Source organism: Bidens hawaiensis, unplaced genomic scaffold (assembly GCF_021521415.1).
Source record: "Bidens hawaiensis isolate Kalapana, Puna unplaced genomic scaffold, B.hawaiensis_p1.1 tig00045483_1, whole genome shotgun sequence".
In the NCBI taxonomy this organism is placed as follows: Eukaryota; Viridiplantae; Streptophyta; class Magnoliopsida; order Asterales; family Asteraceae; genus Bidens; species Bidens hawaiensis.
Window position 1 is genome coordinate 1 of NW_027498100.1, and position 72,089 is coordinate 72,089.

The following is a 72,089-nucleotide window of genomic DNA, read 5'->3' on the forward strand; positions in this document are numbered from 1 at the left end:
TGGCAGAGCACCACTTGGCCTAATTAGATGCCAGCGGCACCAAAATTGTGTTTTACTATATATAGATATAATATTAATATATAACATAAATTAGTACCTCATCCCAAGCCTTTCCATGAGCAAGACGAGGGTACAAAGGTACCTTAGGATTCGCAAATGATATCGCATTTGATACAGCCACCAACTTTGGCTGCATTATTTTCATAAACAAAATCAGTTTCATAAACAATTTATAATCATTATTTGATTAGATATTTAAATAAATCACAAATTTACATTTTCCAATCCGCCCGGTAAACAAGGCAAAGGAGAAATCAGCACGTTGATTAATGATCCGAAAGCTTAATTTCGCCTTTCCAGTGCTAGCATAATCAGCAGTAGAGTGGTTTGCAAATTTGTACTGTTACAAAACGTAGTTCAAGTTATTATTATTCAATATTAATTATAAACCATAAGTTAAAATTGCCCTTATAGTGTCATACCTTTATTGGGGCTGTGCATATGTATGGAGCTTCCGTACCGCCCTCAGAGTAACAATCTGATGCACTGTAAAATTCATTCAATATTTTTTTATAAAAAGAAAACTATAGGTAATAGGAATAAGGTACAAATATTGTAACAAGGATAAAAGATTTGTTACTTGAACTTTGCCGGTGAGAAAAAACTCCAACCCAATCGTCGGTAGTTGGTTCTTCGTACTCAAGATTCACGTTGACCCATTCAGTATCCTCACCCTATATATATATATATCATCGTATCAACGGTAAATAATGCTGATTAACATATGAATTTATACCATGAATTTACACATTTAAATGAAGTTACTTAGAGTATACCATCTTATATATGAATAAAGGACAAGAACATTGTTATAGCATTAAAAGGCAAATTTTTACATCTTTGATCTATGAATTTATGATGGAAAAAATGCTATAGTTATAAATCATGGTTAAGATCTTGATTAATGCTTATTTATCATCCTTAGAGTGAGTGTTATGAAAGACATTCACTAACCGCCACGTAGGAATATCGTATGGGGTATTCACTAACCAGCACGAAATGGCTTAACTATAAACAAAATTATTATTTTAATATAAAAATAAAAATGAGAGTGAAGTATTGTGTTTGGTTGGATTTATAGCTGACCCCACCATTAGGAGCCCATTGCTCGTTACTAGCGCCCAAGAGGGCATTTACTTGTTTGGCGCCTATATGTTTGGGGGTGGTAATGGTTTCGACGGCGTTAAACATCCAAGATGGAGGGTCTTTAATGCCCATAATACACAGTCTTAAAACATATAAATTAAGACGATAAATGAGCATTAATCAAGATCTTTGACCTAGTGTTACATATAAGGTTACATGATCTTATCCATAACGCATCATTAATGTTATCAATCGTATCTTGAAAAGGTACAGAAAAATATTATTATTTTTACCTTAGACCCAAGAATGGAAGGGCTAGCATGAATGGAAGCTGATTTATGAAGAGCGAGAACAACTTTATGAATGGCTAGTTTGGAGAGTGGTTGTTCACCGATGGGAACATGACGTTGATGCTCAAAACCTCCGTCTACAAGACGAGAGTAAGTCGAACCACGACTACTAGCTGTATGAACAAAAGTACTAGAGACCAAATACAAGAAAAATGAAAGAGACTTCATGTTACTTATGTCTTCAAAAGAGAAGACTTTCAAGTCTTTTATAGATAATAATCACTAACTCATAACATCCTAAACCAATATATTACTGAATATATATACATGTGTTTATATCATTAAAAAAACAAATAAAATCTTATCGGGTTGTCAAATTTCAATGGTGTGTGTGTGTGAATAACGTGATGCTATTAAAAAAATCCTACGTTACCTACAAATGTTAAACTAGTAATATATAACTAATTAAATGCGTATAAATTAATAATATTTCTGTTCAAACAAATTTTAAAATCGGTTTGAAGTAATTTTTGATGAAGGATAATCGAAGTAGACGTTTATAGATGGTGATCACTAAGACATAATATCCATAATTTATGGATTAAATATATATTCTTTTAGTTAGAAATTTAATAGATGATTCGATATACGTATAAGATGAAATTAAAATGGGTTTTATATTCGTACACCATCATTTTGGTGTTTGTCTATGCGTATAATGCATGCACGATTGTACGGAAGTGTCATACGTACCTATACGTACCTGCAATTTGACATGTCTATTTGACTTGTATAGGCACATACGAGTCATATAAGTCCCTAGCATCCCGTATAGACCTATAGTTTAAGAGGCATATATGAGCTGTAATACTTGTATACTGTTTTCTAACAACGTTTGAAACTACCCCCAATACCCGAGTGAGTCTTCATGCGACGGGATATCAATTGTCCGTACTGATTTTGACACTCAGGAGGCCATGAACACCACCAAGGTCGAAACTCAGAACTGCGGAAAAAACTCAATTGAGTCAGGTTTCGAAGCTGAGACCATAAGATCTCAAGCCTTAACCATTACCTCATGTTATTGGACGTCTAGAAGGTCAGTGACGAGTCATATAGTTTAAAAGGCATATATGCCCTATATGATAGGCCCTAATATCTCATTCTTTTTCAAATTTTTTGTTAAATCTTCACATTCACTAATATACAAGGTATACGAGTCGTTTAGATTCTCAACACGTCAGTTGACATATAAACGACCAGTATATCTATACGAGTCATTTAGATGTCATGCTGTGTTTGAATATAACGTCCAGATGTCTCAATATATCATGTCACTTAAAAAGAGAGAAATAAAGCTTTGATTCGGATGTGAATCACGAGATGTATAAAATATGGTGAGTAAAATCTATTTTTGTCTCATCATATAATCTAGTTTCATTAAAGAAAAAGCTGCATCAAGAAACGTTGTCTTGAAAACATTTTCAGAAAAAACAGTTAACTCATATTTTAATTATTTTTTGTTATTCAAAGAGCATCTTCTTCCCTCTCTAATTTTTTGCTGGCAAAATGTGGTAGGTGGTTAATTAGTGGTTAATTTTCATTAGACTATATGAAGCATATGGACCTGTCACATACATGGGTTTGATTGTTAATTTATAAACAAATGTTTAATTAAATATCTAAAAATTGTAGTCTCAGAGCATGTCTAATGTGATGTTTAGCTAGTTATGACGTGACATCGTTTATAATTCTAAATTGGATAAATGCATATTTGAGGTGATATTCAGTTTAAGGTATATCCATAAAACTGGATGAAAGTAAACATGATAAGTGAGCCAAATGTAATTAATTTTTTTTTTAATTTTGAAAATAATTTCAAACCTCCCCCACATTAATTATCTTTCTTTTTGAATTAATAATAATTTCTTTTTTGTTTGTTTGTTACTTTCAACGGTAAAACTTTTTTATTAAAAATATTATTGTTTATGTAATTTTAAAAAAATTTATTACATTTTTTTGTGTATTTGCGTTGCGGTTGGTTTATTTATTGTTTATGTAATTTTAAAAATTTATTTATATGACTTTTATTATTTTTATTTTAAATTTATTTACTAAAACTTATTTTATTTTTAAATAATATGAAATAAAAAATAAGATACATATAAAAGTATTTTAGTTTATAAAAGTATTCGAGTTTACAAAAATAAGATATAGAAATAGATGATTATGTGGAATATAGGGGTGTTTAAAAGTGGGTGTAGTGACGAGTGAAAATCTGATGTGACTGCTGATATAACACGTTTAGTTGTTTTTTTACTCATCTTCCGTTGTGGGGTGCTCTCATAAGGTTTTAACTTTTAATTATGTTTTGCCACATTTTGCTAAAGTTGATGATAAATTAGATTACAAAATCATTGTCACTAACGACCAACCAACTAGTTATCGTAAATCCTTTGTAGTCTACAAATTAGTTATTTAAGAGCCAACACTCACATCGCTAATCATATTCCAAAATTCACACCTTTTATCCATTACATCATGTATTATGATGTATGCATACACAATCTCTTATTATGCCCATGCTTTAAGCTTTTTTTGGATCTCGTATAATTGTCCATCGAGGTTTGGGGGACACCGAATGCACTTTTAACATCTTTTCTTGCAGACTTGTGTCTTGATTTCACGTATTCTGTCTTATTTGTTGTTAAAATGGTAAACGAACACACCACCACCTACAATGTGGTTGAATGTTTCGACTGATTGAGCACGTTGATCTTATTGTTAGACACCGATTCATCAAAATATGCATGCCAAAAGCATTATTGTTGAACGTTCATGACCAAGTTGAGTATCATTTCCATACACGTGGACAATTTTCCAAAGCTTAACGCATACAAGCAACGCTTCTTAGCATCATGATAAACCAATATTTGCTTTGAATATCTTCTATACACGAATTAAGGGAAGAAATGAAATACATTAATCCAACACGGTTTGGTTTGAAACAAAATCTATATTGCAACGTAGGTAAACAAAAACACGTAAAATAAGAAAAACAAACAAAAGATTAATGGCATATTTTAAACATATGTATGTCTGGTATATTGGGCAACGATTTGTAATACGAACCGCTTGTTTGTAATTTCTACCGGTTTTAGCCCAAGGTAAATTTATCGTTCAAACTTTAGACCGACTTTTAGGAGCCCATGTTTGCCTCCGATTAAAATTTTTAACCTAGCGACCTTTCTTATACCATCTAATCAATCATTTTTATCCTAACAGTCCTTCTTTTACCATCGAATCATGTACTTCTGGTCCTCTGGATTATTTACTAAGTTAAACTTATATCTTTATTAAATTATATAACTAACTAGTCAGCCCTATTGAACCGCCTGGTATAATCGGTTTTACCATTTTTGAGCCTAACCCAGTAAGGGTCAAATATCGATTTCCGGACTCATGCCATGTAGACATGTTTCATTATCTTGGGCTGTAGTGTGGGGGCTAAAACGAGCCCCAAGTATTCTATTCAATTATTTACGGTTGTTTACATGGGCCGATCTCATTATTCCAAAACATTTTAATTAATTATTTTTCTTTGCATAGTTATTCTCATCACAATTCACAAATAAACCATTTAAAAAAAGCAATATATTTTTCTTACAATATAAATGTATTTTATAAATAACTAGTTTTTTCTACTAGGCGCGTTGCGCCGGGCAGGTGGGTAAAACCCTAATGTTGAAACACGGGTGTTGGTAAAAACCCGAGCATTACAACGATGAGTTGACACGAATTCGATCAGTTCGGCTGCGTTCGTTTCAAAATAGACATCATTGGTAAGAAATTGAGCGTTTTAAAACCCAAAAATTTTATTCGTCAAAACTAATATATAAGAAAACAAAATACTTAAGACGAAATTTATTTGGTTGGCAAACCTGGACGGTGGTAAAACCAAAGCGTTGTGGTTTCAAGCATTGAGGCGGGTAACTTGACACAATTTCGGTCGGTTGTGATTACGTACATTACGGTACCAGAACTAAAAAACAAAAATAATATAAAAATTGAGGTGAACCTACGACCAATTTTATTTATATTGATTGGGGGGGGGGGTGGGGGGGAGTAAACATGAGCATTGGTAAAACCCGAACATTGTCAGTCATGGGCTTTAAATAAGGCCGCGAGTCTGCATGAACTCGGTCGGTTTCTTTCAGGTTTGTTTTGGTATAAGAACTAAAACAAAAAAAAGTTTGATGTTTGGTCGGTTCCCATTACATTTATTATGGTAACTGAACTTAAAAAACAACATTAGTCGAACCATACGGTGCCGCCAAGTGCCCAATAAGTTACTTGCGAGACCAAAGTTCTTGCTGCTAACATAATGTAATGATCACTGAGAGAGAGAGAGAGAGAGAGAGAGAGAGAGAGAGAGAGTGGTGTATACTTGTATGTATTGACTATTGTGTATATATGATCCTATAAACATGTACAACGTAAGACATATTATAAAGAACAAAAGCATATAACTCAAATTAATATATCATAAGTTAATGATAAAAAAGAAAAAAATGCACTACATTTCAATCCTTTCCAGGAGCAAGATGAGGTTACATAAGAGCTAAAGCTTGCAAATGATATCGGGTCTAAAATGACAATTTGGCTCTAATTCTACTAAGAAAAAAAGAAGACAAGTTCCATAAGCAATGAGATTGTGAAGTTATCATAAAACTCTCCGTCAACACTGCTCTTAGTACTCGAAAAAATAGCGAGTTATGTTAAACTCCATTAGTTTCACGAATCCCAAATATGGTCTTTATACAAGCTCCAAAATCTTTTAATCTGAGGGGTCCAAGTTTTCATACACGTTAGTTTACAGAAAAAGAGGATGCAATTTTACCCGATATGATGCATGAATGGTTCCGTCCACCACCAACCACAACATTAATTGTTCCGTTCACGGTACCAAAAAACAAAGATATTTTACCCATATTGTTTATTTATTTAATAAAACATGTTCACAACCAGTACATAATATTAATTCTCAACAATTAAGGTGATGTCTATTTCTGGCCCATCAACATATAAAAAATTAATGAATTATATTTTTTGATGTGTGCAAAATTATACACATTATTTATATCATTTATCCCCGATTTTATACACTTTTCATTATAAATCCATTAAGTTTGATACTAAATTATTTGTAACATGGATTTGTAGGTTCGAATGACGAATTGGTCCAAATAAACAAGAAATAACAAACCAAAAGGCACAATTCAGAAACCGAACAAAACCGGGAATGAAGCAACAAGGTCTGAAACGGGAATGAAGCAACAAGGTCCGAAATGGAAATGAAGCAACTTGGTCCGAAGAACAACCGATAGAAAGAACGAAGCCGGAAGAAATGAAAATCAAAAGCAAAGACAAGACTTGAAGATAAAAAGAATAACAAGACAATGGCAAAAACTTATGGGCTGTAAAGATTTGAAGACTAAAGAGCAGCTGAAACTTATGACCCATAAAGATTTCCAGCATTAGTTGACACTTACGGGTTGTAAACACCCTTACGACCCATAAAGAACCGTCGGTCATTATTGTATCACAAAAGTCGTCGTCGGTGCAACCAAGATCCAGAAAATCCGGAATAGATAATATCAAGACATTAAAAAATAAAACTTATGGGTCATAAAGCAACCTTACGACCCATAAAGACTGTCGGTAGGAAACACAATCCTAAAAATCTGGAGTTGGAGATAAGATAAGATAAAAAGTTAAACTTATGTATGGGTCATAAGGATACTGTTGAAAACATTACGACCCATAAGTATTCAGGATTTTCAGCTATAAATAGCAGCCCGAGTTTAAGCCAAAATCACACCATTTCTCACATCTCTTCTCTCTAATTAGCTAAATAAGCTCCATAGGAGTGCCAAGGAGGTTCCAAGAGTCTCGAGGAGGTCCAAACCACTTCCCTGGAGTTCCGAAGTTCTTCCCGAACACCCCACGAGTAGTATGTCTTTACTTTGTAAGTTTACTTTGGTTATGTTAATTGCTATGTTAGGCTAATAATCTATTAGTTTCGACATTAAGGGCTCTATTTTGTATTATGATTCGAATGTGAAATATTTATGTGATTTTATTGTTGAAAGGTTTCGTTTGTATAATTTCTTGAACTTTAAATCTGAAACTCTGTTAGGATTCAAATTAGTTTGTTAATGAACCTGATCAATTTATTAATATGCTAATGACGTTCTTCAAAATTAAAATATGAAATATGATTTTAATCTTGATAACTAAGGAACAAATGACGGCTTGCGTTTGTCTATGAATTCAATCTCGTTATAGAAATTATACAATGTGATTTAGTATTCCGAACGGCGTGAACACTAAATGATAATTAATACTTTCATCACATGCAACTCGCACGTTAAGATCCGAACGGCGTGAGCTTAGGGTAGCGAGTTGGCTCTAACTAACGAACTGTGCTTAGTTAGACACAGATGGAGGGAACGTCCAAACGGCGTGACGTTTAGTATTGATACAAATCTTTTAATAATAAAAATCATTGTACCATAATTATTGATAATCGTAGTTCGAATCAGAAGTATGAAATACCCCTTGTGTCGGAACTATCTTTAATAATTGTTTGTTCTAAGTTAGTTATTTTAGTAGTTTATTCTACAGATTTTCGGTAGCAATACTTCAACACACATGGATTTAAACACACGCTTAATATGCCGAAATTATATTACAGAGGATATATATATATGTGTGTGTGACTGCTGCTGAAAATCTAACCATAATTTACTAAGCTGCCAAAGTGGTGGCTTCACAACCATCGTGCACACATGCCAATACATCTCTATAGTCCCTTGAGATTGTGAAGCTATCGTAAACCTTTCCATCAGAACTCTTCTTGTACTCGAACAAGAGTGAAGAGTGATTAAACGCAGTTAGTTTCACAAATCCGCAATCGTGATCTTTATACATGCTCCAAAATGTATTAATCGTAGTGTAGTCTGACAAATGGCTCCCTCTGCCCCCAACCACAACATCAATCGTTTCATTCACAATACCGGAATAATGAGATATTTCTGAGTTCACACATTGATTCTATCATAAGAAAGATAAATAATAAAGTTAATTAACATTCTTGGTTTAAAGTTAAGAGAAGGAAAAACTAATATATCTATAAATATACCTGATATATTGGACATGTTCGTTCGTAGTTATGGACATGTCCGAAAAATGCAATGTCCACTTTATATTTTTGCCATAGTTTTTGTAAGTGGGCTCGTCCCATCGGCTCTTCAAAGGCACCCTCGTTGGCTAGATATTCGTTTGAAGAATATCCAAGAACACGGTGAGCAGAAAATATCAGCCACGGTCGTTTGTTTCTATCCACCGATGCCAAACATTTCTCTATCCATGCATATTGTTCTGAACCCTCTCGCCAGTCGTGCTCTGAATCCGCTATACAGAAGTGAAACATTCCGTAATCCGTTGAGTACCAAAATTTAGCTCGGTTATCTGCAGGAACATAGTACATTGTCTCCGCTGGCACACCACACTCCCCACCCGAATCAGCAGTGTTATAGAAGGACCCCGAGTTTGGAAAATCGCGTTCATGATTGCCACTGCAAGATCAAGAATAAGTTGTTCACAAACACACACACACACATACATACATACATACATACATACATACATACATATAGAGCAAGGTTATAATAAGAAGTAGATTTTTCCTAAAAAGTGTAGAAAGTGTGTTTTCATCATTAATTCTAATAAAACACACCGCACAATAAACACACTTTCCATATCCACCATCAGATCAGCATATTTAACGCACCAGATTACTTCTTACAGTTCTTAGACATACTCCACTTCTTATTTTAACCCCACCCCATATATATACATATATATATATGTGTGTGTGTGTGTGTGTGTGTGTGTTGGGTTTGGATCAAATACAAATTAAATTAACGTGTTAAGTGTGAGAATCAAGTAGTGTAATTATATATACAATAATTACACTATGATGTAATTACATAATTCCAGTACTTGTTTAACCCGTTACACTACTTGATTCTCACAGTTAGCAAGTTGATTTAATTTGTATGTTAATTTTCTCCCATATATATTAATTATACATTTTAATATTAAGAGATGCAACCATATATACAAACCTTGCAATCATATATGGCTTTACGGATGTAATTGGTTCAACTTGTGCTGTGAATTGGTCCCATTGTGATACAAATCCATTTGCATATGGCAAATCTCCTATATGGAAAACTATATCATAGTTATCGAGGTCGTTGATTAACTGGTCTGTAGTAATCAGGGATCCAGGCTGATAATTCGCATACTCATTTGATCCATCGCGTTCGGCCTAAATACATGATTTCATACAAGAATTATGTGAGTCATATAAAAGATAACATGTTTTTTTAACACAATATTAGCGAGTGCTACCTTTCCCATATCTCCAAATACTATAACACGTTGTAGCGAGTCTTGTCCGGGATATGGGGATGATTTGAATGAATATGTTTTACTCCAAACAGTTGATCCATTTTTAAGCATATGACCTATTCTATATTCATATCTGGAAAAAAAAATTCATTAAATAATATGAATATGAATAAAAACAAAATAAAAAATAAAAGAAATTGTAATCACAAAGGTCACACACTTACATGGTGTTGGGCCACAAATCCTTTAAGAAACTAGCGTGGATAAAACCAGGATCACGCCATCCAACGGTACGGGCAGGGGCGCCTATCGGGCAATTATAACACATTACATAGGTTCATTTTAATATTTTATCACTTATGTTGTATTGTTAAACAATTGGGAAAATTATCAAAATAGACACGCATGCTCATTGGAGTTAAAGATAAGACGCCATACCACACATGCTGCCACGTTTAAAGGTTAATGTTCCTGCGGGAGAAAGCTTTTTGATTTGGTCCTTCCAACCCCATTCAACAAGCGGAGTGGCCTCATCGATGTTGTAGCCACTAGTCCATGTTACCGTCATCTACATAATCGCACAACATAACACATATTAATGTAAAACATAAGTTAAAAAGTTACGGACAATTAAAAAAAGGGTACCTTATCCCAAGCCTTTCCATGAGCAAGCCGCGGGTATAGAGGGGCCTTGGGATTCGCACATGATATCGGGTCTGATATAGCCACGAGTTTTGGCTGTAATTCCATGAACAAAATCAGTCCCATAGATAATTATAAATATTTATCTTAAATTTACAAAATAACAAATTTACATTTTCTAATCCGCCCGTAAACAACGCGAACGAGAAATCAGCACGTTGGTTAATAACCTGAAAGCTCAACGCTGACTTTCCAGTGTTAGCATAATCAGCAGTAGAGTGGTTTGCAAATTTGTACTGTTACAAAACATATTCAATGTTAAATATAAAACAATATATAATTATTTTGCCTTCAATATTTATGGTAGTAATATTATTATTATACCTTTATAGGGGCTGTGCATATGTATGGAGCTTCAGGCTTCTTACCGCCCTCAGAGTAACAATCTGATGCACTGTAAAATTGTTTAGTTTTTTTTATTAAGAAAAAAACCAATGAATAATATGCAAGTATTTTAACAAGGATAAAAGATTTGTTACTTGAAGTTTGCTGGTGAAAAAACTCCAACCCAATCATCATTAGTTGGTTCAGGGTACTCAAAGTTCACATTGACCCATTCAGTATCCTCACCCTATCATCATCATTCATATTAATTACCATATCAAATAATCTCATACCGTTTAAACGACCATCCGGATAGAGGTTGAACAACCATTTTAATTTTTAACCCAAAAAATAATAATAAAGTTTCACCATTTTTGGTCAAAACGGCCGTCCAGATGTTATCTAGATGACCGTTCTCAAGAACGAATTGATATAGCTCATCAAAATGTAAACGCACACGCACACGATGAGTTTGGACTGAATAACTCTCAGTCTTATTAACCAAAAAAAATGACTACAAAAATTTATAACAAACTTATATACCATATTCACAATTCTAATATGATTAGGTTATACAGACCATAACTCGGTATAACTAGAGATATGTTCAAACTCCTAAATAAATAATAAATAAAACCCGCATGTTTGTCTACTAATATAATGATCTATTATTAATTAAATACAACTAATTTAATTTATCTCAAATTGATTTAAGCTAATTAACCTAATTCCATAACTTGAGATTACGTCCAACACGTTCTAACGCATATTTTCCAAAGTCTAATTTCTTTTGTCAAAATGGTTGTGTGAATATTCTGTGGACGGTCATTTGATGATGTGAGATCAGATAGTCGACGGTGGTTTAGCTATAACATGACTCACAAACAAATTTAGCTCATAAACGCAGTTTGTTTACCTTGGTTCCTAGAAGGGAAGGGGTAGCATGAATGGAAGCTGATTCATGGAGAGCAATAAATAACAGCTTTATGAATAGCGATTTTCGCAAGTGGTTGTTCACCGATGGGAGCGTGGGGTTGGTGCTCCAAACCATCGCTTACAAGACGAGAGTAAAACGAACCGTGACCGCTAACGGTATAAACAAAAGGAGCCGTGACCAAAAACAAGAAAAATGAAAGAGACTTCATAGTACTTATTTTATTAAATACCTTGCATGTTTCAAAAGAGAAGACTGTCTAGGCTTTTTATAGGACTAAAAGAGGTGGGGTTATAAAATTATAACGTTGTTGATTTCCATCACGTGGTTTATACGAAATACAAACATGGGATTGCCTAACATGGGGTTGTCTTGAGTTTGGACAACAAAGTGGACGGAGTAGGGATGACAGTGAAATCCGAACCCGATAGAAAAACCCAAAACCTGACATAATTGAAACGGGTAATACCTGACCTATTAAGGTTTGGGATTAGTTTTGAAAATTTTTGTGGGTTTGGGATTTGCCATATACCCGGTTACCCGCCCGATAACATCGAACCATTTACGCGGTATACCCGACATAACTTTTTTATATATTTATATATAGTATATTCTAATTTATAATTATATTATCAGTCAACTATAGTTAGCTCAATTTTTGTACTTGTTTGCTTAGTTGCAGCTCAATCTTTTTTTACCTGTTTGTAGGTAGTAACCAATAGCAATTCATTTAGTTTACTAATAAGCATCCTCCACATGTGTTTAATAAATGGTAATTCATTTAGTTTACTAATTTTAGTCTACATTTTAATCCATTTATTTACTATTCTAATATTATATGGATAAAAGAATAAATGGATTTTTGTAGCCTTGGATGGAATTTATGGGTATGGAGATGAAATATTTTCAAAACCCGATAGGAAACCCGAAATCCAATGGTATCCTAAAACCCGCAGAATAATTACCCGATTAAAACCCGACGGGTTTGGGACGAGCTTTAATAATCGGGTATGCGTTTGGGAATGCCTCAACCCGTCCCATTGTCATCCCTAAGACGAAGTGGTCACCCCGAAATCCGGGGTGTCTTGGCCTCGCCAGCCCGGGTAATTCATGGCTGGCCCTAAAGGAGGGTTGGGTGGTCGACAGGCCCAGACCCGACACTCCGCTAGCCCGAATTTTTTTTTATAAAAAAATTATATATTTTTTATGATAAATAATTTGTATATTTAATGTTTAAAATCAATTACACAAGCAATCCTTGGTCTAGTAGCAAGGTGGTATGACTCAAACCAAAAGGTTGTGAGTTTGAGTCTCACTTGAGTCAAACATGTTTCAAGTTTATATTATACAAAAAGTTTTTTAGATAACTCAAATCATAACCAAGTAAGTCCATTTTATAATCAAATTGTTTAAACCAATACAAATATACACTTTTACTTAAGGCCTAATTTTTTTCGCCTTCGGCCCAAATTTTTTTACCAATTCTCGGAGACGGCCATGCCGGGTATATATGCCGCTTCTCCCGGTCCCCCCTCTCTCTCTAAATTAATGGTTGAAAGATGGATTATGATGATACATTACCATTCCCAGGATTAAAAGATGATTAAAGGCAAAATTACGTAGCACTGATGTGGAAAAAGAACTTTGGGATAGTTAAGGGAGAAAGAACTTTGGGATAGTTAGGGGTGGGATAAACCACTCCCACCACCATGATTACCAATTTTTTTGGGACAAAAGACAAATTTAAACATAACTAGTGGGCTCACTCATCGTGATGCGGCGGAGTGAGGTTGCCTACTATGTGTTTATTAATTGGTGACTGATGCAAACATGTCAGGTGCAGTCCATTTTTTTTGCTAATATGTTACATAGATATACGTTTTGAGCTGTACATTCTAGTAATATTATCCAGGACATTTTGAAACCCAAATTGCCCTATACAAACACAAACCTAATATTCACCTAATTACGGTTTCACAAATTTATAGTGAATGCGAAGTACAAAAGAGTAGCATAAAACTGTCACAACCACAAAAGAAGACACATCATTAACGAAAGCACAACTCAAGAATGACAAAGCAGCCTAAGCTAACTACATGAAGAAAAATTATCAAGTATCCAAAGCAAAAAAATACATGGCAACATGCAAAACATCTAATTTCAGTGACACACTGAATGTCAACAAACAAAACATCCAAAGCATTTCGTTTTATTTCTTTGTTGTCGTTTTGATGTTGGTTTCACTTATACGGTTTTAGTTTGGTTGTGTATGCTGTGTATTATGTTCGATTTTATCATATTACAACATGCATTTGCATTTGTCTCTGTGCTAGCATTGCCTAATGTTAGGGTTCATATAAACGTTCACCATTTGTTTGTTAGTTGTCCTCAATCTTTGGTGTAATTTGTGTATTAATGGTTTGATGTTGACATGCACATGGTTGTAGTAACTGATGCGTTACCAAAGTTATGAATTAACATCTGTAACACCCCGATTTTAAACGAAATATGTCCGGGTGTAACATACATATCATTCATAAGCTCGTAACATTATTAATAGTGATAATACATTTATTTTATTCCTTAATTTCGCAAGTACACAAATAGTTTGATAATGAGACAAACAACATTACATCTAAATAAAACAAATATTATACATTGAAATAATCATAAGGTATAACTAGTTTTCTTATCCTGACACTTTATCGTATTAACATGCAGCACGTCTAAAATAATATATTTTGTCAACAACACATGTTGATGAGTTGTCATAAGTTTTTGCGTATATAAATAAAATGCACGATTCAATGATCGTCATGCAATAAATATTCAAGCATACTGTAAATGAAATCAAATAGTGTCATCATCTCGTTCATTTTGCCGAAGTCGTAGAAGTTGGGGAAACGAGAACCACCTTATGTAAACAACATAAGTCGTAACATTAGACGGCGCGGGTACGTCCCGTAAAATCCTCCCACTATGTGTATGCGTTTGCGTAACTTCCACTATAAAAACAGTAAACACGTTGCACATAATTCACGTATAATCATAAACAAGACGCGAGAATAATATTAACACGAATGATATGTGTGAATCGGTTTGTAAACAATTTCCTAACTAACGAGATAAAAATTTTGTGACTTGCTACACCCCAAAAATATTAAAAACGCTAAAAAGGGGTTATGAAAAACCCACTTGTTTAGTAAGCAAGGCGAGAGCGAAAAATGCCTTTAAGCGACACCGACAAAGTTAAGTTCAACGAACAGCCCTAGATAAATAAATAGCTAGGCTTAAAAAGAAGTTGCGTAAAGAAAATAATTTGGCGAGGAAGTTCGGTTTATTACAAAACAATTTATAAAGAAAACGTATTTTGGGTATATTAAAAAAGGTTTTTGGTTATTTGATTTGTTAATTTATTTTAGTCTAAGAAAAATAAATGAGCTATAATAATAATAATTAGATAATTTAGGTGAGTCCGGTTTGTTTCAACCGAACAATTAATTAAGAAAACCAGTCTAATGAGTGGTTCGTTTTTTGTCGGACACGATCCCGGTTTTTGAGTCGGGTTTGTGCCTAATATTATTTGAAAAAGAAGAAGTAGTACTATATTTTTTTTTGTTCTTGATTACTATTTTGTAAAAATAAAAGTTGACTTTTAAACAAAAAAATCATAAACCGGGCATAAGCGAGCCGATTACGAAGAATGATACGTCTCCATGAATGTCGCTTGTGTTGTCATCATGAAAACAATCATTATGCGTAAGGAAAAAATCTAAACATTACCCGGGTATTGAATCACAAAAAAAAACAATAATTCTTGAACAGTTGACTTTTGTAAGTCAAACTTGAGACTTGAGAAATTGACAAGCTTGGATGATTTTGAGTGTAAATTAGGGATGATATCGGTACCATACTTGTACACGTACCGTCGAAAGTACCAGTACCTGAAATCAGTAAATCTAAATCTGGGTATGGGTACGGTACTCGCTATCGTACCACTTTGTTCTTTTTATATAAAATCTCCACTAAACTTGGTATCGGCACCGTACATTATCGACAAACAATTATCTATAATACCACAACCAAAACCGTAATAACACAACCAAAAACATAATACTAAAACTAGAAATGAAATAAACCATAATATAAAATTCATTCATAGACTAATAAGAGAGAAAGGTAATACATGTTATTTAATGATATACACAATTACACATACATGAAGTAAAAATATATGAACACACATACAAATATAGATCGAGAATAAACTAATTAAAATGATATATATTACGATTGAAAAATCTCGTTTGAAAGTTAAGCCATGAGTATTGGAAACCTAATAAAAACCCCCAACATATTCTAAACAATTACTAGTACCCGTAATACCCGTACATGTACCCGAAAGTACTCATACCTTAAATCAGTAAATTTGGTATCCGTACACGTACCCAATAGACATGTATGGGTACAGGTACATGCACACGTACATGTACAAAACAAGTACGAGTATTCGGAAAAAAAATCTCATCCCTAGTGTAAATTGGTTGTGTATAGAAATTGTAGAGAATGAGTGAGCTTTATATAGGTTCAAAATCGTTAATTTCAAGGTCAAAGTGAGTTAATTTGTTGACTAGTCAACAGTCTAGCATAAGACTTGAAATCATGGATTTTAACCGATCAATTAAATATCTTTGACTCAATTGATAAAAGAAATATGATATAATACTTAGGACTAAATTTGTAACATCATAGATAATAAAACAACATTATAAACATAAACAACATCATGAACATAAATACAAAACAATTCACCATTTTATTAATAAATGAAAATCCAAAATATGTCGAAATATAAAATAAGTCAGGTTTTCAGTTTATAAAAACAACGAATGTCACAATATCAAAGTGGCAACACAAAGTCATATAAAGAGAAAACATGTAAAATCAATCAATCAAGCCCTGTAAATCCCACCGCATAGCACGTTATCGGTAGGGTCAGGGGAGGGTGAGATGTAGGCAAGTCTTTCCTCTATCCGTGAGTATAGAGAGGCTGCTTCCAGAGAGACCCCCGGCTCATAAAGCTACATACAGGTAAACAGAGTAAACATACATCCTACAAGCAAAGACACTTAGCAATACATATAATAGTAAACTACCAAAATAGCAAAGGATATGTAACCAATAAGATTAGGGCATAAGAATCAAAAGACAACATCAAACAAAAAACATACATAAACAATAAGGAGTCAAGCTAGCCAAATTAGACCCTAAATACAAAGCTAAGTTAACTAGTTACCTTCCCCTCGAAAGTCGCTAACCTTAATCCTACGTCTCCACGAATCTCTATACTGGACCATGTCCTCAGAGAGGTGCAACTCTGTCAAGTTAAATCATGTTTAATTCTCTCATCCGAAGTCAATTTAGGCCTGTCTCTACCCTCTTTCCTTCCACAATCAAGGTTTACACTACTCTAACTGGCGCTGTTGTTGGTCTCCTCTTCACATGCCCAAACCATCCCAATCTCCCTTCCTTTATTTTCTCTGAAATGCTAACTATTCCTAACCTTTCCCTAAAGACCTCATTTCTAATCCTATCTAATCTAGTGTGTCCGCACATCCACCTCAGCATCCTCATCTCTGCTACCTCCATCTTGCGCGCCTGTGTCTTCTTGATGGCCCAACAGTCTGTTCCATACAACATTGCAGGTCTAACCGCGACTCTATAAAATTTCCCCTTTAATTTAGATGGGAACCGCTTGTCGCATAAAACCCTAGTGGCTGCTTTCCACCTACACCAGCCAGCTTGTATGCGGTGGGTTATGTCACTGTCTATCTCTCCATTGCTTTGGACAAACGATCCTAAATATTTAAACTTCGTTATCTGCGGAACCACCTGGTCCTCAATAGTGATATGGGTGTCCTCGCTATCGCCAATACCACTGAAGTCACAACAAAGGTACTCTGTCTTAGAGCGACTAATTCTTAAACCTTTATCCTCTAAAGCTACACGCCACTCCTCTAGCCTTTCGTTCAAGCTTTGTTTAGTCTCGGCCACTAACATAATATCATCTGCAAAGAGCATGCACCATGGGGCAGGCTCCTGAATCGACTTGGACAGCTCATCCATGACTACCGTGAAAAGAAACGGGCTTAACGCCGATTCTTGGTGGAGTCCCATCTCCACCGAGAAAAAATTTGTATCTCCTACCGGCGCACGAACACTAGCTGTATTTCTGTCATACATATCTTTAATTAAGTCTATATACTTTCCAGGCACCCCTCTACCTTCTAAACTATCCCAGATTAGTCTACGTGGCACACTGTCATATGATTTTTCAGGGTCGATGAATATCATATGTAGGTCCCTCTTTTTCTCCCTATACTTCTCCATTAATCTTCTCAGTATGTGTATCGCTTCCGTTGTTGACCATCCTGGCATGAAACCAAATTGGTTAACCATAACCTGCGTTTCTCTCCTAATTCGTGTCTCAATTACTCTCTCCCATAATTTCATAGTATGAGCTAACAACTTAATTCCTCTGTAATTTCCACAATACTGTGCGTCTCCTTTGTTCTTGTATAGGGGCACTACTATACTACTCCCTCCACTAGTCTGGCATTTTTCCATTCTTGAAAATAAGGTTGAATAGAGTAGTGAGCCATTGAACTCCATCTTCCCCTAAACACTTCCAAGCCTCAATCGGTATGTTGTCTAGACCAACCGCCTTAGCCCTTCCCATCTTCCTAAGTGCTATCCTCACCTCTCCCTGTGTAATACCTCTACAGTAGAATTAAGAAAACATGTAAAAATGAAAATTAATTTTGGATTAAGAATAGAATAAAATTAAAATCAGCCTACCATTCTGACTTTTAAACATCACACATTCACACCATTTTTGACTATATACATAATCCAATTATAAATTTTTTTACTTTCTATGATTTTAAGTTCTTAACTGCAAATGCTATCTTTTTCGAGCTCGTAAAAAGCCAAACAACCAACAAACATAACCTCTATATCACTAATCAAAGGAAAAAAAACAAAGTGATGTTTGGGTATAAATCATGTGTATATATGTGTTATTTCATGTATTTTAATAGTTTATATATAGCGAACACGATTACTTTAAGTTCTTTTATGATCACTGGTGTTCGGATTAAACGATCTAATTCAGAGCCATCTAGATGAAGGTAAGTGAGTATCTAGAACATGGAAGTATAGGGAAGCATATATGGATAGTTAAGAAGGATTCGGGAAAGGTTTGAATGAGAAACTCGAAGCCAAAGCGAAAGCTGAACAAGATAGGTTAACAGAAAAGTGAGTTTCAAGTAAACGGGCATATCTCGGGCTAGAAAAGTGTTACGGACCCATAATATATGAATTTTGGGTTTCTCGATGACACGACTCGGAATCTGTGGTTATCGAATTTTTCTCTATGCGAAAACGTGGAAGTAAATCCTTCGCACTAAGCAAAGGATCTAAAAAAGGGGGAAAATCCCTAGGTGATATTATAATCATTTTTCAGCCCCTATTCGGGAGATCTTCTCTCCTAGAAGCCATAGAGGATCTAGAGGGAGATTTTGCATCATCTCGGAGCTCCCAGTTCGTCAAATCAGTGTAAGGCACCGGTTCCGGTGTCCTAATTTAGCGTTGGATTTACTTATAAATACAGTTATAAATATCAGAGTGAATTAAAACTGTTTACGGATTCCGGGATGATCAATGAACACGAAAGTTTTTTAAAATGGTTTTATAAATCTGGTCAAGTATTAAGATGGTTTAATACTTTAATGTATTTAAATCTCATAGTTATACTTGAATGGTAAATTATCTTTTGTAAATGGATTAAATCTGATATGCGGTGAATATAAACTCTGACACTTGATTTTAAATTGAAAAAACTAAAACCCAAATTACGCTCTAAAACATAATATTGATTCTGGGTGTCACATTCTATATTTAATAAAAATAAATTATTTTATCTACGACATTTTATTTTACTGAGTAACAAATAAGCCGCATTGTTGTTACTGCAAGTCACAACTTTAAACTTTATTCTGAAAGTGCAAATCTATACATTAACAACTCTACAAACAACTTGTAGCGAAAAAAAATTTAAAAACGTGTGTGCTTATTCGACAAACTTTCAGCAACAATTCTTTGATGCACACGAGTTAAAACACGTTGAAACTTTTTTTTAAGTAGAAGTTGTGTGCGTGTTGCAGAGATTTTTTAACCCTTTACTAAGTTGCCAAAGTGATAGCTTCACAACCATCATGTACACATGCCAATACATCTCTATAGTCCCTTGAGATTATGAAGTTATCATAAACCTCTCCATCACAAAAGTGAAGAGTGATTAAACGTCATTAATTTTATAAATCCCCAATCCTGATCTTTACACAAGCTCCAAAATGTATTAATTGTTGGGTTTCTATGAATATTTTATACTAAGTTAACCATTTAACTAGTCACAATTAAGGCGGAAGCGTGATATAAACAAACTAAACATATGTATCCATGTGTTTATATATGTATCTAATACAAGTTTATATAAGATGTGTTCATGAATAATCTAGTTTATTCATTTCATAAGATTACCAATAATCTATTTATTAGAAACCCGAAGCAAGGATCAAATGATACGGGAAAACTAAACTATCAAAGCTTGTAAAACTTACATTCTTAAACCTTTAAGATATGTAGTTGATGTTGAAGAAGATGATGATGTTGATGCTAGACTTTCAAAGGGAAAATCCTCAAATAGAATATACCCCGAGCCTCCAACACACACCGAGCTATGTTAGGGAGCTTGAACACGAAAAACCGAGACCCGAACCTCTTCTTTCTTGACTTGGCCGAACCAAAGAAAACAAGAGAGAAAGAGAGTTGTGGTTGTTGTTATTATTTGTTACTTGAAAATGTGTTTTTCTTTATAATAAGATCATGTCTCATCATATCAATGTTAGGTTTTTTAGTCAAGTGAAGATCACTCAACCTTTCACCAAACTTTACCAACTTTGACCAAAACTTTTGGGGTGTGGGGCCCACCCAAAACCGGCCCCAAATAAAATTATTATTATTTTTTTTTTTTTTATTTTATTTATTTTATACTTTATAAAATATATAAACACCCCATCTTTTATAAACCATTTTACAAAAGAACATATAGTTAAATAATCATTCCAATAATAATTATTTGAATAAATAAATTAACCAATTAATTTATTTAACACTTTCAAGTAAGTATTCAGAAACCCGATTTTCTGAATGTGTCGTGTTCTGTATTTGTCTTATAGATCTTATCTTAACAAATACATAATTGGTGTGTGTCTAACTCGTTATTGGGTATGACCCGACTTGGATCAAACACAACTAGCCACATTAACCTAATTATGTGTCTCGGGCATATGGTTTTCCAACAATCTCCCACTTGCACGTGACTCATAAGAAGTTAATGCTAATGGTGAATACCGCCTAACAACAGGTCACCACCCCTAGTGTGTTTGACTAAGTGCCATTCAATAACATCATCCCCTTCAAGTCCATACTTGATATGATATAGGTAAGTCTTATCATTATATCCCTTTGTTGCTAGATGTCCTGTCAAATCGAAGAGACACAGAGTGATCATTCTCTCAATGATTTAACTTAACAGGCCTTAGACATCTAAACTCTCAACACATAAGAGGAACAAATTCCATCTTGACTGCATACATCCTCGTTGACATCTCATATGATATCTGAGCTCTTTCTTACACGTCATCGTGTTACTGAAATAACAAAGAAGAGAGTCAAGATATCAGACTTGATGAAAAACCAGATCCGATATGCATCTCAGGTCAAAGGACACAATGATACTCGCCTTTACTCAAGGATTACTTATGATCAGTTGCACTAACTCCATGCAGTGATCCTTGAGAGCGGATCATTTCCAATATTTGTATCCCACAAATATCTATGAACCTTGGTGGCAAACCTATGCCCTATATTCATCACATGAATATCAACCAATCCGGGTTCATAATAGTCTTAACTTCATACTTGTTCCCACAAGTATGATCGACTACGGACGTTTAGAACAACATAAGTCATTCATGGATTAAACATGCAAATATAGAACATAACTCATTGAATAATTAAAACATAATTAATTTTCATGAGATACCCATTACATTCGTTCTTATACAAACACTAAATACAGATTAAATCCACTCACTAGAATACCGAAGTCCTAATGCACAAACATGACCCTCATGCTTTGGCCTATCGAGGAGCTTCGTGAGTGGGTCCGCAATATTTTGATCGGTATGAACTTTATGAATACATATCTTTCTCTTTTCAACTTCATCCCTTATGTAGTTGAATCTGCGCTCAATGTGCCTCGTTTTCTGATGAGCACGAGGCTCCTTGATCTGTGCAATAGCACCTTCATTGTCACAGAATATCTCTAGGGGCTCCTGAATGGTAGAGATAATCCCTAGATCCATGATGAACTTTTTCATCCATGCAGCCTCTTGGGCTGCCATTGAAGCGGCGATGTACTCAGATTCTGTAGTGGATAACGCGACAACATCCTGCTTCGAACTCTTCCAAGAAACAGCGCCTCCATTCAAAATGAAGACATATCCCGACTGTGACCGAGAATCATCTCGGTCAGTTTGGAAACTCGCATCCACGTAACCCTTTACGACGAGTTCCTCCTCACCAGACCCATATATTAAAAACATATCCTTAGTCCTTCTAAGGTATTTTAATATATTCTTGACAGCCATCCAATGACTGTCACCTGGGTTGTGCTGGTATCTACTCGTTATGTTTAAAGCATACGAGACGTCCGGTCTAGTGCACATCATTGCATACATAATAGATCCTATTGCCGAAGCATAAGGAACATGCTTCATCCTATCCTGCTCTTCCTTAGAGCTAGGACTTTGGGATGAGCTTAACACGGTTCCTCTAGGAATAGGTACCAAACCTTTCTTAGAGTTTTCCATCCTGAACCTTTTCAGGATTTTATCAATGTATGCACTTTGATTGAGTCCGATCAATTTCCTTTGTCTATCCCTATAGACCTTTATTCCCAAGATATATGTCGCTTCTCCAAGATCCTTAATTGAGAAACGACTACTTAACCACGCTTTAACGCTTTCCATACTTGGTATATCATTTCCAAATAAAAGTATATCATCGACATGCAAAATAAGGAACATGACTATACTCCCACTAGCCCATTTATACACACACGCCTCATCACCGTTTTGGACGAAACCAAACGCTTTGATTTCTTCATTAAAACGATGATTCCACATCCGTGATGCTTGTTTCAACCCGTAGATTGATTTCCTTAACTTACATACTTTATCAGGATTAGATGGATCGACAAAACCTTCAGGTTGAACCATATGGACATCTTCCTCAAGATATCCATTAAGAAAAGCGGTCTTGACATCCATTTGCCATATCTCATAATCAAAATGAGCTGCAATGGCAAATAATATCCTGATCGACTTAAGCATCGCGACCGGCGAGAAGGTTTCATCATAATCAATCCCTTGAGTTTGTGTGAAACCTTTTGCTACAAGTCGTGCTTTGTAAGTATCTAGATTTCCATGCATATCGGTCTTCTTCTTGAAGACCCACTTACATCCAACCAGTTTGGAGTTAAGTGGACGATCAACCAATTCCCAAACTTGGTTATCGTGCATGGATTGCATCTCGGCGCTCATGGCTTCAAGCCACTTGTCACAATCAGGTTGTGACATAGCATCTTTGTAGGAGATCGGTTCATCCGAATCGATCAAGTAGCAATCATCCACGAGAAATCCATATTTCTTGGGAGGTCGACTAATCCTACTAGATCTGCGAGCAACGTGTGTATGATCAACCATTTGATCACTTTCAACATCCTCGTGTTGAAAACTAGTATCGACCAACTGTGTATCATCCAGTGATTCTTGAACCTCTTCAAGTTCCACTCTCTTTTCACTAGGTCCTTCCATAAGGAACTTAGTTTCTAAGAAGTATCCTTTGCGTGAAACAAACACCTTTTGTTCACTAGGATCATAGAATATATATCCTATATCATCCTTTGGGTATCCTATGAAGATACACCTGATGGATCGAGCCTCAAGCTTATTTGGGGTGTCACGTTTAACATAAACTATGCATCCCCATACCCTTAAATATGAAAAGGATGGAACCTTTCCATGCCACATTTCATAGGGTATTCGATCCACCTTTTTGGTCGGGGCCATATTCAAAATACGAGCCGCTGTAAGTAGTGCATATCCCCAAAATGACGGTGGTAGCGAGCTTCGTGCCATCATTGATCGAACCATGTCCAACAGTGTTCGATTCCTCCTCTCGGATACTCCGTTATGTTGAGGAGTTCCAGGAGGAGTGAGCTGTGAAATAATTCCACAATCTCTAAGATGACATTGAAAAGCTTCACTTAGGTATTCGCCTCCTCTATCGGAGCGGAGTACCTTGATTGTTCGGTCGAGCTGATTTTGTACTTCATTTTGAAATTCCTTGAACATTTCAAAGGCTTCATGTTTGTGTTTCATTAGATACACATACCCATATCGACTAAAATCGTCGGTAAAGGTAATGAAGTACCTTTCACTATTCCTACTAGTGGGCTTGAGAGGTCCGCATACATCCGTATGTATGATACCTAACAAGTCCTTAGCCCTTTCATTTGTACCTTTAAAAGGTTCTTTGGTCATCTTGCCTTGAATACAAGATTCACACTCATCAAACGAACCTAACTCATTTGTTTTCAAAAGACCATTCTTTTGGAGAGTATTTACACGATTCTTGTTTATGTGTCCAAGACGACAATGCCAAATGTAGGAATCACTCAAATCCTTTTTGAGTCTTTTAGTGGAAGTTTGATATAATGAGCTATTTGAGGTATTGTCATGAACCAATTCATAAATACCGTTGTTTGGTACAGCTTTAAAATAAAAGATACCATTAGATGATACATGCATTTCTGATTTTAAAAATTTAAAGTCAAAGTTACATTGTCTAAGAAGGTGCACAGAAATAATGTTCCTAGTCAAACTAGGAGCATACAAAACATTTCTCAAAACAACTTCCAAACCACTTGGAAGCGATAAAGTGAAGTCTCCTCTAGCGACCACGTGCACCCTTGCACCGTTGCCCATGAAAAGACTCACTTCGCCCTTCTTTAAGTCTTCATTCCTTTTGAACCCCTGCAACCAATTGCAAATATGAGTTCCACATCCGGTATCCAATACCCATGTGTTAGAAGAAATAAGATTTAGCTCAATATTAATCATAAAGACATTACCCGAGGCATGCCCCGCATTCCTCTTGTCTCTTAGCTCCTTTAGGTAGACCGGGCAATTGCGTTTCCAATGTCCGGTTTCCCCACAACCAAAACAAGGATCATCCTTATGACCCCTCGGTTCCATAACCTTTTGTTTCTTTGCCATAACCGGTGATTTGCCCTTACCCTTAAGATGCACAGGAGGACCCTTTCTTTTTGCTACCTTAGCCTTAGGATTGGGTTGAGATCGATTCTTGGATCTACCTTCATTGATCGCAAACACGGGTAAAACCCTTTTACCCATACTTGCCTCGGCTGTTTTAAGCATTGAGTGAAGTTCTCCAATGTTTTTGTCCCACCCGTTCATGTTATAATTTAACACGAATGTGTCGAACCTTTTCGACAAAGAGTTAAGGATCAAATCCGTTGCTAACTCTTTTGAGATGGGACAATTGAGCTTGGCGAGGCGATCAATGTAACTTTTCATCTTAAGTACATAAGTTGAAACTGGTTGATTATCATCCATTCTACATGCATGCAAGGCTCGAACCGTTTCGAACCTTTCAACCCTCGATTGCTTAAGGAACATTTCCTTAAGTTGAGTAATCATGTCGTACGCATTATGGTTTTCGAAATCCTTTTGGATTTCGGGAACCATAGTCGCCAACATGAGGCATGACACTTGAATGGAATCTTCCGTGTGTTTGACCCAATTCATGTATTCGACCTCAGTTCCCTCTTCCGGTTCGTTGGGGATAGGTGTTTCCAAAACATGATATAATTTTTCTTGTTTTAGAACAATCCTTAAATTTCGGAACCAATCCGAAAAGTTATTGTGGTTAAGACGGTCTTTAGCGAGAATAGATCGGAGAGATACATTTTGGACGTTAGGGATTATGTTGTCGTCGACGTGTGCGGCCATCTGCAGAATTTTAATTAAGTTCATTTTAGTGTTTTACCTTTTTAATTATTAATACCCTTTTATATATACCAAATATAATTAATAATTAAAATCTAGAATCCAACGATAAACCCGACTCCGGTTAGGTGACCTTTTTCCCATTGTCGGTTTATCAAGGTAGTTATTCATAACAATTGCAAACCCTTTTGCAACTTCTAGAGTTTATGGGACCGGTTCGAAATCATATTTCGTGTCGGCATGTTTATCCCATCAACACCTATTAGACCCCATGCTTGGGTGACCCTCTTCACATGGTTCTAATTTAAGTCGTCCTACTTGTATCAACTTGTAATATTAACATATAAACGGTTAGGTGACCTTTTTCCCATTTATATGCCAATATTACCTCAACATATTAATTTACTCTACGCGGTTAGGTGAACTTTTTCCCACTAAGAGCTTACTAATATGTTAAGCGTTAATACAAAAGGATGGTGTTTAACCTTTTATCCTTAATTTTAAAAGGGATTTTTAGTTTTAATAATTCTAGTTATAAAACTTTAAATCATGTTCTAACATGCATTTAGTAACATGATTATTTTGGAACCATTTTCAAAATTCTAATTTATAATAAAACCATTTTATTATGGGCGTGAGACGGCTAGTTAATAAATCCATTTTATTAAACTATGTGTCACGTAATTACCGATAATTATTAGAACCCGTTTTATGCTTTGTTAATTAAATCTATGTGACGAAGTTGATATCCTAATATCTAACAACCACACAATCAAGCAATCAATTAACAAGCATACATAATTATACTAGACACGAGCCACTAAGTTAGACCACACTTGTTAGCCGAAACAAGTGTGTGTCTTAGGTCCAATCCTAAGGGACACATGACACATGGATGTTGTAGCTCCCACTCGATCCCGCATCCAAATGCTTCGAGCATCTTCTTCAACCCCGTTGTGATCCATTGGGCTTGAACTTGGGCCTTAGCTTCCATAAGCTTCCATTTGGGCTCATTGGGTGGGCTTAGGTCCATTTGGGCTTGAATCCCTTTAATGGGCTTGTGAGACCCATTATCACCATACCCGGCCCAATAAGGCCCAAACTTCCAATTTTGCAATCTTCTTTAAATTTACATAACAAATGTCCTAATACATTTTTTCTATAAAATAAAGATATTACAAATAAACTATTTATTACATACCCATATGAATAAATAATTACAAAATTGCCCCTAATTAATTATTACAAACCGAAACTTTGAATAATTAATAACAATCACAACAAACATCCATTTGGTCTACGGCTCGGTCTAGTTTTAACAAACATAACCCGATATGTCTTAGGAACCCGTTCCAAAACCCCTTGACCTTATCGGGCCTAGCCCAACCCATTTGGGCTTGACCCAATAACTTGATTATGGGCTTCGGCCCACATGTGCAAAACACATGGGCTTCGGCCCAATAAAAGGTCTAATGGGCTTCGGCCCATTTAACCAAAATGGGCTTCGGCCCATTTAACTTTCTTCCCTCCTTTATTTTTCTTCTCGGTTAACCCATTAACTTAAAAAGGTGGACTTCGGCCCAATCATATCCGAATTGGGCTTCGGCCCATGAACTCGGTTTTATATTTTTTTTTTTTTTTTTTTTTTGAACAAAGCCAAAAATAATAACAAGATTAAATACAAAAAATCATGCATGTTTATTTTTGTATAAAATATTTCAAGGGGAAAAATATAAAACCGAAAACCCGAAGCTTAGTTTCCCGTATCCCGGCTCTTGATGCCATTTGTTGGGTTTCTATGAATATTTTATACTAAGTTAACCATTTAACTAGTCACAATTAAGGCGGAAGCGTGATATAAACAAACTAAACATATGTATCCATGTGTTTATATATGTATCTAATACAAGTTTATATAAGATGTGTTCATGAATAATCTAGTTTATTCATTTCATAAGATTACCAATAATCTATTTATTAGAAACCCGAAGCAAGGATCAAATGATACGGGAAAACTAAACTATCAAAGCTTGTAAAACTTACATTCTTAAACCTTTAAGATATGTAGTTGATGTTGAAGAAGATGATGATGTTGATGCTAAACTTTCAAAGGGAAAATCCTCAAATAGAATATACCCCGAGCCTCCAACACACACCGAGCTATGTTAGGGAGCTTGAACACGAAAAACCGAGACCCGAACCTCTTCTTTCTTGACTTGGCCGAACCAAAGAAAACAAGAGAGAAAGAGAGTTGTGGTTGTTGTTATTATTTGTTACTTGAAAGTGTGTTTTTCTTTATAATAAGATCATGTCTCATCATATCAATGTTAGGTTTTTTAGTCAAGTGAAGATCACTCAACCTTTCACCAAACTTTACCAACTTTGACCAAAACTTTTGGGGTGTGGGGCCCACCCAAAACCGGCCCCAAATAAAATTATTATTATTATTATTTTTTTTTTATTTTATTTATTTTATACTTTATAAAATATATAAACACCCCATCTTTTATAAACCATTTTACAAAAGAACATATAGTTAAATAATCATTCCAATAATAATTATTTGAATAAATAAATTAACCAATTAATTTATTTAACACTTTCAAGTAAGTATTCAGAAACCCGATTTTCTGAATGTGTCGTGTTCTGTATTTGTCTTATAGATCTTATCTTAACAAATACATAATTGGTGTGTGTCTAACTCGTTATTGGGTATGACCCGACTTGGATCAAACACAACTAGCCACATTAACCTAATTATGTGTCTCGGGCATATGGTTTTCCAACATTAATCTCATTAAAGAATGACCCAAGCCACTTACCACTATGCCGTAAGTGAAAACGAATGTCTTATTTTTATTCATCCTTGTACCTAACTCTATTTAAAGGATAAGTAAAAAAAGTAAAAAGGAAAAAAAGGACAATTTATTATGAATATAGATATTATTGTGTTTATTATTATGATTATCATCTACTAAATATAGATCGGCTTGTTCCTTAAGTTTTCCTCTCCTTATAAATACCTATTGGTATTTCATTGTATGACACACCAATTAATAATATAAGCTTATTCTCTCCCTAATTCTCTTCTCATCTTCTTGCTAGTAGGCTTGTTATAAAACACGTTATCAGCACGAATTGCTTTTGAAGTTGAATCATTGTAAGGTACGTTACATAAATTAATATTTGTTTTTATATCTATCTCCCAACTTGATCCATATTGTAATTCATACGATTTTGGGTCTAAAGAGATTTATATTTATGTTTTTAATATTTAATATGCTGACTAATATGATTAAGCAATTTTTCTTTTCTGTTAATAAAGTTACTATGAAAGTTGAAAACAGGATTTACAACTTAAAGGATTCTAAGTAGAATCATAAATATTTTGAAAGAAAGTTTGTTAGTTACTTGGTCAAATCTTAGTTAGTTTTGCAAAGAATTATTTTTTTTTATATATTATTTAATGCTCTTATTGTTTTTATTTTTATTTATATTTTAACATCACATTTAATTTGTTACACTAAAATCAACATGTTTATTTATCTAATTTATTTATTTATTGCAATATGAAAAAAAACGTTTAGTGTTATAATAAAGTATTAATTCAAAGAAAACAAAATCGTCATATGTCCAGATTGAGTTTTTTTTTTTATAATCTGTTAGTATACAAAAGTTTTAGAGAATTTTACAATTTTGCTTTGTTGTTCTAAGCTTTATAATAATTATTGTAAAAAAATGTTAATTTGTATGTTTTGTTACAATATAGTTTATCATGACGAATCTTGCAAAGCTTGAGTTTTTAGCTCTTGACATTATTGGAAAAATTATTTGTCATGGGTATTGGATGCTGAAATCCATTTGGATGCCAATAATCTTGGTGATACTATTAAAGAAGGAAATAAATCAACTACCCAAGATAAGAAAAAACCCATGATTTTCTTACGCCATCATATCCATGAGGCTTTGAAAATTGAATACCTAATTATTAAGGATCCACTTGTCCTTTGGACAAATTTGAAAGAAATGTATGACCACCAGAAAACGATAATATTACCGAGAGCTCGTTACGAGTGGATTCACTTAAGATTGCAAGAATTTAAGTCTATAACCGAGTATAAGTCGGCAATGTTTAGAATCCTCGTCACAACTGATTCTGTGTGGTGAAAACATTACTGATAAGGAGATGTTGGAAAAAACATTCTCCACCTTTCATGCTTCAAATATGTTGCTGCAGCAACAATATCGTGAAAGGGGTTTCACCAAGTATTCTGAGCTTATATCTTGTTTGCTTGTGGCCGAGCAAAACAATGAGCTCCTCATGAAAAATCATGAGACTCGTCCAGTTGGTACAACCCCATTCCCAGAAGCGAATGTGGCAACATTTAATGGACAAAGTGGAAATCGTGGACGCGGTCGTGGTCGTGATTACCAACGTGGCCGTGGACATGGTCGTGGACGTGGATATAAACGGGGGAATCATCATGGTGTTCAGTTTAGAAAGCCAAAAGCCCACCAAAAGTGGCATGGTAATGAAAAGAAATCTAATGATGAAAAGGGTAAAAAGAAAAGCGAAACTACACCAAATTCATGTCATAGGTGTGGACGTAATAACCATTGGGCTCGTGCATGTCGTACGCCCAAACACTTGGTGGAGCTTTACCAACAATCCATCAAAGGCAAATGAAAAGAAATTGAGACACATTTCACATATGATGATGGAAGTGTTGATATCCTCGGTGGTAATAAAAACCTTAATGAAGATACTCACATGGATGTTGGTGATTTTACTAATGATGCAACTAAATTGGATTATGATGATTTCCTTGCTGATCCAGTTAATTTGGATTCTGGTGATATTTTGGCTGATACAACCCAGTTGGATGCTTGCGATTTTTTCACATATGAATGATTTGATTTAAGTTATGCTATTTACTTAATGTTTATTTTAGACTTTATGTTTGAGATTATGTTTTTGTTTTGAAGCACACTAGACGTTATGTTTTGGTTTTTTTTATGCTTGAAGTATCTTGAATGTTTTATTTATGCAACTTTATTTTATTTTATTTTGAAGCATATGGAGTGGTTAACTAAACTCCCTATTAATGGTGAAGATATATGTTTAATAGACAGTGCAACCACACATACAATTCTCAAGAAAATGAACTATTTTTCTAATTTAGTTATAAAAGAAGCAAACGTTAGTACTATATCTGGTAGTATAAAATTAATTGAAGGTTTTGGAGAAGCTTGTGTTGTGTTACCTGGTGAACACAATTTAAATTTAACAATGCTTTATATTCCCCATTGTCTCAAAGAAATCTAATAAGCTTTAAAGATATTCGTCTAAATGGATATCATGTTGAGACAATAAGTGAGGGACATAATGTGTACCTTCAAATCACAAGTATGAAATCGGGTAAAAAGCATGTATTAGTAAAGCTACCCGCGCTTGCCTCCGGTTTGTATTGCACTAAAATTATTGCAATTGAATCTAATATGGTCATAAACAAGAAGTTTATGGACAAAGAAAACTTTATGGTTTGGCATGACCGGTTAGGCCATCCTGGGTCAATAATGATGCGAAGAATTATAGAGGATTCATGTGGGCACTCATTAAATAACCAAAGGGTTCTTCAAACTAAGGACATTACATGTGTTGCATGCTCAAAAGGCAAGTTGATTACTCGTCCATCACCAATTAAAGTGGGGAGTGAATCCCTTACTTTCTTGGAAAGAATACACGGGGATATATGTGGGCCTATACACCCTCCTAGTGGGCCATTTAGATATTTTATGGTGCTAATTGATGCATCAACGAGATGGTCACATGTGTGCTTACTATCAAGTCGCAATATGGCATTTGCACGACTACTTGCCCAGTTGATAAGGCTAAGAGCACATTTTCCAGATCACCCCATTAAGAAAATTCGATTAGATAATGCTGGTGAATTTACATCCCAATTATTTAATGATTATTGCATGTCTATTGGGATAAGTGTAGAACATTCTGTACCTCATGTACATACACAAAATGGGCTTGCCGAATCGCTTATCAAGAGACTTCAAATGGTTGCAAGACCGATGATTATGAAATCAAAACTACCAGGGGGCATGCGATTTTACATGCAGCAACACTAATTCGCATCAGACCAACGAGTTATCATGCTTCATCCCCATTAAAAATGGTTTTTGGTCAAGAACCAGATATTTCCCATCTAAGGATTTTTGGTTGTGCCGTATATGTTCCAATCGCTCCACCACAACGCACAAAGATGGGACCTCAAAGGAGGCTAGGAATATATGTTGGGTATGAATCATCATCTATCATTAAGTATTTAGATCCATCAACGGGAGATTTATTTATGGCTCGATTTGGTGTTTGTCATTTTGATGAATCAACCTTCCCAACATTAGGGGGAGATGAAAAACAGCTGGAAAACAATATAATTTGGAATGAACTATCATCATCTCATCTTGATCCTCGAACTAAACAATGTGAAAAGGAAGTTCAAATGATAATTCATTTACAAGAATTAGCAAATCAATTACCAGACGCATTTACTGACCCGAAGAGAGTGACTAAGTCACACATACCAGTTGTTAATGCTCCAATAAAAATTGGTGTCCCTGATGGACAACCACGTATTGGTAATAAGTCTAATGCACGCCTAAAGCGTGAAAGACCAATCGGTTCTAAAGATAAAAATCCTCGAAAGAAAAAGGGAGCAAGTAATGTAGATGGTCTTGTCGGGGTAACTGCAATGCCTGAAAAGGAGTCTCTTGAAGAGACACTAGACATAATGGTTCCAGAAGAACCTCAGGTACCTGAAAACGAAGAGATCTCAATAAATTATATTATGTCTAGAAATGTATGGAACCGAAATAAAGTCGACGTCGATGACAATTTTTCATACAATGTAGCGCTAGAAGTAATGGAAAACAATGAGGATCAAGAACCAAAATCTGTCAATGAATGTAAAAATAGAAATGATTGGCCAAAATGGAAAGACGCAATTGAGACAGAATTAAATTCCCTTGCGAAATGAGAAGTTTTTGGACCTGTAGTCCATACACCTGAAGGTGTAAAGCCCGTTGGATATAAATGGGTCTTTGTGCAAAAACGTAATGAGAAAAATGAGATTACGCGATATAAGGCACGATTGGTAGCATAAGGATTTTCTCAAAGACCTGGAATTGATTATGAGGAGACATATTCTCCAGTGATGGATGCGACGACGTTTCGTTATCTTATTAGTCTGGTAATACAAGAAGGGATTGATGTGCTTCTAATGGATGTTGTGACAGCCTACCTTTATGGCTCACTTGATACTGATATTTACATGAAACTTCCGGAAGGTTTCAAATTGCCAACATCATGTAAATCTAGTTCTCGAGAACATCTATCAATTAAGTTAAACAAATCTTTATATGGGCTAAAACAATCTGGACGTATGTGGTATAATCGCCTTAGTGAATATTTGTTGAAAGAAGGATATAAAAATGATTCTGTATGTCCATGTATTTTTATAAAGAGGTCAGAATCTGAATATGTCATAATTGCTGTATATGTCGATGACTTGAATATAATTGGAACTTTGGGGGAGCTCCAAAAGGCGATTGAGTACTTGAAACAAGAATTTGAAATGAAAGATCTTGGAAAGACAAAGTTTTGTCTTAGGTTACAAATTGAACATCTTAAAGATGGAATCCTTGTGCACCAAGAAAATTATACAGAAAAATTACTCAAAAGATTTTATTTGGAGAAATCTCATTCATTAAGTACTCCAATGGTTGTAAGGGCATTGGATGTTGAGAAAGACCCCTTCAGACCTCCGGGAGATGGAGAAGAAATTCTTGGTCCAGAAGTACCATATCTAAGAGCAATAGGTGCACTAATGTTTCTTGCTAGTCACACACGACCGGATATATCATTTTCTTTAAACTTATTGGCAAGATATAGTTCATGCCCGACAAGGAGACATTGGAATGGGGTCAAACAAATATTTCGATATCTCCAAGGTACTAAAGATATGGGTTTGTATTTCACTAACCAATCGAAAACAAGTTTGGTTGGTTTTGCAGATGCAGGTTATTTTTCCAATCCTCATACAGGTCGATCTCAAACTGGATATTTGTTCACATATGGAGGTACTGCAATTTCATGGCGTTCAGTAAAGCAGACAATCACTGCTACTTCATCTAATCACGCGGAAATAATAGCAATCTATGAAGCTAGTCGAGAATGTTTTTGGTTAAGAAGGGTAATACAATATATTCGTGGATCTTGTGGTATTTCTTCCGAAGACGAGGGTCCGACGGTTTTACACAAAAATAACACAGCATGCATTGCTCAACTTAAGGAGGGCTATATCAAATGTGACAAAACCAAGCATATTTCGCCAAAGTTCTTTTTCACACATGATTTGCAAAAGAGTGGAGATGTTATCGTCCAACAAGTTCGTTCCAGTGACAATTTAGTGGATTTGTTTACCAAATCACTCCCGACCTCAACATTTAAGAAACTGGTTCATGGGATCGGGATGCGTCGACTCAAGGAGCTTAACTGATTCTCATCAGGGGGAGAAAATACGCGCTGCACTCTTTTTCCCTTAGCTAAGGTTTTGTCCCACTGGGTTTTCCTGGCAAGGTTTTTAATGAGGCAGCATAAAGCGTATGAAGTTGATAATCAAGGGGGAGTATTATGAATATAGATATTATTGTGTTTATTATTATGATTATCATCTACTAAATATAGATCGGCTTGTTCCTTAAGTTTTCCTCTCCTTATAAATACCTATTGGTATTTCATTGTATGACACACCAATTAATAATATAAGCTTATTCTCTTCCTAATTCTCTTCTCATCTTCTTGCTAGTAGACTTGTTATAAAACACAATTTTACATGTGGGGTGAGAGTGTGAGACAGAATCGCTTTCTGTCAACCACATAATAGATTAATAGGTCCATAACCTTATTTCCATTGGTCCACAAACAGTAAAACACGTGTTTTAATTGAAAACATATCATCAATCAAAAACCTAACTGAAACTTGTTTTTAAGTTATTATTTGGTTATTTATGAACTTGTACTCGTGTAGCATGCTAAAATATCATCAATCAAAAACTACTCCATGTCGGTTACTTTCACCCAAGGTTGATTTTACATTTTGTTGACAAAATTCAATAAAACACGAGTTGGGTTTGCGGATGAAATCCAATACATCACAAGTTGATTTGCTGATAAAATTCAATACATAAAGAGTTGGGTACACGTAAAATCAGATTTTTTCTTATAGGCTTAGCAATATATCATATATTCTTTACTCTACAAGACTCCAAACCAACTTATTTATCTAAGTTAAGTTATTCATCTCTCCACACTAGTATGATAAATTAAACTTTCATAGTTACCAATTTCCATCGTGAAAACGTTTACAATTAATTGGGTAACGTTTGAGTACACACAGTTTTTTTATTCTCACTATCCAAGTGACTAATAGTTAAAACATAAAACTATTCTTTAAGTGATCTGACGTACAAAATGATTCTTCATAGACTATTTATTTGCGATATATCTGCTTTTATAAATTGCGCTTTTATCATTTGCTTTAATCATTAGTTTTAGGAAAATTGGTTTTTATTAGTCCTAACTATCGTCTTTTGGTCACTGCTGGTCCCAACTAACGCATTGGCTGCTGGCGGTCCCAACTTTTAACGTATTTGTTCCTAACGGTCCGCGACTAACAGAATTCTAACGTCGTTAGTTTCAGGTCGCCGGAAAAACGTTTTTGGCCGGAAAACACAATTTTTTTCCCGAAAACTCAATAATTTTGTCCCAACCATCATGGTAATTTTGTATCGTACATTTAAGAACCTTTTCTAGTAAAAACCCTAATTATTGAGGTTGCCGAAACCCTAGAACCATCGTCAGAATCAGTTGATGGTGCTTAAGTGATGGTGGTTGGTTGACGGTGAGTCAATTGGTGGTGGTGGTGGCGGTGATCAGGTGGTGTTTTCCGGCAAAAAAAAAATCGACTTTCCCGGCCAAAAACGCTTTTCCGGCGACCTGAAACTAACGGCGTTAGGATTCTGTTAGCCGCGAACCGTTATAAACAAATACATTAAAAGTTGGGACCATCACTGACCAATTCGTTAGTTGAAACCAGTAATGACCAAAAGGCAATAGTTGAGACCAATAAAAACCACTTTTCCTTAGTTTTATTAGCATTATCATCAATTTGTTAGCTTCATAAACTTTCATAGTAATCTAACTAAAGAAATCTTGATTAGTTATTAAAAAATAAAAAGAAACATTATCATAATTATCGTATTGTTTCTCATCTTTCAAATTATATCATATGATCTTATAGCTAGATATCTACAAAGAATTAACCCTTTTCTTTTCTCCTCTTTCCTCTAGCTAGTCACCCTTAATCGTTGGTTCGGGCATCACAACGTCATCACAAGCCACCACTACTCAATAATCAAATATCAAACATCACCAGTTTTGTATTTAATTAATTAAACGATTAAAATTGTCTATCACGAAAGAGAGATAAAACCGGAAAAATATTATTATTAAAAATAAAATAAAATTCTCTATTAATAATTCATGATAGCATCTCATGATTTTTTAACTTACTGAATAACATCTGTATAATTAAAGATAAATACAATCCTGCCATAACCAATATGAGATTGATGATCTTGTCCCACAAAATTGAGGATACCCAAGATAAGCTAATGTTATTTTAATAGGAAAACCTGAAAAATATGCTAACATTAATATTGGGTTGGTGGAGGCTAGCACTTCATTAAGGTCTTTAAATTTCTATTGCACATAAGTGATTTTGGTTTTAAGATTGCTTATTGTTAGTGTTTGTGATTATACAAGTATAGATGACAAGGGAGAAGGGGCGGGCCGATGATCATTATAAACAAGTTAGGGCTTTCAGCCTCCACTTGAATAAGGCCTATTTTTTTTATATGTAACTACGTATTTAATGTATATTAGGTTCACTATGAGAGTTACAAACAAAAACATAACGCTAATATAGTTCTAAGACTTTGCTTTTCCTCTTTGGGGGGGGGGGGGGGACACAAGTTCGAATATCAGATTTCCGACTTATTTTTCCATGTATTTAACATCTCATGAAAATAGTTTTCGAAATACGAACCATTTTCTTTTAACAAAAGGCCTTGAATTTTTTTTTCATTTTAGGCCTTTAAAATAGTATATATGTCTAGTCACATGGGAGTCACATGATTGAGTCGCATGATTTGAAAACATTTTTCTTAAAAAGGTATCAATTATTATATGCGATTTACACCTGGTTAGAAAGGTGGGCCTCTATTTGTTGACAAAATTGATGGCATTGAGTGCATGCATACATGCAGTGTTGCAAAATCGTTAGTCGGTAGTCGGGCGGTGGGGTGGAGACTAGCGATTAATCGGGATTAGTCGAGATTAATCGGATCGGACTTTAATGTATATTTTCCAATTTTATACCTACACACACATTTTTATATGTAATTTTCAGTTTTATACATACACAAACATATTTTGATCGAAAATTGGCTGGAATCTAGCTGAAAACCGATAGTTTTTGCTACAATCTCGCTGAAAATAGTTGATTTGGATCAGAATCTCGCCGGAAACCACTAATTTTGGTCGGAATATCGTCGAAAACCGTCAATTTGGCCAGATTTGACCGTTGACCGATTAATTGGCCGACTAGCCAAAAATTAATCAGTGAAGTGGGGACTAGCGATTAATCGGGGATTAATCGGTGCCTAGTCGAGATTTTTGCAACATCGCATGCATGCCAATTTGCCGTACATGATGAAAATGATACTTGGGCCCACAAGGCCCATAAGATTAATCATATCATTAATGTGGACCGGATACGATCAAACATTGCATCTTTTAATCCACCTTATAACTCAAGCCCAGTCCAACCCAAACCCAAAATTATATTGTTTCTTATAGGTGGGCTTTAGCGGCCCATCTGCCTACAATGCTTTCTATTCCCATTCGAGTCCACCAAATGTTACAGGCCCAAGAGCCACTTTTACTCAGGCTTAGCAGGTTTTACATATAGCAACCCAATAGGGTATATTACACTATTACAGTACACTTGAGCATAAAACCCGGTTCCACACCTGACCCAACGCACCCAACCTTAAACCGGTTCCACTTCTACCTCGTCAAAACCCGGACCCGAACTGGCCAAACCGGTCTAAACACAGTCAAAAATCTGATCGTACCTGGAACCGGTTCCTACTCGACTTAGTTCTTGACTTTGTTCGCCAAATTCGGAACTGGTTATAAAAAAATCCGATTTGTGCAAGTTAATATTACAGGACCATTTTCAGCACATTTTAGCCAATTAATTGATTTATTGACCGATAACATCCCAAATATAAATATTCATAGAAACTGATTGTTTACAACATGTTGGATTTATTCATCAACTCAATTAAGCTTATAATATACAACCTTGAGCCATTTCGAAATTCATATACAATGTATTATCTTCACTAACTTAGTATGGTTAAAAGTTGTCGTGTTATATGTGTAGTTAGAGCATTCTCATCCAACCCCTCATATTATGTGAGGGGTGTTTTTATAATTTAGAGAGTGATTCAAGGTGATGTGAGTGAAGAGTTTTTATATTTTAGAAAAAGTAGTGATTTTTCTGTATATTTGAAAAGTTACTGTTCATCCCCCTATAATTTTTTAATATATTTTGAAAGTGGTTGTGAGTGAAGGAAAGGTAATGATAAAAGGTATAAAAAATATTATTTAATTGAAATGGAGAGAGAAAATAAAGTGAGTTTTAGTATAATTTTTGGTTTGGAGATAGGGGGTGGGATGAGAATGCTCTTAGATAACGCTTATGAAACAGGTGGTTGAATCATGAATGTGACTGGATTCCGGGATGATCAATGAACACGAAAGTGTTTTAAAATGTCGTTTTACAAATTTGGTCAAGTATTAAGATGGTTTAATACTTTAATGTATTTAAATCTCATAGTTATACTTCAATGGTAAATTATCTTTTGTAAATGGATTAAATATGATATGCGGTGAATATAAACTCTTACACTTGATTTTATATTGAAAAAAACAAGACCCAAATTACGTTCTAATATTAATATCGATTATGGGTGTCACATTCTATATTTAATAAAAATAAATTAGTTTATCTACAACAGTTTATTTTACTGAGTAACAAATAAGTTGCATTGTTGTTACCCCAAGCCGCAACTTCAAGCTTTATTCTGAAAGTGCAACCCCATACATTAACAACTCTACAAACAACTCGTAGTGAAAAAAAATTTAAAAATTAGGACGTGTGAGCTTATTCGACAAACTTTCAACAACAATTCTTTGATACACACGAGTTAAAACACGTTGAAACTTTTTAAATCAGGAGTTGTGTGCGTGTTGCCGAGATACTTTCACCATCTACTAAGTTGCCAAAGTGGTAGCTTCACAACCATCATGTACACATGCCAATACATCTCCATAGTCCCTTGAGATTATGAAGTTATCATAAAGCTCTCCATCACAAAAGTGAAGAGTGATTAAACATCGGTATTTTCACAAATTCCCAATCCCGATCTTATACAAGCTCCAAAATGTATTAATATCATTGAAATCTAATGTATTAATCTCATTGAAGTATGACAAATGGCTCCCTCCACCACCAACCACAACATGAATTGTCTCATTCACAGTACTAGAATAATGAGTTATTTCCGAGTTCACACATTGATTCTACCAGAAGAAGATAAATAAAATATTATTCGCGATTGTTTAAAGTTGAAAGAAGAGAGTGTTATATATATATATATATATATATATATAGAGAGAGAGAGAGAGAGAGAGATTTAGGTTCATTGGGGAACTAGGAAACCCTTTTAATAGCCCTTAGATCTAAAAATTGGAGGGATGAGATTAGATTTTAACCTCTAGTCTAAATTACAAACAACATAACAAGGAGGGGCAGATTTGGAAAGAAAGAAAGTTCATCACCTGTCACACTCCCATCTTAGGCCTAGGAGTGTGACCGACAGTTGGTACCATGTTTGTAAACAAATCAGAGTTACGGTTTATAGCGGAAGACTTTTATAAAACATAAGGATCAAACTTATAAATATTTACAATACAAAAAGACGAGATGAAAGTCTCATTTAGTATTTACTTGTTTATATATTTTACAAAACCATCATATTTTAATATTTAAACAAAATTATCCGAGCAATCGGATTCTTGAGCTTCTTCGTCTTTACAAGCTCTAAAACCTGCAAAATGTTATAAAATACGTCAGCAACGAATGCTAGTGAACATGATTACGCTAAAATATTTACTTTCACTTAATCACCCCTCGAGACCACGTAAGTCTCGGCCCATCTTGGCTTAGGAATAATCAAGTTAAACAATCATCATAAACTCGAGTCTCTACACTAGGTCACCTCAGCAAAACACCGCAGCGTTTCGACATAACTTAGGTACCATAAATATACACATGGTCAGTCTCACTCGGACGTAACTTAGGTCCGGCCCATCGTGGCTGGAGGTCATGACCAAGCGTGGTGCGATATGCCAACCGCATTCCACATATGTAAGGATCCAGACAAACGTATATCACAGCCTGATGGCTAGGCTAATACTCTTATTTACAATGTTTTTAGAGACACATAGCCTCATGTAAAGTTTTACACATAACACGTTTGATCGTTTGAAAACAAGTTTGTAAAAGTTGGGCGTATTCACCTTTTCAATGGGATCGGCTTCTAACACCGTCCGTGAGTCTTTCTCTTGCTATCTCGCACCCATAGTACGAGTATAACTTTTGTTAGTCGGATACACGATCCGGCTTAAGACCTTTAGTCTTATTTATCTCGATGAACCTTTAGTTCATTATCTCTTTTTACTTTAAAACCTTTAGTTGAAAAGTAATATTTATAAACATTTAGTTTATTCATAAAACTAGGGGTGCAAACGAGCCGAACCGAGCCCGAGCTCGACTAGGCTCGAGCTCGGCTCGTTTAACTTATACAGAGCTCGAGCTCGAGCTCGGCTCGTTTCAAGCTCTATTTTCAAAGCTCGAGCTCGGCTCGTGAATGGATTTGGAAGCTCGAGCTCGGCTCGGGCACAGCTCGTTTACTATTTATTTAATTATTTTTTATATAATTATAATATTTTATATATTTTTTCTATTATAATTTTATGTATAAAAGAATATATATTATTTAGTTATATTGATTTATTTTTTCATAACATTGTATTTATTAATTAATAATTATTAAATATATATTTATAAAAATTATACAAATGGCAGGCTTGTTTAGGCTCGCGAGCCGGCTCGAGCTCGATAAGTAAAGCTCGGGCTCGGGCTCGTTTATCAAGCGAGCTTATTTTTAGGCTTGAGCTCGGGCTCGGGCTCGATAAAGCTCAGCTCGAACGCGCTTTTTAACGAGCCGATCTCGAGTAGCTCGCGATCAGCTCGGCTCATTTGCTCCCCTACATAAAACCCTACAATTCTTCTTCATTAAGAAATGTATTCTTTTCTTTATTATTTAAGAATACTCATTATTCTTAAATAATATTTTATAACAAAGAATAATCATATAAATTTATATATACTCACACACACACATATATATATATATATATTCCATTTTTCTTTTCTTTATTTTCGTTGTTATATATTTCTTTGTTTATCGTGAATACTTCCGACTTGAAGTATTAAGCCTTTCCAATATTTTATTATTATTTTATTCGTGCATTATGCCTACATTTCTTGGCTCAATACTCCCTATTCACTCGGGCATCACTTCGACTCTATCTTCTTTATCAACACACTCTTGATTAACCCTTTGACACGCTTATCGAGACACCATCTCTTCAGAGCACGTACTTTGATATGATCGTCGGGACATCGGGGCAGCACCTCTTTATGTTTTCGGGAAGTGGAACGTATATCGAGATAATGGGCACGAAAAATGAGGAATCGGGCACGCAAAACGAGGTGGATCGAGGGCACGCTTTTCGAGGTTTAGAGAGATGTTAGAGGGAGAATAGTATGTGTGATTTTTGGTGTGAGAACAACTGAACCCGTGGCCCTCTATTTATAGCCAAGTTTTGGACCCCATCACGATACGCGATGGATCCCTTGGCAAGCCCATCGCGTACCGCGATGTAGGCTTGTCGAGTCACGGCAACAAGTGGCAGGCGTCGCGCCACGTGGCGGACGTGTTGCCACATGGCGGCAAACGTTGCCACTGTGTACCACGTGGCACACGTGTCACGTTGTGTCAGATACCCCATCGCGGTACGCGATGGGGCTTCCTTCTAATCCATCGCGTAGAGCGATGGGTCAGGAAATTCAGAATTTCCATTTTAGCCTCTTGATTTAGGAATTTAATGAAATTGGTCCCTTAACTTTTGAAATTGACATTTTTGGCCCGAAATTTACGTGATGTTACATCACCCAACATCACCCAACCCTCTCGCCAGTCGTGCTCTGAATCCGATATACAGAAGTGAAACATTCCATAATCCGTTGAGTACCAAAACTTAGCTCGGTTTTTCTACAAGAACGTAGTACATAGTCTCCACTGGCACACCACACTCCCCACCCAGCAGTGTTATAGAAGGACCCCGAGTTTGTAAAATCACGTTCATGATTGCCACTGCAAGATCAAGAATAAGTTGTTCACACACACACACACATACATACATACATATATACATACAGAGCAAAGTTATAATAAGAAGTAGATTTTTCCTAGAAAGTGTGTTTTCATCATTAAATCTAATAAAACACACCGCAATAAACACACTTTCCATATCCACCATCAGATCAATATATCTAACGCACCATATTACTTCTTACAGTTCTTTGACATACTCCACTTCTTATTTTAACACCACCCCATATATATATATATATATATATATATAGAGAGAGAGAGAGAGAGAGATTTAGGTTCATTGGGGAACTAGGAAACCTTTTTAATAGCCCTTAGATCTAAAAATTGGAGGGATGAGATTAGATTTTAACCTCTAGTCTAAATTACAAACAACATAACAAGGAGGGGCAGATTTGGAAAGAAAGAAAGTTCATCACCCAACATTTTCTACTCGTTTCGTGTCATGTCAAAATTTTGTCTAAAGTAAATTTTGAATTGAAGGGTATGTTAGGTACACTTTCGTTTGCTATATAAAATTTCAGATTTTCTGGACGTTAACATTTTTTCCCATTTTGTTAATGATGTAAAAAATATGGAGTTGGGTCGAATTATAACTTGGTTTTTGTTGATAATACATCTAATGCATTTAACGTGTCCCGCCACAACGCGCAGATAAGAATAGTTCTTTAATTTATCTAAAATGAATATATACAAGAGAGAGAGACTTGTATGTATTGTGTATATAGGATCTTATAAACTTGTACAACATAATACATATATATTGTAACCAACAAGAGCATATGACTCAAATTAATATATCATAAGTTAATGATGATAAAAAAATGCACTACATCTCAAGTCTTTCACGAATCTAGGAGCAAGATGATGTAATATAAGAGCTAAGGCTTGCAAATGATATCGGGTCCAAAATGACAACTTTGGCTCTAACTCCATTAAGAAAAAAAGAAGTCAAGTTCGAGCTAAGGCTTGCAAATGATATCGGGTCCAAAATGACAACTTTGGCTCTAACTCCATTAAGAAAAAAAGAAGTCAAGTTCCATAAGCATTGAGATTGTGAAGTTATCATAAAACTCTCCGTCAACACAGTTACACTGCTCTTAGTACTCAAATAAATAGTGAATTTTGTTAAACTCCGTTAGTTTCATGAATCCCAAATATGGTCTTTATACAAGCACCAAAATGTTTTAATCTTAGAGTCCTAGTTTTCATACACCTTAGTGGATAAAGACAAAATAAAATTACAAAGTAAACGATCGTTTACTTCTATTTAACTGTAGTTTACAGAAAAAGAAGCTAGATGTTTACTAGGTGGGATGTATAAATGGTTCCCTCCTGAAGAAGCGTGTATCGATTTACTTGTATACGATCAACGTTCCTCGGGTACGAGTGTGCTATATCACCGATGGGTTTCCGAGATATGAGTTCTTCCACCTACAAAACGGACAGCACCGTGAGCTTACCCCTCAGAAAGGGACAGAGGGATCCTCTTTGGGGTAACCCTCCGGTGTGAGAATCAGATATTGTAGGAGAAGATAATAAGGATGTGAAGATGTGTAAAGGACTTAGAATATATTTTCTTGCCTCCTCCCAACTGTTGAGGTGGTGTGGTATTTATAGTATTAGGGTTTCCAATGGTTGGGCTCAGACCCAATTAGGGCCTTTTTGGCCTCCTCCTATTGCTTCGCCCCACGTGTACTTAGGACACATGGTGCTTTTTCATTGATTATTCTCTGACCAAGGTATTTCACCTGACCCATGTGCCATCACATGGTGGCACATGGGCTTTGCTGAGTTGTCCACCCTTCATTGGCAGCTGTCAACATCAGCACATTCTTTATTCCTTAAAAGATACCTTCTTGAGGGTTGTCTGATGAGTATAATCATGGTTGTCCTTATCCTGATTTGGATTAGACTATTGTCTCATTTGTTGTGTGTCGCTTACGCGCGGCCTTTATGCGCCTATCCCGGGGATGCGCAGGGTCTTCTCTTTATTCTCACACTAAATGTGTGCGTTGTGTGCATATGTGATATGCACCACGCGCAGGTGTTTCATGCGCTTGCGCATAGGTTTTGGCTTTGTGTCTTCATGACATCCTGATTTCAAGCCTCTTGTCTATATCTTGTGGATTGACCCGCCCCGCTCGATGTTAAGGCGGGTGCATACCTCTTCAAGCCCCCCCAGTCTAATGTGTGTCTTGCCTCGCGCAAGCGAGGGAAGATAGATATTAGACTTAATAGTTTGCTTTTTCAATAGGGCTTGTTTTTTCTTTTTGTTTTCTTGTACGCGCGTTGCGCGAAATTCCATCCCTTTGGTTAAAACGAATCGTCAATGCACGTGGTTGGTTTGTGTTGACATGCATCAGAGATGGAGGCGTCATGTGTCAGACCTTTCGTGTGCTCGAGGTGCTACAGTGGCCTTTCACGTCTCCTCATACAGTGTCAGGAACACGTGTCGCGCTCATGTTGACCTACGCCTGCGAGTGGGGGCGCGTGAGCGTAGATCTGATTATTACTTGTTTCTCTTTCTCTCTCCTGGGCCTATAAAACCAAACCTTTTGAACGGTTTTTTCTTCATCTCCATTGTCACTTTAGAGCTTTACTTGTCTTCTAACCCTTCGATTCAGAGCCTTTATCTTTGCTTCCTGATTCTGTGTTTAAACAATCGGATTGCTCTTATTTTGCAATCGCATGTCTCTTAACCCAGACACTACCGAGTCCCCCAGTAGACGCCGTGTGAAGTCGATGGTTATCTCTAACTTGAAGAAGACCGGCAAGGGTATTCGGGGTGCCGAGGCTTCGTCGGAGGAGGGGGGAAAGAATAAAACGTCGAAAAGATGGGACGAGATCCCCTGCAAGTTGAAACAGCCTGAGGTTGATAGTCTCATTGCTTCTCGGGGTTTTCTCCCTGAGTATGGTTGTCTGCTCCCGGCAGCCGGGCAGACGGCGACGGATCCCCCCGCCGGCTATATCTCTCTATATTCTCATTTTTTTACTCACTGTAACCTTCGTCTTCCGATGACAAGGTTTATAGGTGCGCTCCTTCAATTTTATGGGATTCATATATCCCAAGTTCACCCTTTTGGGTTGGTGCGCATGACTCATTTTGAGTTTATGTGCAAAGCTCAGCGCGAAGAGCCTACTCCTCGCCGTTTTCAATATTTCTATAAACCAAAGGTTCAAGATTCTTGGTTTTCGTTTACTCCGCGCAGTCAGAAGGTTAAATGCTGTACTGTCACCTTTAAGAGCCTTCATGACTGGGCTGAGAAGTTTTTTAACGTCAAGGCTGGCGTGATTCTAATCCGCATGACTATGCGCGCGATCACTTCTGCGCCCGCGGATGACAATGTCCTTAAGAATCCAACGGGCACATGGGTTAAGAAGTTATCTGCTGAACCATCCCCCGCCAAGAATATTTGCGAGGAAGCGCTGGTGGGGGTTGGTATGAGCAAGAGGTGGACTGACAGCGAGACTGAGCCTGTCATCCGTGTTGATGGCTCAGGTGGGTTGTTTGTTCATTGCATTAATTCTGCGCGAGTATAATTCGTTTTGCTGATATTATTTGTCTTGTTTTATGCAGAAAGCAAGGAATACATCCACGCCGCCTATGACGAGCATACGGATGGTGGATCTGCTGCGCTGAACCCCGGGGAAGCCGCCTTTCCTGATCGTTTTGACGATATGTTTATTCCTGTTGACTTAGAGTTTTGCCTTGACAGCGATGTGCCTGGTAAGCCTTTGTATTTGTGCTTAGGCCCTTAGAATACCAAATTTGGTTTTAACATTTCTGTTGCGCGTATTGTAGATGCGCTCGCTAATTATGAGTTAGAACCTGTGGAAGAGGAAGGGGAGGAGGAAGAAGCTGAAGCGCAAAAACTCAAGCGCAAGGCTAAAGGCAAAACTGGCGCAGGAACCAGTAAAAAACAGAAAAAAGATGATGCCTCTGTTGCCCAGAATCTTCCTCCTACTCAAGTGAAGGAACCTGAGAAAACCAAGGGTTTTACTTCCAAGTTTTCCTCGTCTTCTTTGCCTCAAGGTGTGGGCAATCCTCCAGTCCACACGAGGTATGGTGCTGCTACCTCATCTCTGCGCGCGGCGGACAAGGGAAGCGGTGCTGCGCCTGCTGTTTCGTCTTCTCCAACAGGTATACTTTGTTTATATTTTGTGGTTTTATGAGTGTTATTCCAATGGAGTTATTAATGGAGCTTTGTTCACTCAAATGTTTGTAGAGCCGGCAACATTGGTGGCTCAGCCTCAGGCGCAGCAAGGTGCCAAGGTTACGCCGAAGATTGTTTTGAAGTCCTCTGTTTTGCCCTCAAAAAGGGGGAAAATGGACTTCATGGCGATGCTTAATTCGCGGACTGCGGTGCGCCAAGGTATTTATTGCGCTTTGATTGTCTGATTTTTTCATTTAGTTCAAGTCATGAATCATTTCTCCTTGTTGGTTTTTTCATAAGAATTATAGTTGGCACACAAGCTGCTGGTGGCGCTGCTAGCGCTGGCGCCGTTAGTTCTGCTCCCGCTCCAACAAGTACTGAATCTCCCCTCATTGGGATCACTAAGGAGCAGGAGACTATTTTTCGCGCTGCTCTAACGGCGTCAAGACCTCCCTCACCTCCTCCTGCGCGCAGCCCTCCTCGTGAGACTATTTTTTATTCTTCCAAGTCGCATGAGAAGAGGCCTGTTATAGAGGATGATGAGGAGGTTAATTTTGAAGATTCTGATGGTGGCCGCGCAAGTCCTATAGAGCCACGCGATTTCGAGGGGCAGCCTTTTTTCCATGGGACAGGTCAGGGTCCCCTAGCTGGCAATAACCCGTCCACCAATTCTCCTCAGGTATAATTTTATTTTGCCTTGTTGCGTCAACTTTCAAATTATTGTTAGACGATTAATATGTTTCTTTGCGTTGCTTTGTACTTGTAGGGAGCTGATCGCATATATCGCCCGGATTGGGGTATCACCGATAGAAGTTCGTTCCAATCCTTGGGTGTATGCGAAGATTTTTGGGCTCATTCTCTTCCTCCAGCCGAAAGGAGGTTTCAGTTCGACCGCGCACTCGTGGATCTAATTAACGACCACCTTGCCGCTGGATCTGCTTTTTTTGTTGCCTCCCAGGAGCTCCGCAATGATTATATAAGAGTACGGGACGCTCTTGTGGAGGCTAAACAAGAAGTTAAAATCTCTGCTTGGAAGCTTTCTGATACCCGGGAGAAGGCTGAAAAGCTCCAAGCGGAGCTTAGTGAGAATCGGGCGAGTGCCAATGCTGCTTATGTTAAGCTGGGCTCGAGTTGCAAGCCGCGCGGGAGAAGCTGCAGCTGGCTGAGGCCGACGCAGCGAAGTACGCACGCCAGGTGCGCGACTTGGAGCTGGTGTTGGAGGCGCGTGACCAAACTATTGAGCAGGCTAATACTGAAAAATCTTTATTGGAGTGAGGTTGCGCGCCTGAAGAAAGAGCTCGATGCTGCGCGGGCGGAAAAGAATGAAGCCTTGGCGGCAGCAGCGTCTGACAAAGAAGAGCTAAAACAAGCCAAGGAAACTGTTCAGTTGTTAAACTCTCAAATCCCTGCTCTTGAGACGTGTGTTTCTTCCCTCACGCAGGACCGTCAATGGCTGATTTCACAGGGTGTGACTCGTTGCGCTTATGCCATGAAATACTCAGACGAGTTTCAGACCCTTGTGATGGACTGTAATGCGGCGTCGCGCTTGGTGGGTCGGGCTGAGGGGTTTAAGGATGGTTATGAATATGGCATGCTAAAGAAGAATCCATCCGACTACCCTTATCAGCTCGACGCTGTCTGCGCTGACATGGCTGAGGTGGGGGAGAAGTACTTGAATACTCCAATTCCCATCCTTGAGCAGGTATTTTAACCTTAATGAGTTTACTTGACTTATTTTCATAATCTTTTTGTACTTATACTGTTCCTTGTGACTTGCAGATAGCCGCGCTTGCTGACCAGCCCGATCTTGGCGCTTTAAAGAAATTGCTTGATGAATGTGAAGGAACTGGTGGCAATGATGATGGCTCGGGCAACGCTACATCTGCCAGCGGCTCTGGCGTGGCCAAAGGACATACTCCTGACGCTATCATGACCGAAGACGACTATATTCAAGACGAACAGCTTGATTATGGTAAATTTGGAGATGATGAGGAGCGGGCTGCGCCAGATGCTGAGGGAGGAAATAATGATGAGGAAGATGAAGAGGCTGACATTGACATAGAGACTTGAAAAGCCCTTCTTGTTTTTTTTTTTTTTTTTTTTTTTTTTTTTTTTTGTTTAGTTGTGTTTGTAGTTTTTACCTCCTCATTTGTAAATTTATAAACTTCTATATTTTGGAATGAAATTTTGTTTTTGCCCTTATTCGCATTTTGCGCATTCCCAATTCATCTCTTTATATTGCATGCGTGTGCTTGTTGAATATAAGGTATGCTTACACATTGAAACTTAAACAAGGTTGTAAGGAAATTATTTTTACTTAATCCTTAACAGTTGTCATATTTCAAGTTATTTTGCGATATTTCAAGGTATGCCTTGGCATTTCATTATTCCTCTTTTGCGCGACGTTATCGTGCATTTATTATAGGGAATTATGAATGAGTTTTTTAGCCTTTTCGTGTCAGTATGTGTTACTCTGCCTATATCCATTATAATCCCATGCGCGGCCCCGACCTGAGACCTTAACAACTATGCTTTGGCATGTGCTTGCCTTAGTTGTGCTTAGGTATTTTTATGGTCCAGCTGCGCAATACGTAGGATGGATGCTATGAGTAATTTGAGCTAAGGCTCATATTATTGGGCTAAGGCCCTGACGTTTTAGAGTTAAAACTCGTTAACTCGTCTGAGCTTGAAGCTCGCGCATGTATGTTTTACTTCGTTTTATTTTTAGTTTGATGTCAATACAATGTTGTCATATTGCTCAAAATTAATAAAGGGAAGTGTGAAACATGTATGCAAAAGGTAATAGAACGCATATTAAGAAAGAAAATAGAGCGTATCATTATTCATAATGGCTTAAAAAGCCTTGATTACAAACTTGACAACTTTTACATGAAACATTTTCTAAGTTGTGCTGCGTTCCATGTGCGCGGGATCTTCTTTCCATTTAAATCTTTTAAAGCGTATGCGCCTTTTCCCAATTCTTCCGAGACTTGATAAGGTCCCTCCCAGTTGGGAGACATCTTTCCCGGGGGTATTGCGCGACTAGCTTCATTGTTCCGAAGGACAAAATCATTCTTCTTGAAGTGGCATTCTTACACGCGCTGATTGTAGTATTTTTCTAGCTTTTTCTTGTATTTGGCTTCACTGATGATAGCCGCCTCTCTGCGTCCCTCAAGTAAATTGAGATCCAACCTCCTTTCTTGCTCGTTATCAGTCTTACTCATCATGAGCACTCTATAGGATGGGCATCCAATCTCTGCTGGAATCATAGCCTCCGTTCCATAGGTTAGGCTGAACGGGGACTCTGCCATTGCTGGTTTTGCTTAATGTCCTGTGCGCCCACAGGACATTGGGTAACTCCTCGACCCATGCATGGGACTCTCCCTCCAACCTTTTCTTCAGCCCATTCAGCAAGCTTTGGTTCGCGCGTTCCACTTGGCCATTCCCTTGAGGGTGGTATACTGAAGTGAAGACCTGCTTGATGTGCAATTCCTTGAACCAATTGGATATCTTCCTGTCAGTGAATTGTTTGCCATTGTCACTCACGATTTCCATGGGCAGGCCAAAACGGCATATGATGTGGCTCCAAATAAATTGCTTCATTGCCTTGGCTGTGATTTTTGCCACTGGCCTGGCTTCAACCCATTTTGTGAAATAGACTACTGCCACTACCAGAAACTTTACTCGCCCTGGCGCTTATGGTAAGGGACCCACAATATCTATTGCCCACTTGTGGAAAGGCCATGCAGAGGACACCGGAACCAAGTTGTTCTTTGGCCGCATGGTATTTGGCGCATAGCTCTGACACGCTTTGCATTTTTGGAATTCTTTTAACGCGTCCAAGTACATGCCTGGCCAGTAGTAACCTGCGTTCATTGCCTTGGCGATCACCATGCGCGGGCCAGCATGTATTCCACAGATTCCTTCGTGTATCTCTCTAATCACATAGCTTGCATCCTCAACGTCTAGGCATTTCATGAGCGGTCCAAGATAAGAGCGTCGGTATAACGTACCATCGAGCATCTCGTAGTTCTGCGACTTGTGTCTTATCTTCCTCGCCTGTGCGCGATCGTCTGGTACCTTTCCCTCCTTCAAGAATTCCATTATTGGAGTCCTCCATGATGAAGGTGTTGTATGAATTACAAGAACAGACTTCGCTTCCACTGACGGGTTGCTCATTACTTCCACCCTGACATCTTTGCCAAAATGATCGAAGCTGGTTGATGCCATCTTACTTAGCGCGTCGGCAGACTTATTTTCACTGCGCGAAATGTGTATGATTCTGAAAAAGTCAAATTGTTCGGTGAGTCTCTTCGCCTGCTCTAGATACAGAGGCATGGTGTTCTCCTTGGCATCATAAAGGCCATTGACTTGTGCTGCTACCAGGTATGAATCTACATGAGCCTCTAGCTTTTTAACTCCGAACTTGTGCGCGATGCGCAAACCAGCCAGCAGGGCTTCATACTCAGCTTCATTGTTGGTGCTCTTGAAATCCAACCTGATTGCGTAAGTATACTCATGATTTTCTGGATCCACCAGTTTGAGGCCTGCGCCGGACCCTTCGTTGTTTGAAGCTCCATCAGTGAATAATCTCCAAACGTTTTCTTCATCATTGGCTTGTGGAGGGTCTACTTCGCGCTGAGCCACTTCGACTTTTCCTTCCGGGATTTCTGCGATGAAATCAGCTAAGACTTGTCCCTTGATTGTTGGACGAGGCTCATAGGTGATCTTGTGCTCCCCTAACTCCAGCGCCCATTTTGTCAGCCTTCCTGAGAGCGCGGGACGTCGCAAGACTTGCTGGATGTTGTAATCAGTCAGGACTTCAATAGGATGACCATTGAAATATCTGTGAAGCTTGCGCGACGCATGCGTTAGTGATAAAACTAACTTTTCTATGATGGTGTAGCGCGTCTCAGGATCTGTCAGCACCCGACTTACATAATAAATTGGTGTTTGGATTCCCTTGCGATCCACCAATAATACTGCGCCAATGGCGCGCTCTCCTGCTGACAGGTACAACGTTAAAGTTTCACCAGGTAGTGGAGCTGTGAGCGCAGGCAGATTTATCATACATTCTTTTATCTCACTGAAGGCTTGCTCGGCCTCAGGTGTCCACTTGAATTGGCTTTTCTTTAAGCAATTTCTCAATGTGTTAATGAATTGGGTAGATTTGCTTGCATGGTTTGCTAGGAACCTGTTAATTGATACCAATCTACCATTCAACTTTTGAACTTCCTTCATGGTGGATGGTGAGGGCATGCTAAGGATAGCCTCCACCTTCTCTGGGTTCACCTTGAAATCATCCTTGGTGATCATTACGCCGAGAAATTTCCCTTCTTCCACGCCGAATGTGCATTTGCTCGGGTTGAGCTTCATGTTTACTTCCTTTAGGCGCCGAAGGGTTTCTTCGATGTCTTTGAGCATTTGTTTTTCCTCCCTGCTTTTAATCACCAAATCATCCACGTAAACTTCTAAGTTTTTTTCAATCTGCTCGTTGAAAATTGCATCCATGAGTCTTTGGTAAGTGGCTCCTGCATTCTTCAAACCAAAGGGCATTTTTGTGTAACAGAAAACACCCTTGTCAGTTCTGAAAGCAGTCTTGTCTTCATCCTATGGTGCCATTTGAATTTGGTGATAGCCCTTATAGGCGTCCAAGAAACATTTGAGCTTAAATGGCGCCACAGAGTCCACCTTCATGTCAATGTTTGGGAGGGGGTAACAATCTTTTGGACACGCCTTGTTGAGGTCCTTGAAATCAATGCACATTCTCCATGACCCATTGCTCTTCTTTACCATCACAGGATTGGCTACCCATGTTTGATATCGTATTGGGCGAATGATATTCGCGCGCAATAGATCTTCTACTTGCTCATTCATGGCCTTTGTCTTCTCGTCTCCCATGACTCTTTTCTTTTGAGCAATTGGCTCCACAGACTTGAATGTGTTGAGAGAGTGCTGCGCCAGGTCTCGCGGAACCCCAGTCATATCAGAATGTTGCCACGCGAAGACTGATATATACGTTGTGAGCAATCTTTTCATTCTCACTCTTGTGTCATCTGATATCGTAGCTCCGATTGTGATTGTTTGTTCTGGGAATTTTGGGTTGAGAATCCATTCCTCTGGCGCGTTGTTTGCCACTGGAAGCCTCATTCTCCCCTCTCGAGGTATACTTGTTACTGCGCATAAATGATCTCGGTACACAAATGTTACTCCTGTTGGTGTTGGGAACCCCAACGCGCCATGCGCTGGTGACGGTATGGCGTTGAATTGGTCAATCGTTCCTCTACCCAAGATCATACTATGGCATGAAGTGGTGGGCAAGACCAGGAAGTTGACAATTTCAGCTCGCTTGTGCTTCTCATCCCCCATAGTTAGTTTGAATTGTATCTGACCTAGAGGGTGAATAATTTCGTTTGAGACACCCGAGATTGGTGCATTCACAACTTCGAGCCTTGCTTGGTCTGCTGGATCCAACTTCCTGAAACATTGCTCATACATGATGTCTGATTCACTACCGGTGTCCACCAGGACTTTTGACACCTCATAATGAGCGATGTGTGCAGTGATGACTAGAGGACTGCTGATAGACGGGCCTCCCCTGATTCTTGGAAAGATTACTTGTTGCTCCCGCCAATCCCCTTGGATTTGCGCGCTTCTCTTCCTCGATCCTTGCCCTTGCCTTCCTCCTTCAGCTACACAGATTCTTTTGAATTTTTTGCTGGCTGAGGCTCCGTCCGGTTGTTCGTTCTCTGGTCTTGGATTTTTTACCAGGTGAGCCAACTTGCCTGATTTCACATCTTTTTCGATCGCATCCTTCAAATGATGGCATGCATCGGTGTTGTGCCCTGTGGATTTGTGAAACTCACAATATTTGCCACTGTTCGGTGGTCCCTTATGGAGTAATGGCCCGGGGTTTTTAAACTGGACATTCTCTGTGTTTAACACTTGCGAAGGCGTTTTGGTGAGGGGAGTCCATATTCTTGGTAGAGGTCTGTTAGGCTCTCTGCCGCCTTCCTTCTTGTCACCTTCTCCGCGATTAAGAATGTCTTTTTGGGGTTGAGGTGAACTTTGTTGCGCTTGCTTTTCTGCGGGAGAATAATTGGTTTGTTGCAACCTGGACCATACGGAGTTTTGTTTGCCCCTCCTTTCATTGTTGCGTGGTGCTTCTGCTTGATGCCCTTTATCTCTTGCTCTGTCTTGGGCAATTTGTTTTTCATTTCGCGCGAAGACTCGCGATGCTTCCATAAGCTTAGCCCAAGTGGTTGGCATGCTTTCTCTGCTCATGAGAGCTCTGCGGAGTTGATCACTGCGAGCACCTTGTATAAAGGCTACGTGCAAGAGTTGCTCAGTGATGCCTCCAATTGCAAGAGATTCATGATTGAAACGAGTTATGTAGTCTTCAATGGTTTCATCATTCCTGCGTACGCAGTGCATGATGTCATCAGGGTCGCGCGTGTGTCTGCGCTGCTGTACAAAGTGAGCCTGGAACTTTTCCAGTAGCTCTTCGAACCCATCGATTTGTCCTGTCGGCAAGCTTTCGAACCAGACACGCGCTGCACCCGTGAGGCAGCGAGCAAACATGTGACACCATGTTGGCATCGTCCAGCTTTCTAAGTTTCCAGTGTTGTAAAAACCTTGTAAGAAATCATCTGGATCTGTTGTACCATCATACTTGCCTAAACCACTTGGCATTTTGGTTTTGTGTTGAATGGGAGCCTTCGCAATGCGCTCAGTGAATTTTGAATGTTTTACCAAGATGGCTGGCCTATATGGTGTGGTTACGTCCACTTGCCCCTTCGCTTGTGGGTTGTATGGTGTGTATAAATCCATATCAGCTTTGGCTCCAGGTGCTATGTGCATGCGTGCGCGAAGCTGTGAACCTCCTGCATGAGCATCTCGCGTCTTCTTCGTGCTGTGCACCTCTTCCTCATCACTAATATCAGCTTGTTCGGTGTGAACAGAATGACCGTCTTCCGGCGCGCGCGTCTTTTTTGTTGTTCCATGAATAGTTTGTTTATCAAATGCGAGCCTTTGTGTTAAATCGGCTAACTTTTTGTTCTTTACCAACTCATTGTATTTGTCCATTAAACGCCGTTGTTCGTTTATGAGCCATTCTTTAGGGTCATTGGTTTCAACTTCCGGGCCCATTGGTCCTTTTTGTTTTATACCAGTCAGATTTTGGAACGTGAGATCGTCTAGGGGAGTTTCAGTTTGATTATGAGGTTTTGTGTTGAAGGGATGGTTACTGGTGGTGCGCGCAGTGTCACGCAACGCCCTCAGAACCTGATGTCCCTCATTAACATCCTCAAGCTCATTATCCTCCAGAACTTGATCGTTGTTTCGAACACCGGAAACCATGGTGAAGATTTTCAGAGAGAAAATTGATGAATTAGTGGTTCTGTTGCCGTTGTAACAGGTGATGGCGCCAATGAAGAAGCGTGTATCGACTTACTTGTATACGATCAACGTTCCTCGGGTACGAGTGTGCTATATCACCGATGGGTTTCCGAGATACGAGTTCTTCCACCTACAAAACGGACAGCACCGTGAGCTTACCCCTCAGAAAGGGACAGAGGGATCCTCTTTGGGGTAACCCTCCGGTGTGAGAATCAGATATTGTAGGAGAAGATAATAAGGATGTGAAGATGTGTAAAGGACTTAGAATATATTTTCTTGCCTCCTCCCAACTGTTGAGGTGGTGTGGTATTTATAGTATTAGGGTTTCCAATGGTTGGGCTCAGACCCAATTAGGGCCTTTTTGGCCTCCTCCTATTGCTTCGCCCCACGTGTACTTAGGACACATGGTGCTTTTTCATTGATTATTCTCTGACCAAGGTATTTCACCTGACCCATGTGCCATCACATGGTGGCACATGGGCTTTGCTGAGTTGTCCACCCTTCATTGGCAGCTGTCAACATCAGCACATTCTTTATTCCTTAAAAGATACCTTCTGGAGGGTTGTCTGATGAGTACAATCATGGTTGTCCTTATCCTGATTTGGATTAGACTATTGTCTCATTTGTTGTGTGTCGCTTACGCGCGGCCTTTATGCGCCTATCCCGGGGATGCGCAGGGTCTTCTCTTTATTCTCACACTAAATGTGTGCATTGTGTGCATATGTGATATGCACCACGCGCAGGTGTTTCATGCGCTTGCGCATAGGTTTTGGCTTTGTGTCTTCATGACATCCTGATTTCAAGCCTCTTGTCTATATCTTGTGGGTTGACCCGCCCCGCTCGATGTTAAGGCGGGTGCATACCCCTTCACCTCCACCAAGAATAGCAACATTAAATGTCCCGTTCAGAGTACCAAAAAACAAAGATATTTCTCAATTTACACATTGATTCTACCAATGCTAACATTGTCGTGATTACCCATAGTGTTTATTTGTTTAATAAAACATGTTATTACAACTAACAAGTAGGGCTGGCAATTTATACACGAGACACGAATACACGACACTCACCTACACGATTTTAACAAATAACATGTTAGGCCTTAGCAGGTTTTGTGTACTAAATAAGTAGACACAGATTTCACCTGTCAATTTCCGTGTCTAAACAGGTAAAATTCATGTTTATCTATTTAGTACATATTAAGTATCTGCTTAGATTTTTATGATTATATATATATATATATATATATAAGTTATCATAAACCTTAAATTCCTAAAACATTCTCACTCTATGTTTCTCTGTCGTCACCACTCACGACATGCTCTCTCCGACCATCAGCCCCTCTCCGACCATCAACTCCTCCTCTGAACTCCGGCCATCAACCCCGTTGCCGTCGGTGCTTCCTTTGGTCGTCACAACTTGTTGCCTCATCGTTAACCATACTTAGTAAGTTAGTAATTTCTTATCGTGTTTTATCGTGTATACAATATGGTAACATGTTCGTGTTCGTGTTTAGGATACATGTGCACGATAAGTTTCCGTGTCGTGTACATGTATACACATTTCAAGTTCGTGTCTTATCGTGTATGGGTATACACAATATGCCAGCCCTACTAACAAGTACAACTACAAACTTTGTTCTTTAAATCTAAAAGTGCAATGCCCATAGATCTAATACATCTACAAGGAACTTGTAGCGAGGAAAGAAACAAGGACACACACAGTTATTCTACATAATTAGTAGCAGAAATATTCGATACACATGAATTACGACACAAGGTCGAAACTTCTTATGTAGGATTGCGCGACTTCTGCCGAAACTTCTAACCATAAATTAAGTTGCCAAAGTGGTAGCTTCACAACCATCATGTACACATGCCAATACATCCCTATAGTCCCTTGAGATTGTGAAGTTGTCATAAACCTTTCCATCCGCACTCTTCTTGTACTCGAACAAGAGTGAAGAGTGGTTAAACGCAGTCAGTTTCACAAATCCCAATCGTGATCTTTATACAAGCTCCAGAATGTATTAATGGTAGTAAATTCCGACAAATGGCTCCCTCCACCACCAACCACAACATGAATCGTCCCATTCACAGTACCAGAATATTGAGATATTTCCGAGTTCACACATTGATTCTACCATAAGAAAGATAAATAAGTTAAAATTCTTGGTTATTGAAATATAAAAGAAAGAAAAATAATATATGTACGAGTATTCTATACCTGATATACAGGGCATGTTCGTTCGTAATTATGGACATGTCCGAAAAATGCAATGTCCACTTTATATTTCTGCCATAGCTTTTGTAAGTGAGCTCGTCCCATCGGCTCTTCAAAGGCACCCTCGTTGGCTAACCAATCGTTTGAAGAATAGCCAAGAACACGATGAGCGGAAAATATTAGCCATGGTTGTTTGTTTCTGTCTACTGATGCCAAACATTTCTCTATCCATGCATATTGTTCTGTACCCTCTCGCTAGTCGTGCTCTGAATCCGCTATACATAAGTGAAACATTCCATAATCTGTCGAGTACCAAAACTTAGCTCGGTTTTCTGCTGGTACGTAGTACATAGTCTCCGCGGGCACACCACACTCCCCACCCGAATCAGGAGTGTCATAGAAGGATCCTGAGTTAGGAAAGTCACGTTCATGATTGCCACTGCATGATAATAACATAAGTTGTTAATATATATATATATACATAAAGATACAATTTAATGCTCAAATATACAAACTTTTTTGCTGGATTAGGTGGTTTTACAAAAAAAAAGTAATTTTAGATGGCTAACTAAATTTTAAGTGTTTTAGGTAATTTGTTATCTCAAATATCGGACTGTAAGGACACATCAGCTAACTTTCCAAGTGGAAATCCATGTCATCGTCCAAAAATGGTGGTTTGCATTATCCGCTATTTGAGATAGCGGATTCCACATGTCATAGTTCGATTACTTGGACTGCCACTTGAAAAGTTAGCTAATGTGTCGTTATAATTCGCTATCTGAGATAGTAAATCACCTAAAAGCACTTTAAAATTTAGTCAGCCACAGCCACATAGTAAAAAAAAAATCGAAATCTACGAACTATACCAACCCTGCAATCATATATGGCTTTACTGATGAAATGGGTTCTACTTGTTTAGTGAATTGATCCCATTGTGACAAAAATCCATTTGCATATGGCAAATCTCCTATGTGGAATATATCATAGTTATCGAGGTCGTTGATTAATTGGTCTGTAGTAATAAGGGATCCCGGTTGATAACTTGCATATTCGTTTGATCCATCACGTTCAGCCTAAATATATGATTCCATTGAATAACTATGTGAATAATATAAAGGATTACAAATTTTTAAACGTGATATTAGCGACTTGCGAGTACTACGTACCTTTCCCATGTCTCCAAATATTATAACGCGTTGTAGCGAGTCTTGTCCGGGATATGGGGATGATTTGAATGAATATGTTTTACTCCAAACAATTGATCCATTATTCAGCATATGACCTATTCTATATTCGTATCTGGAAAATTTTTTCATAAAATAATATGAATAAAAAAAATAAAATAAAATAAATTGTAATCACAAAGGCCACACATGACTTACATGGTGTTGGGCCACAAATCTTTTAAGAAACTAGTGTGGATAAAACCAGGATCACGCCATCCAACGGTACGAGCAGGGGCGCCTGTCGTGCAATTATAACACGTTACACAGGTTCATTTTAATATTTTATGCCACTTATGTTGTATAGTTAAAAAAATCGAGAAAATTATTAAAATAGACACGTGTGACCAAGATTTTATGCACGCTTATTCGAGTTAAAGATAAGACATCATACCGCACATGCTGCCACGTTTAAAGGTTAATGTTCCCGCGGGAGAAAGCTTTTTGTTCTGGTTCTTCCAACCCCATTCGACTAGTGGAGTGGCCTCATTGATATTGTAGCCGCTGGTCCATGTTACCGTCATCTACACAATCGCACAACGTAAACATATTAACATATCATAAGTTAAAAAATTATAGATAATTGAAAAAAAATGCACCTCATCCCAAGCCTTTCCATGAGCAAGCCGCGGGTATAGAGGGGCCTTAGGATTAGCAAATGATATCGGGTCCGAAACAGCCACCAATTTTGGCTGTAATTCCATAAACAAAATCAGTTCCATAAGCACTTTCAAATGTTTATTTTAAATTTACAAAATCAAAAGTTTACATTTTCCAAACCGCCCGTAAACAAGGCGAAGGCGAAATCAGCACGTTGGTTAATAATCTGAAAGCTTAGTGTGGCTTTTCCAGTGTTAATATAATCAGCTGTAGAGTGGTTTGCAAATTTGTACTGTTACAAAACATATAGCATATTAATGCTCTTAATTATGACACAATATATAATTTATGGTATTATTATTGTTGTTATTATTATTATTATTATTATTATTATTATTTATACCTTTATTGGGGCTGTGCATATGTATGGAGCTTCTGGCCAGTTACCGGACTCAGAGTAACAATCTGATGTACTGTAAAAAAATTAATATTTTACAAAAAAAAGAAAACAATGAATACTATGCATATCTATTAACAAGGATAAAAGATTTGTTACTTGAACTTTGCTGGTGAAAAAACTCCAACCCAATCATCATTAGTTGGTTCAGGGTAAAAAAAGTTCACATTGACCCATTCAGTATCCTCACCCTATCATCAGCATCATCATTTATTATCATATCAAAAGTGTATATAGAACAAACGGGGTTAGATATACGCACGCTAACAAATAATCCCACACCGTTTAAACGGCCGTCCGGATAGAGGTTGAACGGCCGTTTTGACAAAAAAAAAATAAAGCTTGACCATCTATTGTCATAACGCAGTCTGCACGATGAGTTTGGATTTAATAACTCTCAATTTTATTAACCAGAAAAAATATAACTCTAAAATTGTTACAAACTCATAAACCATAATCACAATTTTGATTTGATTTTATAAGCCATGACTCGGTACAATTAGAAACATGTTTGAACTCCTAAATAAATTATAAATAAAGCATGCATGTTTGTCTACTAATATAATTAGCTATTAATAATTAAATACAACTAATTTAGTTTATCTCTAATTGATTTAATAAATTAATCTAATTCCATAACTCGATATTACGTCCAACACGTTTTCAGTTTCTGACTAGTATTTTGCAAAGTTTAATTTCTTTAGTCAAAATGGTCGTGAATATTTTGTGAACGGTCATTTGATGGTGTGAGATCATATGCTCGAGGGTGGTTTAGCTATAACATGACTCACAAATAAATTTAGCCTATAAACGCAGTTTGTTTACCTTGGATCCCAGAAGGAAAGGGGTAGCATGAATGGAAGCTGATTTATGAAGAGCGATAACAGTTTTATGAATAGTGATTTTAGCTAGTGGTTGTTCACCGATGGGAACATGAGGTTGATGGCGCTCCAAACCGTCGCTTACAAGACGAGAGTAAAACGAGCCGTGACCGCTAACTGTATAAGCAAAAGTAGCCGTGACCAAAAACAAGAAAATTGAAAGATGCTATCACCTTTAGTGTATGTTTTAAAAGAGTAGATGTTCTAGGCTTTTTATAGATGACTTGATATGTATATTTCATCGTGCTATAAAATAGAAATAATAAAGAAAAAAAAAGGTAATGACTTTTTTATATAGTTGTCGATTTCCATCACGTGGTTTATGCGAAATACAAACATTGGTTTGTCACATGGGTTTGTTTGGAGTTTGGACAATAAGGGGGCCCAAGTGGCCACCCCGAAGGCATCGGGGTGTCTTGGACCTGCAGGGAACACTAGCCCGGGTGTCTCAGCTTAGAAAAAATCACCACTTCATGGGGTATAAATGTCGTTAGGGCCGTCTACGAGAATTTAAATGTCTCAGCCGAACCAAAATAAAAAGGTTAGTAAGCCATAATGTCTAACGAAATAAAAAGGCCTGTAGGCCCAATACCTTATATGGTTTATGAGTAAAAAACGATTGGGCGCAATATCTAATAAGAGGATTAAAATTTGTACATATTTTTACAAAAAAAATTGAAAAAATATATATACAAAATATAAAAAAAATTGTGCCCCAAAGAATTAAGAGCTCCGGCCGGGCGCTCGGGTTGCCCAACCCACCAGCCAACCCTGCATGCCGCTTCTATGTGTGTGCAGTACAATGCGCCCTCTCTCGCTCTATCTTTGTGTCTGTATAATTTATATGTATAAATTAGTTAATGGCTGAAAGATGATTGTGATGATAAATGATCATTTTTGAGGTTAAAAGATGGTTAGAGGCAAAATGATGTAGCGTTGACATAAAGGAGAAAGCGCTTTAAAGATGGTTGGGGTGGAATGAACTACTTCCATCACCCTAATTAGCAATTTTCTATATGAGATAAAAGATATTTTTTTTGTTTTAATATTATATGGCTAGGATAGAAACCAATAATTCAATAAAAGAAATTATTATTAAATATTTAATAGTTAAGATTTAGGTTGTCAAGCCTTTTCATAAAAAAAGTTGAAGTGATTGGAAAAAATAAAACTTACTCCCTCCGTCCTATTATAAGTGTTCTACTTTGATTTTTTAAGTCTTTCTTATTTAACTTTGACCGACAATATTTTTGTTTGTGTTATATAATACTTGATATAAAATATATGAATGGATTGGGTTTTAAATGTATTTTACATTGATATAATTTTCATCAAGTATTATATGACACGAACAAAAAAAATTACGGTCAAAGTGGCAAAAGAAAGACTTGAAAAGTCAAAACATGACACTTATAATGGGACGAATGGAGTATTATAGAATTGTAGCACGTGGTAAAACCAAAAGTATATATTTTTCTTGTACATTTAGAAAATAAAGAAACGGTTGCCTTTTTTCTTCACAACTCTTATAATTATCAAAGCAACAACTATGTTAGAAAATTATATCTCCATGTTAGATTTATGATTTCTTTTCATACATGTGAAATAATAGATGCGGAAAAAGTATTAGGCTCACACGTAACATAATCCGTTACTCTTTTATGTAATATAAATAGATTAAGTTTTCTTAATACAATTATAAAATAAAGAAACAATTAAACCGTTGATTCTTAAATTAAATACTTTAAAACAAGGTCTTAAGTCTTAACAATGCAACAAGTAGTTTTGAAATTACATTTTCGTTTCAAAACAAGGTATAAATGTGTTGATGGCAATACAAATAAACTCACAAACTTTTTCTTGCCATTTATATTTTTTGTTTTTTTCACTTTATGTGATTATGTGTTATGTTTTTATATGCTATCAGAACTTTCCCTCTAAACCCGGGGTGCCTTGACGAATGCTTTTTATATTTAAATTATTCAGAGTTTAAAAGAAAAGTTTGATTGTCTATGGTGAGAACGTTATTTAGACACTTGGTACAATTAAAGATCAACTCAAACTCCTAATTAAATAATAAATAAAACTCACGTGTTTATCTACTAATTTAATTAGCTATCATAAATTAAACATAACTCAATTAATTTAGTCTAGTTGATTAAATTAGTTAACCTAATTCCATAACTTGGAATTACGTCCAACACGTTCTGATTAATGATTCTAAAGTTTGATTATTTATTTATTTATTTTTTTGTCAAAAGGCTTTGTGAGTATTTTGTGAATGATCATTTTATAGTGTGAAATCTATGTGGTGATGTAGCTATAGTACGACCCACAAACAAATTTAGATTGTAAATGCAGTTTGTTTACCTTAGACCTAGAAGGAAAGGGGTAGCATGAATGGAAGCTGCTTTATGTAGGGGTGTGCACGGTTCGGTTCGGTTCGGTTATTAGCATTAACCCAACCTAACCGATCGGTTATCGATTCGGTTCGGTTAATTTCGGTTAATAACCATTATCAAACTTGGGCTAAAATTTTGCTTAAAAATACATGAAATGAATGTTTAAATTCTTGAAATGAATGCATAACTACATGAAATGATGGTATAAATATATTAAATTGAGATATTAGTACATGAAATGAAGATATAAATACATGAAAATAATAGTATTAAACTATTAATACACATAATACATGAAATAGAGGGAAAAAGGCTTGGAAATATTAAAAAAATGAAGAGTTCGGTTCGGTTCGGTTAATTTCGGTTAATTTGGTTTTCGGTTATATCGGTTCGGTTTCGTCGATTTTCGGTTCGGTTTCGGTTATTGCTCACCCCTAGCTTTATGGAGAGCAATAACAATTTTATGAATAGCGATTTTCGCGAGTGGTTGTTCACCGATGGAAGCGTGAGTTGATGCTCCAAACCATCGCTTACAAGACTCTATACGAACCAGGACCTCTAACTATATAAACAAAAGTAGCCGTGCCCAAAAATAAGAAAAATGAAAGATGCTTCATAGTAGGCATTTAAGCTAACACCTTTAGGGTATGTTTCAAGAGAATAGATTTTCTAGGCTTTTTATAGATGACTTGATATGTATATTTCATCGTGCTACAGTAGAAATAATATAGGACTATAAAGGAAAAATAAAGATAAAATTATGATTCAACATTGTCGATTACCATCACGTGGTTATACGAAATACAAACATGGGGTTGTCTAACATGGGGTTGTCCGGAGTTTGGACAATAAGGGGGACTGAACGGTCACCCGCTGGCCAGTGGCGAAGCTTGGGCAAGTTCGTCGGGGGCTCAAAATGTATCATAAAAAATTTAAATTAGGGGGGCGGCCTCAAGTTTTCGGTATGAACGGGTAAATTTACACTACGTATACAAACTTTCGGACGAAAAAACGGTCAATTTACACTACCGCGCAAAAATACCGGGGGGGCCCGGGGCCACCCCCGCCCTAGTGAAGCTTCGTCCCTGCCGATGGCACCGGTGTCTTGGCCCCGCCAGGAACACACTGCCCTAGTGTGTCTCGGACCTGAAAAAAATATCATGCACACGGCGTATACATGCCGCTTCTCTCTCTGTACAATGTGCTCGCTCGCTCTCTCTCTCTCTCTCTACAAATTAATGTTTGAAAGATGAATTATGGTGACAGATGACCATTTCCATAGTTGAAAGATGGTTAGAAGCAAAATGACGTAGTGTTTACATGGAGGAGGAAGAGCGTTAGAGATGATTAGGGTTGGAATAACCACTCCCACCGGTCTAACTAGCAAAATAAATAAATAAATAAATAAATAAATTGGAATAAAAGATAAATTTGAACATGCTATATCTTTGAGGAGAAAATTCATAAAATGATCCATTTTAGGAAAGAAAAGCTTAATTTAACCCAAAATTAGATATCTTTCCCAAAATGTCCCTCTCAAAATTCACGGAGGTCACGTTTTTGGATTCGTGCCGATAAATTTCCTAAGCCACTAATATTATATTCAAAATGTATCTTGTCTGGCCTCACCCGTGAAATTTCAAAGGAAATCCGCCTGACCCTTGAGTATTGATACTAAATCTGTCTCCTTGAAAACCATCTCCTCCATTATGTTTCATCTTGTTTTCATCTCCTCCGTGAGTTTTTGAAAAAGTTTGAATATTCAAATCCACTCACCATTGATTCACCACCACCACCAACTTCTCTGTGATGGATGTCTGACCACCAAACATCTCCCTGAGGATTCGTATGTGACTATGATAAAAAACCAAAATGCTAAGAAATTAGCAACAAGAACACTATACAAGCTTCAACAACACCAACCACCACTTTCAAAACTCTCCGGTGAACCACCACAACTGACATCCCATACGCGATCTTCACCGAAAACCTTCATTCCCTGACTGATGGATCTTCATGGAGACGTTTGGTGGTCGGACATCCATCATAGAGATGGTGGTGATTCAATGGTGAGTGGATATTCAAACTTGTTTAAAACTCACAGAGGGGATGAAACAAGATGAAACATCACGGAGGAGATGGTTTTCATGGAGACGGGTTTAGTATCAAAACTCACGGGTAATACGGATTTCATTTGAAATTTCATGGGTGGGGTCAGACAAGATACACGTGGCATAATATTAGTGGCTTTGAAAATATATCAGCACGATTCCAAAGGCGTCGCCTCCGTGAGTTTTGGGAAGGACATATTTGGAAAGATATCTAATTTGGGCCAAATCAAGCTTCTCTCTTTTAAAACGGATCATTTTGAGAATTTTCTTTAAATCCTTTTGTTTTAAATATTTTATTATATCACTTGGTTATAAACCAATTATTGAATAAAAAAATTTATTAAATATTTAGTTAAGATATAGGTTTTATAACCTTTTCATAAAAAAAAGTTGAAATAACATATGAAGGGAAAACTAAAACGTAAACCGTAATTATCGAATCGTAACACGTGACAAAATCAGAAGTATAGATTTTTCTTGTACATTTAGAAATAAAGAAGCGGTTGCTTTTTTACTTCGCCACTCTTAATATTCAAAGTACCAACTATGTTAGAAAATTATATTACTATGTTAGAAATTAAAAACCAATTATTTCATAAAGAAATTATTAGCTAGTTACTAATTAAGATATATGATTTATAATCTTTTCATACGACGGGTGAAATGCGTGGGAAACAGAAATTAGGCTCACACGTGATGTAACCTGATATTTATTTATTAAATTATATAGATAAATTTAATTTTTTTTTTGTAATTAGGCTCACACAACTCACAAACTTTTTCTTGCAATTTGTCCTTAATTTTTGTTTTATCACTTTATGTGATTATGTGTTATGGTTTTATATTCTATTAGGACATCCTCACTCTAAAACCAGGGATACTTTGGCAGATACCTTCTATATTAAAATTATTTAGAGTTTAGGAAAGAATTTTGACCTATCCCCTCACTTGTGAGCGGTGTTAGAACGTCTTCGGTCCTCTCATGCTCAAGATTTCTTAACTGTCGTTCCCATCAAATGAGAGAACTTGCTTGTTTGGACCATACTGAAGTATCCCTTTTTGTCGGTCTTAGGAACAACGGGTTTGTTGCTAAGCAAGCTTTGCTGAGGGCTAAATCAAGTAAAATTGCTAAGCATGAAAAAATATATGTTGAGAATCAACTCGTTTTCATTCTCTTTGCTTTTGATATGTTCGGGCCACATGCTTTCTTAAAAAGAGTTCAACGAGTCATTCACAATAACTAATCGATGCCGAAGAACCACAACTTTATTTTCGTTAGGATCAGTTTTATCATCTAAAAGAAGGCTACGACATAACTTATTGCCCGCTTACATGTTATAGGTTATAGTTGAAATGCTTTAAAGTAATTAGATTTCCGGTTATCCATTCTATCTACATATATTTGTCCATATTATATAAGTTCACAAAGTAAAGATGCGTTTTTTACTTGGCATATCCTGAGTGGTTAAATATTTTAGACTAAAGCATAGTAAAAATCCAAGATATTTTTTAATTTTTTACTCGTGCTTTCAATTTTTTTCAGATAAAAATAATAATACAAAGGAAATACGTGTTACGTGTACATCATCTAGCAAATTTTTCAACATTGGGCCCACATGGACACATTAAAAAACATCACCCTTCAATTATAAGGCAACAAATGTAAATCTTTTTATCCACTCAATCAAAAATATATGACTTTACAAACCACGTTTAGATATTTCAAATCCAACCTACCCAGCTGATATATATTTGCTCTACTACCAAAACCAAAAGAATATTTTACTATGTCATCTTTTACACTACAATTTGGTTCGTATGAAAAACAAGAAATCAATTGATGTTAAACCAGGCTACATATATAACCCTATACAAACTCTAATTTAGATACATAAACCAAATACAGTATCTTTTTAATAATATCTCTTCATAATATATTTATCCCTAAGGCTGTGCGTAGTAGACGACAAAGCTGGGCGATGAGGGACGATAAAGGGGTGGAACACCGCCCCCATGCGATAAATGGGGCGACAGAGGGAAGGGGGCGGGTAGTTTTTGTCGCATGTTGTGTGTTGGTTTTTATTATTAATGTTATTATAAGTTTTTGTGTGAGATAGATAGATAGATATATATATATATATATATATATATATATATATATAGGATGAGTGTCATTACAGAACCCTTAAATTATTTAAGAACTTGAAGGAACTTTTGAAAACTAACGTTTTTTATAAATGTTTTTGCATGTTACTGTTATTTGAGTATAGTTTTATCACTATTTATATCTATATTTACGATTACAATTATATATATATATATATATATATATATATATATATATATATATATATATATATATATATATATATATATATTATGGGGTTACAACACACCCTTAAACAAAAAATATCATTTGTTGATTGGACATCCCATGACGCAAGTTGTCTCATTTTATAACCCCCACTGCACATACTAATGGTCTAGCTAGATCATATTTTGTTTGTTTATTGATTGACTAAAGTATATAATCAGTTCAAAGACGTAAAGAAAATTATGATGACTAAACTGTGACAATATCTTGAAGAAGACAAACGTTTGTTTTTTTCATCCTTGTACCTACCTCTAGTTAAAAAAAATCATCTTTCTGGTAACCACTATAGGCAGGAATCCCATGTGGTCAAAAACCAATCTCCTCTGAAAATATTGATGAATAGATTGATGTACTTTTTGTTTTGTAACCTTTTGAGTTGTTTGTGTTATTAAGTGGAGTAACGTAATTAACACACTAGTCCACAAACAAATATCATGCTAACGAAAAGAAAATAAAAGCAATATGAACACGACAATTTAACGTGGTTTGGTCAAGACGGCCTACATCAATGGGCTGTAACCAGATATCTTAATAAGCTCGGTACAAGATTACAATTACACTGAACAAGATTAGGGTGAATAATGTTAAGGATCAAGAAAATTAAACGGGTCTTCCATCCCTAGTCTCCTAATGTTAACCCAAAAGGTCATCATAACCCAATAATTTAGTTCCTAGAGTATCGCTAGTTATTTTAATGAAATTTACGATTTAAAAAATAATTAAAATTTGTTGGGTACTAAACCCCGTTTTCATTGGTCCACAAACAATCAAAGATGTGTTTTTTTATTGTACATGTTTCATCTATCTAAAAACTAAAGATAAACTTGTTTACAAGCTATATAACAATATTATAGTAGACATCATCACCCATGAGTCTGACATTAACATGTGCAACATTTGGGTTATTTATAATCAAGAAATTGTTCATGTGCAAAGACTTAGTTGGTGATGGAACAAGATATTGTTTTGTAAAGATGCATGATTTGAGAATTCTCATTGAAGTCCCATTTATAGATATTTTCTTAATATTATTAGATTTAGAAGTCTCATTGAACTGTCTAATTTTTCAAACGGTTTTCGATGTACAAACCCATTTTTTTAAACAGAAGGCCTTGGATTATTTTTTTTTTCACTTTAGGCCTCTAAAACGATTGATCCTCTTTCCGCGTCTCAGAGTCACATGATTGATTAAAAGATTGATAGGGCCTGGCGAGAAATGGGGACCTCTACCTGTTGATAAAGTTGATGGCAGTGAGTGCATGCATGCCAATATGCCTTGCCTGATGAAAATGATACTTGGGGGCACAACAAGATAAATCATATCATCAAACTGTGGACCAAAACAGCTCGCTACTCAAACTTGTTCGTCGCTCGCTCAAAAAATATTCGTTTGTTTTTTCGCTCGATTGTAAACGAGCCACTCTGCCCGGTTCGGTTTGTAAACGAGCCAAGAAACGAGCAAAGGTCTGCTTGGTTTGGTTCAGCTCGAATATTTTTAGTTATTTTATATATAATTATATGTGAACATATATATATAAATATATAGACTTCACACATAATAAATAAGCATACAATTTTTTAAACTCTTTAAATTTTTTCCTATTTCGTCAATTTTATAGTTTCATTAGTTCGATTCAAGTTTTCAGAATACTAAAAGTTTATTTGCATGTTCATTATATCTCACTTCAAACTTCTTCCTTCTAAAAACTTTACAACCTATTTCACGTATGTACATGTCTAAAAATTACTAATTTGTTTACCAAATATATTTATTTACAACCTTCAAACTTGTTTCTTATTTTATTTTTTTTAGAATGAAAATGAAAAAAACAATGCTTGAAAATCGCTTGATGGTAGATCGAAAAATGCTCGATTCAATTTTGGCTACTTTCCATTTTCGCTCGGTTTGAATTTCAGCCACTCGGTTCGGTTCGGTTCGGTGTATACGAGCAAGCCTTCGCTCGGTTGGGCTCGGCTTGTGAACAACCCAACCCAACCCTACCCAAACCCAAATTGATGCAGTTTTTCATAGGCTGGCTTCAGCGGCCCATCTGGCCACAATGCTTGAATCTTGATTGCTTTCTATTCCCACTGGAGCCCACCAAGTGTAACAGGCCTGGAGCCACTTTAACTCGGGCCTATTAGGTTTTACTAGAGATGATCAAAAAAACCGGTTCCTGGAACCGAACCGGTGGACCCGAACTGGACCCGAACCGGTTCCTACCCGTTTTTTGTAGGAACCGGACCCTATCTGATTCAACCCGATGATCCGTGACCGGTTCTTGCATTTCTGAGTGGGGGCGGGTAGGAACCGGAACCGAACCGAAACCGGTTCCTAACCGGTTCCATCCGGAACCGGTTCCTAACCGGTTCTAGCCGTTGGATCGAGTATAGCCGTTAGAAATCGTTTTTTTGGCCTTTTTTGACCGTTGGGGTCAAAAATAGGCGTTTTTTGGCTCCCCCAAGCACCCCACTATTAGTATAAATAGGTATTTGGTGTCATGGGTTCATCACAACACTCAAAACGCAAACCCGAACGCAAAAAAATACAAAAAAACGTTATTACAACGTTTTGAGTTCTCTAATCTCTTGTTTTCTCTTCTTCTATATTCATATTTGTTGTTATGGCTGCCTCACAATCATCGGTTGGTCAAGGTTCCAACGCCGAACCAAGTTTCGTTCGTATTGTACCTCATAATCGTAATCAAGAGATTTGGTGCAATTGGGATTTGGTTGAATTGAGTGACCATTCATTGAAGGCTCGGTGCAAGTTTTGTGGGGTTTATTTAAACCCACTTTCGAATTCAAATTTGAAGAAACACATCGAAAAACCGTATTGCAAGGCGTTGAAAAAGAACGTCGATTCGCAACAAACGCAAATGGATAGTGAAGGCGGAATATTTACATACCAAATTGATCGAGTTCAAGATCGTATGGCGAAGTTTGTGATTCAAGAAGCTTTGCCGTTTAGCCACTTCGACAACCCTCGCTTAACCGCCATGATTCGAGATACGCTTCAACCACAATACACTCACGTAAGTCGTCATACTCTTAAACGTTATTGTTTAAAATTGTGGAAGAAGGCCAAAGAGGTACTAATTGCATATTTTGAAAATATAAATACGGGAATAAACTTAACTAGTGATGTTTGGTCGGCTCCACATGGTCTACCCGAATCTTATTTTTGTGTCACCGCTCATTGGGTAGACCCGTCATCGTGGGAAATGATGAAACGCACCATTGCTTTCGAACTCTTTGAGTATCCACATACGGGAGATAATTTGTTTGAAATTTTAGATTATGTTATAAAAACTTATAAACTAGAAAATAAAATATTTTCAATGGCATTTGATAACGCGTCGAATAATACATCGGCGGTTGATAAATTAAAATTAAAATATACGCCGATTTGCAATGGTGTATTTTTTCACTCAAGGTGTGTTGCACATATCATTAATTTAATCATGCAAGACGGACTTGCTTCGGATGAGGTTACATCGGTTATAAACGATTTTATACTAATGATACATGAAGTTTTTAAGAAAAGTAAAAAAAGACAAATGGAATATAGAAAATTTTGTAAAGATACGGGAAGAAAAGCTTTGGGAGCTAATTGGGATGTACCTCATCGATGGAATTCCACTTGCATAATGTTTCAAAGTGCTTTGGAACAAAGAGAAACTTTACAAATGTTTCATTCTAGTCTTGCCGAGAATGATTTGGCAATCCCCTTTTCAAATGAGAAATGGGAAATTATCAATGACTTATCGACTTTTCTTGAAGTTTTTAAAACATCAACTACGAAACTATCGGGAACGTATTATCCGACAAGTTCCTTGGTTCTTTCGGAGTTATTTTTAATGGTTAACAATCTTAAAGAATTTGAAAATAAAAGTCCAATGTTTTCAAACATCATATTACCAATGAAGTTTAAAAAAAAAATACTTTCTTGAATTGCCACCGGTTTTTACTTGCGCCGCCGCTTTAAACCCAATGTTAAATGTTACGGGGGTTGAATGTGTGATAGACGAAATTTTTTCAGCCTTAGATATGCATGAAGTTGACCCGAACTTTTCAACAGAGGCAAAAAATTATTTTAACTTGAATTTTAAATTTATGTATGATTTTTATTTAAATAAATATGGGTCAAACATACACATGCCTATGCCGGGGGGGTCTTCATCAAGTTCAAGTGCTACTAGAGTACGAGATCCCATAATTAGCCTTATGAACACCGTTCGCAACGTAACGGCTAAAAAACAAAGGGGTAACACCCCTTGAAGCGAACTAGGAAGATATAGTGCAAATGATTACTCTATCGGTTTATCCGAAGAGGAATATGGCACTTTTGATGTTTTGGCTTGGTGGAAGGTAAAGGAAACCGAGTTTCCGATTCTTGCCACCATGGCCCGTGATTTACTAACCGTCCAAGCTTCTACGGTA

At 36.9% G+C, this 72,089-nt stretch overlaps 1 protein-coding gene and 2 pseudogenes across 3 annotated transcripts; 1 reads left to right on the forward strand and 2 right to left on the reverse strand.

The window, feature by feature from the left end:
• Nucleotides 1–8,220: 8,220 nt before the first annotated feature.
• LOC143595711 (nucleotide pyrophosphatase/phosphodiesterase-like) lies at nt 8,221–12,311 on the reverse strand (annotated as a pseudogene). Its single transcript, XR_013146572.1, has 11 exons — nt 11,860–12,311; nt 11,099–11,190; nt 10,944–11,013; nt 10,733–10,855; nt 10,563–10,655; nt 10,356–10,485; nt 10,142–10,223; nt 9,918–10,050; nt 9,629–9,834; nt 8,641–9,076; nt 8,221–8,552 (listed from the first exon to the last, which is right to left on the reverse strand). The product of XR_013146572.1 is annotated as a nucleotide pyrophosphatase/phosphodiesterase-like (transcript).
• Nucleotides 12,312–30,282: 17,971 nt separating this feature from the next.
• Nucleotides 30,283–30,783, forward strand: LOC143595707 (uncharacterized). Its single transcript, XM_077074660.1, has one exon. It carries the CDS (start codon nt 30,283–30,285, stop codon nt 30,781–30,783), a length of 501 nt encoding a protein of 166 aa, XP_076930775.1.
• Nucleotides 30,784–56,997: 26,214 nt separating this feature from the next.
• On the reverse strand, nt 56,998–65,157 carry LOC143595708 (nucleotide pyrophosphatase/phosphodiesterase-like; annotated as a pseudogene). The gene is made up of 13 exons (XR_013146571.1): nt 65,125–65,157; nt 64,938–65,015; nt 60,704–60,925; nt 59,978–60,069; nt 59,825–59,894; nt 59,591–59,713; nt 59,421–59,513; nt 59,216–59,345; nt 58,981–59,062; nt 58,765–58,897; nt 58,469–58,671; nt 57,602–58,037; nt 56,998–57,514 (listed from the first exon to the last, which is right to left on the reverse strand). The product of XR_013146571.1 is annotated as a nucleotide pyrophosphatase/phosphodiesterase-like (transcript).
• Nucleotides 65,158–72,089: the final 6,932 nt, after the last annotated feature.

Excerpts from the sequence above, each read along its gene's own strand:
- LOC143595707 (XM_077074660.1), top strand. The coding sequence starts at position 30,283 with ATGTTGGAAAAAACATTCTCCACCTTTCATGCTTCAAATATGTTGCTG.